Source organism: Manis pentadactyla, chromosome 5 (genome assembly GCF_030020395.1).
Source record: "Manis pentadactyla isolate mManPen7 chromosome 5, mManPen7.hap1, whole genome shotgun sequence".
Classification (NCBI taxonomy): domain Eukaryota; kingdom Metazoa; phylum Chordata; class Mammalia; order Pholidota; family Manidae; genus Manis; species Manis pentadactyla.
The window spans coordinates 43,300,161-43,371,847 of NC_080023.1; the positions used below are offsets into that span (position 1 = coordinate 43,300,161).

The 71,687-nt window shown below is 43.7% G+C and overlaps 1 protein-coding gene across 5 annotated transcripts; it reads left to right on the plus strand.

Annotated features, from left to right (window-relative positions):
- Positions 1–7,352: 7,352 nt before the first annotated feature.
- On the plus strand, positions 7,353–50,099 carry PDGFRA (platelet derived growth factor receptor alpha). 5 transcript variants are annotated; one of them, XM_057502228.1, is made up of 23 exons: positions 7,353–7,511; positions 19,811–19,871; positions 21,401–21,718; positions 24,468–24,728; positions 25,742–25,872; positions 27,553–27,724; positions 27,817–28,006; positions 29,965–30,080; positions 30,996–31,122; positions 32,166–32,359; positions 33,079–33,173; positions 33,392–33,524; positions 35,273–35,377; positions 35,754–35,864; positions 36,121–36,274; positions 37,017–37,183; positions 39,296–39,411; positions 39,773–39,895; positions 41,260–41,371; positions 42,634–42,733; positions 42,846–42,951; positions 44,224–44,465; positions 46,975–50,099. In XM_057502228.1, the coding sequence occupies exons 2-23, from the start codon at positions 19,823–19,825 to the stop codon at positions 47,120–47,122; spliced, it is 3,270 nt and encodes a 1,089-aa protein (XP_057358211.1). In that variant the 5' UTR covers positions 7,353–7,511; positions 19,811–19,822; the 3' UTR covers positions 47,123–50,099. The 5 variants fall into 5 exon arrangements, with proteins under 5 accessions (XP_057358211.1, XP_036751143.1, XP_057358210.1 ...); XM_036895248.2 differs by lacking the exon at positions 7,353–7,511 and adding an exon at positions 10,335–10,505 and having other exon boundaries at positions 19,808–19,871; XM_057502227.1 differs by lacking the exon at positions 7,353–7,511 and adding an exon at positions 10,335–10,505.
- The last annotated feature ends 21,588 nt before the right edge of the window (positions 50,100–71,687 follow it).

A 71,687-nucleotide genomic window follows, 5' to 3' on the forward strand; every position in this document is an offset into this window, starting at 1 on the left:
ATGTGCAGAATAAATATGTAATATGAACTTCTACTTACAACCATAAACTAGTTTAGTTGGCTAGGTATTTGGTTAAACAATATGAATTGCTGATGTGCAACTGGTTTTGGACCTACAGAAACAACAGTTACTTATGTCAGAGTTGTCAAATCTAATCCAGATCCTGTCAAAGGCAAATTCAGGTGACCCACAGGCATTTTTGACACAATTTATTTTAATCATTCCTTACTCTTTGCATGTGTGATAGTCTGGGTTGTCTCTAATTACCTCAAGGATTAAATTTAAATCATATTTACTTTCATGTGTTTTTATAAGTCAAATCATGCCATTGTACCCTTATTTCATAGAAGATAGGTTACTGGTAGGGAATTAAACACGAAGACTGGAGGTCATTATAATCATGACTGAATTCCACCAGAATGGAAGTAGGTATTATATCTGAATTATTCAGATTATTTTTAAAGATGTGTGCATGTGTCCGTCAAGTATTATTTGTGTCGGTAGTAAAGTGACTTAACCACAAAAACATGAGTCTTTTAGATAAGTCACTTTGGTTCAATTGGCCTTAATGTTCCCAAGTAGACATAATGGGGCCCACCACAGTGAAATACCAGGTTGTTCACAGGGCTGCCACACAAAATTATTTGATAAGAAATATTTTGTATGATGCCTTCTGATTTCATAGTGTTATTTCCATGGAAAAACATCAGAAAGTTAAATCTTTCAGCTCCATAATACAGGAGTCTGTCAAAACACTGTTTTTGTGGTAATAAAGGCGAAACTTGCTATGATATTCCTTATCAGCAGCCAAGGTTTTAGTTCTAATATTTGAGAATTCCATCAATCAGTGCAGACTGAACATTATGAGACACTGATATTTGTTACAGGAGCCAATTTTGGACATTTAATTTGAGTTGAACTTCAGTTCAGGTCCCGAATCATCTCTTTGAAGTCCCTGGAGGCCTGTTGGATTTCAGATCTGCTTTTGAGGTGCCTCTGATGGAGCGACTCCCCTCTCCCTGCTCTGGCTTCTGTGCCTTTGCTCCAGCAAACCCCCTGCAAGGAACACACCCATCTCTCACCTTTCGTCCCAGTCCCTGTCCCTGCCTGTTTCTACTTATTCTTTAAGTCTTAGCTCAGACACAACCCCAGGAATACTTCCCCAACCTCTGAGGTTTGGTAAGGCACTCTGCTTCTGAGCTTTTGTGGCTTTATGTTTGTACTTTTTTTTGTTGAAATAACCTGTCTATCTAGCCCAGAGTCAGACAATTGGCAGGGGTTGGAAACTTGCTGTAGTTTGACTTGCATCCTTTGCCCTGCTCCCCTCCCCCTTGCACGGACACACAGACCTTAGTGTCCTCAGGATGACTCCATCAGCCCTTCAAGTGGAACCTCAGGCTTGTTGGAGACTGGACTGGAACTTAACCAGTTTCTAGGGGTGACTGGGGAGTCTTAAAGAAGGGAGAGGCCCTGACCTGGTTTCTCTCCAGAACATTTGGGAACGCCTGGCTTTGTTTCAGGCACCAATTACGGACTCACCCATAGTGGACTTGGATTCTGAGTTGGCCTCTCGCGCCCTCTAGTGGTATAAATCACATTCGGGCAGAGCTAGAACTCAACAGACAAGTCCCGTTTTCTCCAAGCAAGAGTGGGCAATAATGATTTACAATTCTACCACAATCGCTCGGTCATTGGGTCATTGACAGCCTGTGAAACATTAGCTCAGGGGGATGACAGCACATGTTCCTCATATCTCCGCAAGACAGCTCCACTCCCAGGATGACAGAAGAAGCTGATTTGGGATGTCACGAGTCTGTTTCATGCAAATTTCATGATAGTCCCAAAGGAACGGAATTGTCTCTTTCGAACAAGGACAGTTTCTTAGTTGAATGTGTTCAGTCATTTTGTGATTCAATATTGGAAAATTACAGTTCCTTTGAGGCACTAAAAACTGTCATTTCCAGAAACCAGAGAGTATGTTTTGCTATTGTAACTGCCCAAAACATACGTTTCTTGTGGGACCTAACCTTCTGCATGACTTAAAAATAATAGCAGAATATGGCTACTTTTGTCAGATTTGCCTGCAGCTTTAAATATCCCCTTCTCAGAGAAGATTCCCGAGGCCCCCAAGCAGCCCTGGCTTCTCCTGATCACCTCCCACAGCACCAGATGACAGCAGAGCACTTGTCACGCCTGGTTTGTTTACCCTGTGTTTCCCCCACCAGAAGCTGAGCCCCTGAGTGCAGAGGTCTGGTTTGTTTGTCTACCATAGCATCCCAGAGTCCAGCACAATGCCTGGCATGAGGGTGCTGAATAAACATTTATCAGCTGACTGACACAATCCAGTGGGGTAAATGCTGAGGAGGCTGGCCACAGAGGAAAGCTGATTTTGATTCCTACTTAGGGCTATGAGGGATCCCTTCACTCAAATTATGAGTAGAAAGGATATGTTCTTAATGCTCATTGATAGCTGGGTTGGAGAGTTGAGATTAGTGCCCAGATGCCAGTGCTCATGTATAGGTACATTAGCACAGGGAGGGGAGAAATTCATTCTCTCATTAAATTCCTGAATCAATCAGAAATCATCAGCTCCTTGCCTCATGCGGCTGCATTTCTCTGCCAAGGGCCTGGTGAGAGTTGGCCTAAACTCTGTGAGTGGTTAACTGCAGGATCATTTTACTACCTCAAAATATGGGTGTGAAGTTTACCTTTCCGAAGGTATATTTTCAAAGCACTAGATATCAAGTGAGAAAGTAAATATTGTTGCGGATCTGGAGGCGGCAAAGAGAGAAGGGCAGAAGTGTGCACACTACAAGAACATAATCAAGGGTAAGAACAAGAATATAATGAAGGCTGAAAATATGAGACCAAGAGAAAGGATACGGAAAAGAAAACTAACATGTACTTTCTTTTGTCTCGTTCAAATTTCCTTTTGTGTCACTGACTATCCAAAGAGAAATTAAGTTGAACAAGCAGCATGTCTGAATTGAAGGTTGTAAAAAACACACGCGTGTGTGTACACACACACACACACACACACTTAGAATTCCACAGGCACATCATAAATGTGAGTACACCAGCAGGGAGACATTCAAGTTTCAGTAGGCTTAATGAGGATGTCACACAGCTGCATATGTGTTTTTATCCCTCTATCCCCAGACAGTTTTCATTTTTGAGTGAGGGTGGTTGCATTTATAGGTAGAATGAGTAAACCCTTTCTGACTATTAGTTAGGATCAGGTTTGTCTGCAAGGAACAGAAAAATTCAAATAAGAGGCTCAACAAGATAGGATTTTATTTCTCCTACATTTCCAAGAAGACAGTAGGTAGTTCATCAGTTTGTTTAAATCTTCACAGAGGGCAGGCATCTTCCATTTCATTGCACCACAGGGCGTGCTTTCCATTTTCAAAGTTGCCTCATAGTCTAAGATGGCTGTTGAAGCTCCAGTCATACACCTGCTTTCCATCCAGCAAAAGACTGAATTGAAAAGCATGTGCCTTTTACTATTAAGGACACGTCTTGGCAACTGCACCCACAATTTCTGCTTACATCACATTGGCCAGAATTTATTCTTCATGATGATGTCTAGCTGCAAGAGAGACTATGAAAGGAAGATTTTGTTCCAGGAAGTGAAAGAAAAAAAAACAACAAAACCAATCAGAAGTTCAGTTACTGAGATGGAGGGGAGAATGATTACTGGAGGGACAACATGGAGCCTTTGTCACTGAAATCATACGTATTTTTTTGTCCTTGAAAGTGAGCCCTGCCTCAGTCTCTCTAGTGCCTGACAAGGACTGGGAGTCAGGGATAGAGAGTTAAAACTGAGTACCCTTAGGGCAAGGATCTGGCTTCACCCCACTTGAGTCTTTAGTTGAGAGGAAATCCAAATGTGGATACACATGTATATTCAAGAGTATAAATGAAGGAAAAAATAACCTAGTATTGCCAGTCATATAATAATTAAAGCTCTCATGTTTTCATAGAATGTTCATAATCACTCATTAATAAAAAATCACCTCATCTGTCTGGCTACAATTTATAGTGTTGAACTTAGAGGGTACATGCAGTCAACTCTTTAAGTTCAACCAACTCCCATTGTTTGGATTCCTGGCTGTTCTTTCTCAGCATTTTCTCTGCCCACTGAAAATGCTGGAGTTACTCAAGATTCTGTCCTGAATTTTCTTCTCATTTTAATCCTTTCCTTCCTGAACTTCTTCACATGTATCGTGTTTAAGAGTGGACTTACTATTTGCCTTCTCACACTTGTGATCCTTTTCCCTGACTGAGTAACCATCTACGCCAGGGACTCCACTCTCCCTCACGGCTCACATTCAATCTTGAGCGCTGTGCATTCTACTTCCCTCTCTCTGATTCACCTTCCGCAAACCCCCTTCCATCAGCCTGGAGCCAGGGAAGCATCCACACCTTTAGATTTCAGCAGTAAGCCTCCCTGCTTCCTGGCATCATCCAGGCTGATCTTGCTTAAAATTCAACTGGTTTCAGTCTCTCCCCTCCTTAAATCAATTCTGGTGCTTCCATAGAGTTTAGCCCAGACTTTTAACATGGCTTTGAAGGCCTCTATGATCTGACCTCCTTCTTATTCCTCCACATCTGCCATTCCAAATTTCTTTTACTTCTGCTGACCTCATGCTTTCTCTCACCTGCAAGCCCAGGTACTTGAGATTCCTCCCCAGCTAGATTCTTATTCCTCTTAGGTTCCCAGATATGTTTTTCCCTCCTAAGAAGTCCTCTCTGACCCTTAAGTTGGGATTAGGCTCCTCTTGTGTGCTCTGACATCGCTGTCCTACTCTAACATTTGCTTAGAGAGTCATATTGCAATTGTACAGTTAATTGTCTATGAATGTGTTTATAAACCCTGTGCAGGTAAGGACTGTATCCTTAGCACTTGGTACAGAATCTTGGGCATCTTTGCAGTAAGCATTTATTGAACGGAATTGGGTTAAGAGAAGCTCCTCCCAGTCTTGGATGGAGCTCCTAGTAGTACATATTGTGGAGAGTTTGGGGAGGATCTGAGACCCATGATTCAAGACTTCTTAGTCTGCCTTCTCTAGCCTTCTTGACAACAGTCTCACAAAGAATGAGTGTTATCCCAATGGGTGCTCTCTCCATACTCAGCAGTAATACTGCAATGGGGGAAATCCTGGGGACTGGAGCAGAGTATTCTGCCAAATGCGCTGAAGGTAAGGACCGTACCCATTCTGCTTACTACTGTATCCCTAATGCCTAGTACAGAGCCAGCACAAGGCACATACTCAATGGATATTTATTGATCGGCACATGCTACACGTTTTTGATGAATCAAATAAATGGAAAAGAAACTCTTCCAAAACTGGGGTTAGGGGGAGGTCTGTGTGTGAGATGTGTGAACAGGATAACTTCCTCTTGAAGTCAGGGTATTTGGTGCCAACCCCACAGGACACCCACAGGGCTCCCTCACGGTCTGTACTCTAGATTTCGAGACTGAGGCCTCAGTGTTCTCCTTCCTGGCTTCCTTACAAACCCTTTGTTGGTGATGCCAGACTCGTCCTCTCATTTTCAGTTGCTTTTTCTGATCCTTCCTGGATCCACCTCCACCTGCCTTCCTGCCCAGGGACTGGTTTTTGAGCAGGCCTCAGACATTCAGGAGTAATAGCTGGGAACCAAGGTACTCCCCACCCCACCCTTAATTGGGAAAATGAAATAGAGAACTAGATTAGCCTCCACCTAGCTCTTGGGGTCAATCCAAGTGAACTGGGGATGAGGTAACAGTGCCTAACCTTGCCTGCGGAAAAGCCTGAAGGAGAAAGAGAATGGTAAAATTTATTTTGCTCCTTTCTGGGCTTCATATGCATCAACTCATTTAGTTGTCACAATAATCCAGGGACGTAATGCAGACATTATATTCATTCATACAGATGAGGAAACTGAGGCTAAGGACACAACTTGTCTTGACCATAGCATGCAGTAACGGGAAGCGGGACACGGTTAAGCAGATCCTGGCACTGCTGTATGCAAATTGCTTAACCCTTCTGACTTTGTTTGCTCATCTATTAAATGGGGGTAATCATGTATAACCCACAGGGTTGTCTTGGAGATTAAATAATACTCTAATGTAGCTCATATTCAAACTTATATACTATAATTAATGTAATTATGGAACCCAGGTTCCATTGGCTTTCCACTTTATACCGCCTCTGCTGGAAGTTTTTTTCTTTTTTTTTAAAAACATCACAGGGCCTTGCTGTACTCCTGAGACTTCCAGAGGACAAGGCCCTTTCTTCAGTCAGGCTGACCTAAACAGAGCCAGCCCTCCTTCCCCTCCCAAACCACAGCTGTGTGTTGGAAAGCTGGACTCTGAGGCCCCTAATAAAGAGCAGACCTCCCAATCATTCCCTCCCTCTCCCCTCACTTGGGTTTTCAAATTAAAAGTAACTAAAAGCTAAGGTCTAAAGAGGAGGTGGGGGAGTCGGAGGCACAAAAGTAGATTGAGGAAGTGGGGCTCTCTCCCTAAAATAAGGGTATCAAAAAAATCCGGCTCCAGAGGGGGTCCAGTCCTACCACGTTTCCCAACTTTGGGCCATAGGCCCACCTGGGCTGTGTGGGCCACAGACCCTGGTCCGCAGGTCAGTAGGCAGGCTGTGGCCTTAGGAGCCCTAGGAGGGGGGCAGCTGTCACTGGCCATCAGCCAAAGAGAACTGTTTTCTACTTCTCTCTGGAGACAAATCTCTGGAGAGAGCGCCCCAAGGAAGCCAGAAGACACCCGGCACACTTAGCCAGCCAGCCACCAGGGAAGGAGTGTGCCAGAAGTCCGGAGAGAAAACCGTCAGGCCCATTACACTCGCCAGTCCGGACCCCGTTAGAGAACCCTTCCTGCTGCTTTTCCAAGACTCGGGTCTCTGCATTCTGAGCGTAAGCTTCCAAGCCTCAGCTGGGGCAGATCCGAGGCAAGGGCGGAGTCCTCGCCCCTCTCCCGCGAGTCCCCACATCTGGGCACCACATCCGCACGCCTCCTCCCTCCCCCGAGCCTTTGCGACCACGGTGCCTTCGACGGGCCCAGAGAGGCGGCTCCCCCTGGCGTAGTCAAGAATTGAAGGAGTGGGGGAAGGGGCAGTTGGCGCCGTTTTCTTTTGCAAACCACAAACCGGCCCGTCGTTTTCAAATCCTGAAGCTAGAAATGGGCCTCCACCCTATCCACTTCATTTGGAGAAAAAAAAAATCACAAGTTTGTTTAAATGTGATTTTCATCACTAACGGCTTTGATAACTGCTACAACCGTAAAGTCTTCTACAGCAAAAGGACCTTCTGAATTCTCCAAGGACAGAATTGTGGGGGCGTGGAGCTGGAGAGCAAAGAGGCAGGGGAGAAGCAAAGAGCCAGCTAAGCCGGACACGCCCTCCAAAACCGAAGGTGTGAGGCCCAGGGCTGCCGCCGCGGGGGAGAGCGGGCCCGGAGGGCAGGGCCGGGCAGATTGGGGTTTGCTCACAGGGAACATTTTGATTTGGTTGTAGTAAGTTTGAGGGCCTCTTTCTGATGGCTGGTTGTATTTTATCTCTATGCCTTGCACCCAACTTCCTGTCGCCTGCGGGCCTAGATGTGCGAGGCCGTGCCCCAAACACCGCGCGGCAAACCGCTTTCACCGAACTTGCACTTCCAGCTCAGCTCCGCAGTTGGGCCTCTTTCCTGAGGGTCAGAGCTGCCTGGACTCCGGTTTGGGGAGAAAATCCTCATTCCTAACCCCGATGATCACTCAAAGGAAAAGCACAAAAGGTTGAAAATCAAAGTTCGGGTTCGGCCTGGGACCCTCGCACAGCGGCCGAGGCCGGCAAAATCCACTCCCGCAGCGCATAGGGTGGCCTGACTCCCCGCGGTGCCCCAGGCAGAAGCCAAGGAAGAGAAAAGACCCCGCAGTCTGCCTTGGCCAGGCAGCGCTTCCAGCCTGCTGAGGTTCTAGGACCACCCAGGACCCCGGGCGTCGGGGGAGCAATCTGGAGAGATCTTAGAACAACACGGGAGAAGCGCTGCTGGGCAGGCCTCCGCCCCACACGCCGGCAGGCCGATTCGCGCCGACCAGACCTCTCCCTCAGCTTCAGCGGGGTGGTAGTGGGCGGGCAGCTAGATTCAAACCCGCCTAGGGGAGTGGGCGGGGCGGTGTGGCGGGGGGCTGCGCGGGCAGGGCTTCTTTTAAGGAACCAACCGCCTCTTTCCGAGGGCCTGCAGCCCCGAGGTTGCTCCGGACCACAGGGTTTATTTTGCTTTTGCAAGGGAGGCAGATGTTGACCTCTCTCCATTTTTGTTCGGCCCAACCATTTGCTTCCCTGCGCCACCCCCCACCGGTGCGCTATCCAGGGAGTCAGTTCCCCAGTCCTTTAAACCTTCTGGAATGTCACACATGGAAACCTTTAGCAAATGTTTGTTAATGATCATAACAAAGGCATCTTTCAAATTAGGCAGGTAATTACTACCAGAAGGACAACTGGGCACTCACTTGCTCATCCATTCTCACTGCTTTAAACCTGCGAGAAGTTACGGCCCGAAGACACTCAGCGCAGCCTGCCTTTCGAGTCCCTTTATGCGTCACTGAAATGAACTGTTAAGTTACCATTTGTGGGCGGGGAGCGCTGGGGCCTTGCTTTCACGAGACCCCGGCGCGACTGGGCTGGCAGTTCCCTGGAAGCAGAGCAAGCCTTCCTGGGTAGGTCCTTGCTTCACCTCCTACCCTCCTGGGTACTTGGTATAAAAACCTAGATCTCAACTTGTTTTCATTAGTTACAAGACAGCTAGCACCCGCTTTTTCCTATTATTCCGCACAGATTTTTTTGAGGGTCGTCAGGCCCCGTTCATAATCTACAAACATTACGGTATCCTGTTAGTATTTCGAACAAGGGGCTGTTCATAGATTTGCCTTCAGTGATTTCCTGAAGGAACATGTGGAAGTAATAGTGAGCAGCGCAGTCACCCAAGCTGAAGATGCACGAGAGGCGGGCGCGCAGAAGGGCTGGGGGAATGGGGCCCCCAGCTCAGCCCCAGGAGTCTTCCCGAGGCTGACACTCCCGGAGCCCGTTCCAGTTAAGTACAGCACCCCTTGGAGCACTTTTCTGTGACCTTTCCCTGCCAGCCCTCCCGCCGCCACCCTCCTGAGGAGAGGGAGAAGGTGATGGCTGTCTGACGTTGTTGTCTGACGTTCCAGGCTCATCTTGGCCGTCCGAGCCATTCTGAGTGTGGGGAGATGCGTGTGGGGATAATGAACCCCTCCACCTTGAAAGCGAAATCAAACTTAGAGAAGGCGCGGAACGGGACGCGTTCCCCTCCCCCGCTCTAGCTCGCCGGCCCCTCTCCGCGCAGGTCTGGTTCCTGGAGCGTCAGCGCCCCCTTTCCTTCGCGAGCAAGATCGTTCTCCCCGGGCACTCGCCTCACGCATTGGGCATAGGGTTTGGGGCCCCGCTGTCAACCGCAGGGCATTGGGAAGGTCGGACCCACGCGGCTGCGGGGAACGCGGGAAAGTGAAGTAACGTGGGGGTGGCATGCTTGTTGTGTGGACAATTCCCCAAACGCCCAAGTGTGGGCCTTCTGTGTGCGTGATAGAAACCAGGACAGCCTCGCCCAGATAACCCCGAAAACAAAGGCACGACAAGATTAAGTGGCTGCAAAGGAGTAAAGGTCGTTCTGTCGGAGAACGTCTACGCAGACCCTCGATTCTCTGTACCCTCTTACAAACCCTTTTTTAAAGAAAAAATTCCATTATTTTCATATTGGACTCAACAGTTTACTTTGTCTCATAAAAGGATTAGCAACCACACGACACTTTCCCTGAAAAGAGCCCAGGTTCAAAACAGCGCAACCGCTTGGAGATTTCTATTTGGCCCCATTTCTATTTGGGTTAGAAATTTGTACAGAAAGGGACCGTCTTGATTCCAGATTTATATCTCTCTGGGGGTGAACAGCAATTTTACGTGTTCTTTTCTTTCTTTCAAAGGGTATTCAAAGTAATACAGTAGTGTAGTTAAATATCCCCCAAATCAGGAGGCAAACTCAGTCTGGAAATGATGGGCAGTTTGTATTTTCACGAACCTCTTCCCGGCAGACCATCAACACCTCCCCCTTCCATCACTCCCACCCCATCTGGTCTGCTTCTCTCCTCCCCCTAGTTGTTGTCGAAATCTGGGGGTTGGGGCTGGACCCCCTGATTGAGTAAGAGCGAAAAGCGACGGCGCAATCTGGAGGCTGAGAGATTCAGAGCGCACGGAGTTGTAGAGAAACTTTTATTTTGAAGAGGCCGCGGGGTGGGGGTGTCATTTCCTGACAGCTATTTACTTAGAGCAAATGATTAGTTTTAGAAGGATGGACTATAACATTGAATCAATTACAAAAAGCGGTTTTTGAGCGCATTACAGTTGGAGCTAGAGGGAGAGGAACAGAAGAAAGACTACAGAGAGGACTGGAGGCTGTGGATATACTTTTTGCTCCATATGTAGGATTTTTATTGTGAATTGACATAGGAGGAGAAGGTAAGGGAGGAGGAAAAAATGATTTCTTGTTTCTAAGAGAGGTCCTTGATCTGGCCCTTTGGGCCAGAAGAAGTGAAGTAACTTTACTCAAACTTTGGGCGATGAGAAAAAAAAAATTGCAGTTGAATTCCAGTTGTGTCCATAGAGTAATCTATTTTGAATAAACTTAACTTGGAGGAAAGATAACCATAGAGTTCCAAAGTCTAGGGATAAAAAAAAAACAAAAAACATTTTCCAGGCCTATTTTTAAAAGCGGTGTTTTTCTAACAACTCTATGGCCTCCCAAAGAAATTGTTTAGGCTTACATATTTGAGGTTTCTTTTGGGGTTGGGGGTGGTATTCGAGCACACTGGGACAAGCACCAAGTAATGCTGGAAGCGGGGGCGGAGGTGTTTGCCCTCTCTTGGCAGTGGGTCCTGGAAGGCGACAGGTTTCTAATGAGTATTTTCATTCCTCGCCCGCGGTCTGGCGGGACAGCGCTGCAGCCAGTAGAGTGGAGCGCGGCAGGAGGACCGGGGGAGGTGGGGAGAGAGGAGCGCCGAGTCGGCGGCAGGAGTAGGAGGAGGGGAGGCGTGAAGGGCTCGGCTGGAGAAGGCTGGACTTTGCGTGCCCGCCGGGTGCACATGGCTCCGACCGAGGGCTTGTAATTACTGGCGTTTGGAAGGGCGAGTCTCAACACTACGGTAGCGGCTGCAAGACCAGTAGAGCGGGCGCAGAGGGACGAGGGTTTAGGGAGTTCCCCAGCGGTCTGTGGGATCAGTGACGTGCGAGGGACAGCGGGCACCGGCCCCGCAGTGCGCTCGGATTGCGCTCCCCAGCGCAGGGGCGAAGCGGCGCAGGCAGACGGGCAGGCGGTCTGTAGTAATGACACACCCATTTGGTCCCGAGTGAAGAAGTCGTCGTCGCCTCGCATTCCAACAACTGGGATTTGAGTAATTTCGAACTGTGCTCCAAGGGGCCCACTTTGTGCCTGTGTACCCCCCACCCCGACCCCTCCCTGCGCGCTCCCTTCCTCGGTGGACTTGTTTCTGCAAAGGCGGGGCACTCTGCTGCTGACTAGCCCCGGAGGCAGGAAGGAAAGAAGGAAGGTCGCCAAAAAAGCGGTGAACTTCTCGTGGGGAAGTTAGGGAAAACTCGAAACGGAGAAACTCGGTTCCCAGGTAAGATGCAACGGAGGGAGGCGAACTGCCTCACTAGCTCCCTCCGGTACCCGAGCCCCGAACATTTCCTCCTGTGTCCCTTTCTGCGTTGGGATGTGTGGCACTCGCCGCCTGCACTCGTGCTGCGCTGCTTCAACCTCTCCAGTGGCCTCTGTCTTTATTCCACTCTCTGCCCCGTTCTCCCTGCCCATTTCGGAGTGGTCTCCTCTCGCCCCTCCTTCCTCCACCGTCTATCCCCGTGGAAATCGGCTTTTACAAGTGAGATTAACTTCTCCCGGCAGCGCCACTTGGCTCAGTTACTGCTGGGACCAGGGGTTCCGTTCGGACAGGGTCGCGTGGCCCGGCCGCAGTACGGCTGCCCGAGCGGGCCAGGAGCCTGGGTCGCCTGACCAGGTGTGCGAGAGCTGCCAGTGGCCTGACCCAGCCTCTCAGCCGGAAAGGAAGTGCTAGGCTGTCTGTATATCCTCCGTCAGTCTCTCAGCCAGCAGCGCCCGCCCCACACTTTGCTCCCAAAGCCTTGCTAAGACCGCAGAAGGTGCAGAAGGAATGCCAGGGAGAACTTGCCACCCACTCCATCTCGGTGAGAGGCAAACCGGAGTGGGAGAGGGAGCGTGGACAGCCCTTATCACGTCCGGATGCTCCGCTGCCGGCCAAGCCGCCTGGAAAAGCCCCGGGCTGCGCTGTGTGGGAAATGGCTTTTTGGCTCCGCAGCCGAATTGCTCAAGGTTTTGGACCTACTCGCCTCGCCGCGGTCGCTCCCGACCAGAACTAGGCAGCTTTTTAGAGCAAACGCGGCGAGACCATCAGCCGCACAGCTCTCTGGATTAACACCCCAGAGTCCAGCAAGCCTGGGGGCCTCTGGAGAGAAGGACGGGAAGCTCCCGGCGTGCGCACCTCCTCCGCTGCCTCGTTGGCTCTGGTTTTAACACCCCCCGACCCGCCCCATCCCCATATGACCCACCCGGACCCTGGTGCTGCTTCATGCATTCCTTTCCCCTTGGCTTCCTTCTTTCCATAGTCCTCAAGATAAAGGTGTTCTTCCCCACTTCCCAACAGGCCAGGGCCCGACCATCCTCTTTGCTACCCTGGGCAGTCCTTGCTTCGGGCTCTTGAACAGTCCTGCTTTTTGTTTGAACCAAGTGTAGCTGGACTACGGGATTAGAGTACCGAGAACGCTGTTGTGTGCAGGGAGGACGAAGAGTGGCACCGGGGAAGGTAGCTGCCCCTCAGCCCTTGCGTAGATCGAGATGGACCCGAGGCAGAGGCAGAGCTCTCGGCCCCAAGTCGGCTTTCCTTCCCGGGCGCAGACTGAGGAGGGGTGCAAGGGGAGGAGCATTGGGCTGGGCTTTCCAGCTGCAAACGCGTCTGGCGCCGAGGCGGGCCCGTTTTGTGCCTCCTGGGGACCGGCCGTGGGCGGTGCGCAGCTCCAGGACGCGACCTGGGGACGTGGTGGCCAGCGCCTTGCTGCAGACCCCTGAGCTTGGGGCGCTCTGTGGCCTCCGGGACCCGCAACAGGGTTACTTATTGCTGATGGAAAAGCGGCGGTTCTGAGGGGAAAGTTAATAGCTTGCTTCGGTGACCAAAAGGTGCGACTCTCAGCGTCCCTTCCTCCGGTCTCGCGGGGTCTGCGCGCAGTATCTGCTGTCGGGGTGTGAGGATGGGGAGGTCCTGAGGGCTTGCCCTTAGCGCGGTATGCAGCGCCGGGGCGACCTGCTTTTCCCCACTGCGCAGTAGCCCGCTCTCTGCCGGTGCTTGTCTTTTGCTGAAGTGGCACAGCGGCATTCCCTTTTGTTTAAAACTGAACAGTGAGACAGGGATCGGTTGGAAACGAGAATTGGAGGGGATAAAGAGGACCTCGGACTTGGGGCACTTCCTTCCCTGCGTACAGTAATCTTCCCCTTCCCCGCAAAAGGGAGGCGCAGGCGGGCGCTTGCGGGTGCTGGGCAGCCGCGGCCGAGGCGAGTGTCTGGCTAGTGGGGCGCAGGGGTGGCCGGGTTTTTAGAGCCGAGGGGGCGCAGTCTCGGCGAGCTCGGCCTTCTGGCAGGCAGCTATCCCCGGCCGTGTCGGTTTCGGGCCCACAGGAGGCGCTGGCGCGCCACTGTAACCCTAAACCCCTCGGTCCCTCTCCCTCCACCCCTCCGGGCCCCTCTCCCTCCACCCCGTCCAGCCCCCTTTCAGGTCTCAGGCGAAAACAATGCAAACGCCAAACGTCGAGCCTGGGGCACAGCGTCCGCTGCAGCTCTGAGGCCAGGAGAGCGGCGGAGAGGGGCGCTAAACACCGGAGCGGGTGGTCGCCGCCGCCAATCCTGTGGTGACCGAGCAGCCCAGGGCGTGGAGTCGGCGGGAGGGGGAGAGGCCCGCGCCGGTGTCTGTGTGGGTGTGGCGGGTGCGGCGGGGCTGGAGGCCGGGCGGTGCCGGCGCGGAGCCTCCCCGGCGAAGTGGTCGAGCCGCCGTCCTGGTGAGCTGTCGGGGACCCGGAGCTTGAGCGGCCGGCGGGCAGCTGCCAGGGAACCGTGCGGGTAAGATTTGCGGGGTTGCTGCGCCCTCTAGCGAGCTTCCCGAGCGCGGTGTCGCTCGCCGCCAGCCTCGGGCGCTCGGCGTCGCAGCCGCGTCGGAGCTCCGTGCGGAGACCCAGGCGGCCCCAGGGAGACTAACCTCGGCCACCTCTCCTCCTTCTGGAGGCTCAGAGAGGCGACCCGCAGGCATTGTGTGGACCCGGCAGGCGCCGGGTGGGCGAGAGGGGGAGGAGGGCACTAGGTTTGGGAATAGAGTGGGGGCCTCGTTAGAATTAAATGTGGGAGAAACTGAGGACGTAGGCGCTCTCAGGCACTGGTGGGGGTTTGTTATTTTCAAGCGCTTCTCACGGTCTCCGGCCGCGCAGGCGGCCTGTGGCTGTTTGTGTTACTCTCCTGCTTTGTTGTGCCGCGGGAACAGTCGTTCCCGTTCAGCACTCGGCCCCCGGGCCGAGTGGCCGTCGCGGTCCCCGCTGCGTGGGTTTACGAGGGGTGACAGCAGAACAGATTGGGCAGCGCGGGCCGGACAACGGCGTCGCGGCCCCCGCCCCGGTGGCCCAAGTGGTCTGCCTGCAGCTAGTGAGTGGACTCCGAGGTGGGGAGCGCGCTGGCTAACAAAACCCCGAACCACCCAACCTCTTCTCGAGGAGCCTTTCGTGCCGTGCCTACTGAACCTCTGCGGCCGGGCTGGCAGCGCCGCTCCTGGCGCGCGAGACCCCACTGCTGCCGCGGACCTCGCTGGGCCCTGTGCGTCAGGGCATTCCTCTGGGGCCCAGCGGGGAGTTAACGCATTTTCGGCAGCAGTTTCCCGGCTCCTGCTTCTGCTCTGTGGGCTTCGAATTGAGGTCACCACGAAACCTGAAAGTATAATTCAAGAAAGGAAGATATTGGAAGTTAAGATCTGGGACATTTTAGTACAGAACTTAATGTACAGTAGCAGCATCTGCGTTCGCGCGAACCCCGAATGCAGGTCCTTGGATCAACACTTCCATCTGCTGGCCATACTTGAGAACTGCAGCGATGGCCTGCGGCAGTGGGCTCCGCGGGAGATTCTAAGCAAGTCTTGACATCAGAGGATGCATTTTTTTGTTTGGTAGGACTAAGTGGAAGATGGTGATTGGGCTTCTTTTCTTGTAAAGCTGCAAGAATCAATGGCCTGACTACATATACTTTGTAGGACTTTAGGTAGTTTTGCACCTTAATCATCTGCATTTATGTAATGAGCAAAGGGCTGACCTACCATATCTGATTATCAGAGCAGACCCGTGAAGAAGATAGGTTGGGTGTTCGAATTTCCCTTTATGAGTGAAGCTCTAGTGTTGGGGACTTGGTGATCTTGATCTCAAGTGTACCACAAGCTGCCACACCTAAGGCTGTCTCATTAGGAGTCACACCAGTTTAGTGACAATCAAAAGGAAGTGCCATCTTAGTCTAACGTGACTAAATATCTGGTACACAGGGAGAACAGAAAGGTTGAAGAGCTCAAAATGTCCCATAAAATACTCCTATGTAAAACTTCTCCAACCCCGCCCATCACTGGAATGTCTAATGGAGCTCAGAGAGATCAAAACAACAAAACAGGATCTGGTGGGGTGCAGATTCTGGTAAAACACCCTCTGTGAAGTTGCCGCCAGTGTGGACCATCCTTTAGATTGCCTGGGCTGCAGTTACAAGTCTGAGTAGAACATCTGTCACAGGGAAAAAGCAGGGTATGTAATTTTCATAGTTAGAATTAACTTAGGAGAGCTGAAATTAACTGAACCTCAGACATCTGAATCTTGAAGTTGTCAGTGGCTCTTGGGATTGTGAGAGAATCTCCTGTGGCCTTTAATCATGCCAGGGTGGAGTGAAATACAATATTCAGTGGCTCTGCAGTAGGATGCATTGTGCAGTTGGTGATGGGCAAGCTGGCTGGCTGCTGTATGAGAAGAATGCTGTGCTCTTCGTTCTGGAAACAGTGGCCCTGCATTGCTTGCTGTCCATTTCCTCTCCAGTTTAGCATGTTGTCTTTGCTGATAGTCACACTTAATGGCTCTTCGCATCTGTTGCAGATACAGAGATGGTAACCTGTTAAAGAATAGAGGCTGCAAACGGATGTTTCTCTGCTTATGTGACTGTATATATTGACTCAGTCGTCTTGATAGCTACACCAGGCCTTTGCTAAATTTGAGTTCAGATCCGCTTGTCTATGCAGGTGATGTAGGGCAAGTCAGATAGCCTCTGGGGTCTGACTTTCTCAGTAAGTAGAAGTTGAAGTAGCCACTCTGATGTCTCTCTCATCTAAAATATCATAGGAGTTCACAACAAAAGAGTCATTATGAAAACCAATAGCTGCAGTTCCCAAAGCACTTTAGATTAAACTATATAATTTAATCTTTATAAGTAATGCAGTTAGGCAAGTCAGCAAGCCAGGTGTTATTAGTCTCAGTTTACAGAAAAAGAGACTGATTTCGAGAGATGGACTAAGTGTCAGATATAGGATCACAGCCTAGTCCACTGTGATTGCCACCATCTCTTCTGAGAGGAGAAATGAGGACAAGAGAATGGGGATTGGGGGGACAACAAGTCACTGGCGTGGGTGTGACTATGGCAGAAATCTCTTTTCCCCATTTGTTTCAGTATCTTATGACAATGCATTTTAAGTTATGATCATAAAGGACTGAGACTGAAGTCCAACTTACAGTTGGCATGAGAGAAATTATTGTTTTAAAACAAAAATTTGGATTAAGTCCATTGTTCTTCCTTGCAAAGTGATTTGTTTTTTGCTGACTCGTAATGTGCCATGTTTCTCTGAATTTGTAACCTCAGTTACTTACATTTGCACATCTGACTTTTGGATAAGCTCCAGGATAGGGGTTACTGATTAAGGATGAGCATTAACTCCCAGAGTAGAAAAGCACCTGAAACAGCAAGTAGGACTCCTAGAGAGTCTCACTACCCAGCCAACAGGGAGGGAGGCCTCCATCCTCTCCCCTTGTCTTCCATTAACTCCCTGTTGGGCAAACACTACGATTATTCACAAGTAAATTGTCTGAGTTATAGATGAGTAATGACATGACATTTCACAAATATGCCTGCATTTCAGGGAACCACTCTTACTAGAGAAGAGAGTTTGAAATCTTAAGCAACACATGTTGATTTCCAGTGTTCATAGCATTATTGCTTGCTCCGAGGCCCTGTTTTCATTGCCCACTTTGTATGTCAGTAAATAATCCTTTCTGGCAGCCGGTCCAGTGTGTCTGGGCTCACAGAAGGAAATCTGGGGTGAGGGGCTGGGTCCAGGCAAAACGCTCTTCAGAGTCTGCCCTGTAAAAGCAGCGAGCCTTTCCCTTAAGCTTGGAAATGCTTTAAAGATGCATCATTGGCAAGCCCTGCTGAAGAAATACAGGATATAAATGTGATAAAAACCCAAGACATCAAGCTGCCTCTGGAGTGCTGCTTTGAAGTTTGCTAAGTGGATTATCAGTGGGAGGCTGATATTTATATGTGCAAACACACAGGCCTTTACTGCTAATTGTGGTAAATCAGGCTGGCCAGCCTGACTCTGGGGCCCGCTGTGCCCATCACCGCAGCAGCAAGGAAACCCTGCTTCCCCAGGCACATTTCAGGACCCTCAGAAGCCATCAGCCAGCCAGCATTGTGCAAATTGCATTTGGGTTCACAGCACTGCAATTGTGCTTCCCTCACTGTGGTGAGCAGAGAAGGAAAGCAGGGCCCCAATTTGCATTAGGAAATAGTTTCTGGGAGTTGGGGGGAGGATACACAAGGCTGAAACACCAGTCTTCCCTTGAAAGACACCATATGGTGGGTTGGAGAGAGCATGGCTTTTGCGTCACACAGTCCTTGTGTTAGAATCCTGGTTTTACCACCAACTGTGTGACTTAGAGCCCTTTGCTAAACCTCTCTGAGTCCCAACTGGCTTCTTAAATCAAATATGTCACAGGGTTATTATTAATAAACATGGTATACACATGAAAACTTCGGTCTAGTAAATATTGGTTTCTCATTCCTGCCTTGGAGAAAACACTCATCATTTTTTCCCGTCCAGCCCATCCCCGCTCCCTGTTTCGAGCATTCTGTATTTCATGCTGTCTTCCTCGTCCATTTTGCTGGTAGAATTCAATGAAGCAGAAATCTGATTTCTGCAAGTAGGCCTCCTTGTCACCTTAAAGCAAAAAGGGGAGGAAAGCCAAGGGGTAAACACAGGCATGCATTTAATTCCTCATTTTTTGTTGTTTTGTTTTTTAGACAGTTTGCTTAGCAATCATGTATATGCACCTTAGTTTCCAAAGTCAGTGGTGGAACAGATTAATTCCCTAGAGCTTGTGCCATTGCACGAGTTAGGATTTTGAGCAGTCCCTGCAGGTGACCTCAGAGGGCCTTTTCAGTTGAATCTTGGATGCTCAGTGACCCCAGCACCTGCAAGCCCGTGGTTCCTTTTCACTGACTTCAGTGAGATCACTTTATCAGACTTCATATGGGAAGTGGAGTCAGAGATAAAGTGAGTGGGGGTGTGCATGACAAGAAGAAGATTAAAATAGGGTTTTTTCTCAGAGGGCTGATGAGAACAGAACTTCAGTGATTTTACCTCAGGGCAACTTGGGTCCCTCTTTACTTTTTCCCTCCCTCAATTTTCTTTGATCACCTTTCTTCATGCCCACACTGCTTTCCCCACTCATGTTTTATGGTCATTCAATTTCAATCTCTACTTCTATTCTATACATGATTGCTAAGCAAACAGGTTTTGTTGCAGGAAATCAGAGTCAAGAACTTGGTTTCCATGGGTCATGTTACCTCACTGTGAAAACGAATCATTGGTGTTTACTAAATTTTATCTAATGTCTTACTGCATCCCCTGAAACACAGGAGTTAGCTACACTTTTCTCTACCATCTCCTCTCTCTTCTCCACTTCTCCTTCATGCCCACGCCCTAGGCTCCTTGCCCCTCCTTCCGTGCCCACGCTCCGGACTCCTTGTGCCTTGTTTAGCCGGACCATGAGTGCAGCAGGTCCAAGGAGAGCACCTGCAGGGAACCCAGCCTGAACGTGGCACGGGCCTGTGTATCACATAGTGACATCCTCTAAATGACATTGGTTAGTGGGACTTTCAAAACTCTAGATCAGAAAGGCTTTTAAATATTAAGATATTTGTTGCAGCCCACACGTCTTTTCTAAAGGTCTTAGAGGATGTGACCTTCATGTACTTTCTGTAGTGAAACATTGAGCAAATGAACCTATTTTGAGAGAAAACAGTTCCATTTTGGAAGTTGAGTAAATACATATGTTTATTTGTTTTTCACATTCTTAATTTAAATGGTTTAAAAGGAACAGTTCTCCTGTACTGTTGGACACATTCCAAGACACTAGAGTAAGACTTTTTGGAATTTGAAAGCTGCATGCAATCCAAAAGGATTCCAGCTTCAGATGGCTCCTGTCATGATTGGGGGCCCCATCAGGCTTTCTGATTCTTTTGTCTTTGGCATCTTACTGCTTGGACTGTGAAGCTTAAACTGGGATGTTTTTTGTTTAGAATAAGGCTGTTAACATTTTCCATAGCACAAAGCAAACAAAAACGAGGCTCCTGGGTTGTTTTTTGGCTAACACTCTGTCTGTTTGCCTTTTGCCTTTAACAGTTTTCCAGAGCCATGGGGACTTCCCATCGGGCCCTCCTGGTCTCAGGCTGTCTTCTCACAGGTATGGAGTCAAGTCCTCTCTGAGTTCCTTGTCCTGGGGGAAGCCTTGTTTTCTGAGTTCTGTGCTCTGAGAGTGCATTACCTGTACTCTGCACACACAGTCCAAGAGAGTCAAAGGCATGGAAAATTCTAGGACACTATCTGGAATGACCACAGACCTTCAGTTCCCTTGGCTGTATTGCACTACTTTCAATTCAGAAAGAATGCCCTCCAGTGGTGATTTAGTGTATCTTAATCCTGGCATTGAATTGTTAGGAATAATGGCACACATTTACCCACTGACATCTTTCTTTTCCTGGGACATGGATTTCCAGTAGAGGTGGATCAGAGAAACTCAAGGATATTCAAAGGAAATAAATGATAGAAAATTCTTGTGCAGGAAATCATACCTGCCTTAGGTCAGACCTTTCTTAAGTGGAAGATGCTTAAACTGCCTGGAAAATCTGAGAGCCACCTTTTCTCTTGGAATCTAATTGATAGAATATATGACTCTTGGGGAAGCTGACTAATTCTTTTCCACCAAAAGGATACCATCGGTGCCATTTGTTGAAATATTTCTTGGACTTTCTTAGTTTTCATCCAGACACTTCGTATTGCCGATGTTTACCATGAAACCAAGGTTTTTTTAGTCTGAGGAGTTAATTAAAGACTATCAGTGTCTTTAGGTCTGATTTCTATGGCTATGGTAAAATTGAGCAAGATCAGTGATTGTGTAGTTCTAAACTCCACCAAGTACACCCAGTCTACAGAATTATAGGTGACCCGGATGTACTTAACGTCTGTCTGAACAAGCTGCAGGAAACATAGTGGGCATACACTGAAGTTGGGTGGGATCCCCACATGGGCCTCAGAGGAAGATTAGAGACCATTAATCATTAATTAAGTCATAGTACCTCTTCTATCAGTTTTATAGACAGGGGAAGCTAGGCTAGAATTTTAAGTTATAAGATGAACATAGACTTTTCACTCTTGGGCTTTACTTATTCATATTTTTTAATTAAAATGCACATTGCCCTGCTTTGGTTTCTGGAAGTCATTAGGGAGAAGGTATGCCAGGGTGTCATAAGAAATGGAAGATGCATAATTCCTAAGTGCAGATCTGCTTTGTGCTTTGTTCAGCCTCCCCACCCCTGTTCGCATCCCATTTCTTACTAAGGGAAACCTCTGCAGGGAATGTGGACAATAAAGAAACCATATGTGCTTGAGCCTATGCCATCCTGGGATATTTTATGGTCACACATAAGAGTCTAAAATATGGAATTGGAATCAGACGTCCTCAATCCATTTGAGTGTTTGGAGGGGTGAGTCTGGGGGGCTTGGTGGGCCTCTTGAGGCCTCCGGAGCATTTGCTGCTCTCAGCAGATGTGTAGGCTGTTATCACCGGGGGCCTTTCATGAGCATCCAGGCTAACGGGATTTTGTAGAGAAATGGTTCTTGTTCATATAAGCTGCTACTGTTGCTTTTCTTAGTTCTCTGGGTGAGACTGTCCTTTCTGGCTGCATCCTATTCAGAGCATGTTTCCTGTTACAGGGCTGAGCCTAATCCTCTGCCAGCTTTCATTGCCCTCTATCCTTCCAAATGAAAATGAAAAGGTTGTGCGGCTGAATTCATCCTTTTCTCTGAGCTGCTTTGGGGAGAGTGAAGTGAGCTGGCAGTACCCCATGTCTGAAGAAGAGAACCCCAATGTGGAAATCAGAAATGAGGAGAACAACAGTGGCCTTTTTGTGACAGTGCTGGCAGTGGTCAATGCCTCTGCAGCCCACACGGGATTATACACTTGCTATTACAACCACACTCAGACAGAGGAAAATGAGATTGAAGGCAGACGCATCTACATCTACGTACCAGGTGAGCTGTACGGGTGCCTGGGACCAAGCTCCTTATTGTCCTTCTCACCTGTTAACTGTATTTGAGTTTAAAAAATAGAAAAATAATAAATGTTTATTGGAGAAAATTTGAAAAATACAGAATGCAAATCAAGATCATTTGTAATGTCACTGTCAAGAAATAGTCATTGTTAACATTTTGTAACTGCATTAAGTTTTGAAAATAACGTTCATTATAGCATGTCTTTCATTGGCATTGTGCAAAAAATCTCAAATGTACCATTTCTATTCAATTCAGTCAAGTTCAGCAAATATTTTCTGTGTGTTTACTGTGTTTCAGAAACTGAAACAAAAGTTAATTAGGTAGGCCCTTTCTTGGGAGTTGCATATAGTTCATTAAAATAGCTTCCAGACAACAGCTCTATTTTTCAGGTTCAATAAAACATGTTATTTACTCTTGACGAGTTAGAAGGAGTTTTTTCTTTCTAATTAAAATTTAAGGGCAAATGGCACACTAGTCCTCTGAGAAGCAGATGTGGATAAGAGTGAGATGGGATTAAGCATGCAAGCAATTTAGTAGGGGGAGGCCAATGAGAGGGTTCTGGGAGGGACCAGCAGAGGCTGGGAGAGCCACTGCCTGCACTGGAAGTGAGGTGAGAAGGAAGGAGGGTGGGGTAGTCTAAACCTCTGTGTAAAGGAGGCCCTGGGTCCTCCTGCCAAAGGAACCCTAGTTCCACACAGTCATTGGCTGGAAGCATCTCTGGGGGGCGCAGCCTTGGGTTGTGATGGATTTTAGAGCCAGCCCCTGTAGTGGGGAATGTGTTTTGCTTTCTCACAGTGGCCACCCTAATCAACCGCTCTTAGCCATGAGCTTGATAGGCATTTGGTCTCCCACCCAGCTGGCTTTTCTGTGCACTTCCTTATAATAATCTAGATCTATATCTGTACCTATATTTATATCTGTACATGTATCTGTATCTACTTACAACTGTTTCTATATCTGTATTGGTGTTTATATCCTTATCTGTACCTGTCTCTCTATCTGTTCCTCTGTCTGTATCTGAATCTCTATCTATACCTATATCTATATTTATACTCATATCTGCATCTGTATCTATATATATTCACTTGTACTGAGGGCAAGCTGTTAAAAGGACCATGATGTTATTTAAACAATGCACAGACGGTACATAATGGCAGGAAAACCTGCATTTTACAGGAAGTCCTGGCTGATGTGTTATGGATACCAAGCTGTACATATTAACCTGAAATTTATTTGCAGCTTTGTTTGCTGGAATCTTTGCTAACAGTTTGGATTCAACAATTTGGAACTCTAAATGCAAATTCAAGTAATGACAATTTTAAAATGTAAATTCAAGGGGGCTATGGCTGGAGTGCTTAGTTTAAAACAAACAAACACATACAAACCACTTACAACTCTTGCCATCCTCGTTGTTTTGCAGAGGTAAGGTAAGGGGGCTTCTGAAGTATAGGTTCCCACCTTACTGCCTTTTCTTTTTAAGTTTTTTAAATTGACTCCTCTTCCTGCCTCAGTTACTGTGGGCACCCCATAGATCTAGACCATCTTCACTTCTTTCATGATCTTGTTATCTATATGAACCTTCCTTCCTAACAATAAAAAAATGTTTCAATAAAAGTAGGTGTTTAGAATGTCACTCCAACTTCATTCACACATAAATGTCCCCTGCTATGAAAGAATGGTAGGAACTTGGGTTTGCTAAACGTATATAAATCTTGGAGTTCTGATCACCTAAGATCATCCAAAAATTCTTGTTCCTGCCTCCCTTCAGCACAAACATCACCCAAGTGGGCCCTGCCTTATTGTCAATTAGAGATATTTTTATTTTCAGTTATGGAGAGTACAGAACCCTTTCTGAAACTGATGCTTGAGAGTCTCAGTATTTCTTACCACAGTAGTTTAAGCAGCTGTTTTTCTTTCTTTTTTTTTATTAAGGTATTAATATATACTCTTAGGAAAGTTTCACATGAAAAACATTGTAGTTACTACATTCGCCCATATTTTCAAGTCCCCTCCCATACCCCATTGCAGTCATTGTCCATCAGTGTAGTAAGATGCTACAGAGTCACTACTTGTCTTCTCTGTGCTACACTGTCTTCCCCGTAACGCCCCCTACACCATGTGTACTAATCATAATGCCCCTCAATCCCCTTCTCCCTCCCTCCCCACCTGCCCTCCCTCACCCCTCCCCTTTGGTAACTGCTAGTCCCTTCTTGGAGACTGTGAATCTGCTAAGCAGCTGGTTTTCTTTTGAAGAGGAAATTCTCAGACTATGAAATTATAAATTGTACTTATTATTTGACAGGTTATTTTTTAATAGATAGGCTTCTATACTACTTTTCAATGATACTGTCTGTGGGCTGTAGGAATTTTAAAAAACATTTCAATATTTGAAAAGGATGAAAATTTTTTCTTATTTGGAATAGAGTCGATTATTGTCCATTTCTTGTTTTGAATGGCTGTTTAAATTTTGATTTCAATTCCTGGATAATATTTATATTATAATCAGTAATTTTTATTAGGGTTTAGGCAATTTGGTATTGCTCATCCTTTAAAATCACCTTCTAGCTGTTAGCATGATCACTGTCAATGGGGTGACACTTTTGGTTACATGTGTGAAGGCATAATTCGTACCTAATATGGCTAATGCCAGTGGGATAATTTTTCTGCATATAGGTGTAAAGGTGAAATCAGTACCTAATATGTTTTTCTTCCTTTTTTTAAATCACAGACCCAGATGTAGCCTTTGTACCCCTAGGAATGACAGATTACTTAGTCATTGTGGAGGATGATGATTCTGCCATCATACCTTGTCGCACAACTGATCCTGAGACCCCGGTGACCTTACTCAGCAGTGATGGGGTAGTAATGGCCTCCTATGACAGCAGACAGGGCTTTAACGGAACCTTCGGTGTCGGGCCCTATATCTGTGAGGCTACTGTCAGGGGGAAGAAGTTCCAGACCATCCCATTTAATGTGTATGCTTTAAAAGGTACTTGTGCTCTCTCCCTCCTTCTTTAAATAAGAGTTACAGACAAAACAATCAGATGCATGTAGGATTAAAAAAAAAATCACAGTCCCTGCTGATGGAGACCATGAATCTTTGGGATTTTAGGACCTCACCTTTACCATACAATGTTAAGCTGACCTCTGTGGTTATAATAATACTAAGCTTAGCATTACTAAAGGCAAAAGCTTTTTTACCCCTGTAAGATTTCATGTTTCATCAGTTGATTTAAAAAACTGTAAGGAATTCTTTTCTTTCATAAGCCTCTTACTCACATTCCTGACTACAGAGGCCCTAAAAACAAACACACACCTGCGGGGGTTAGATTAGATTAATTTTAGTAACTTAAGAAAAAGTGATTTCAATTTTGAGAAAAGCTTGTAGTTGTAGTCATCCCTTTGATGTGAGTGATTCATGTGAATGGGAAAGTGTAATACATAGTTGAGTCAACAGACTTATTGAACACTCACATGTAGGTATGGCAGCGGTTGAGTTTGCTATTTAACTCTTACAAGGGACTTCATTTAAGCCATGAACTGTGCTAGGTTCTAGAAAAGTGCAAAGAATAACTGCGTAGCAGAGTGGCAGAGAATAGGAGAGTAAATGATGGGGATGGAGGCAAAGTGCCTTGAGGCTTGCTGCTCACAAAGGGTTGGTTGCTTAAGTGGGTAAACACATCAGGAAAGGTGATTGTGGAGGAGGACAGCCCTAATTAACCCAAATGCTCAGGAATGAGGTGTTCTTTTTGATTGAAATTTATTTTTACTATTGTTATTTTGTGTGTATGTATTACTTTGTATTCTAGGTAAATGCCAGATCACATATGCCAACACAAAATGAAAGCTTCTGAGATTTTCAAAATTTTTCTTGATCAAAGTGGTTTTGCAAATTATTTCAGGGTTTTCTTAAAAATAAAAAAACAAAAAACAAACTTTATAAGAACCTAACTATACTGTGGATATTTGGGTCATCATGTTTGTTCTTTTTTTTTAAAACAGCAACATCAGAACTTGATCTAGAAATGGAAGCTCTTAAAACTGTATATAAGTCGGGGGACACGATTGTGGTCACCTGTGCCGTCTTTAACAACGAGGTGGTTGACCTTCAGTGGACTTACCCTGGAGAAGTGGTAGGTACTTTCACGGCTCCTGGTGGCATGAGTGGGGCACAGCAGGGCTCAAAAGACCTGTCAGCGACAGGGCATGACACCAGGCTTTTAGAGAGCTCAGCTTCCATCTGTACCATGAGCACATTTGACTAGATGACTTTCTAGTTTTTTGAGCCGCGGGAGAGTTTGAGATGACAGTAGCTGGACTAGGACCTTCAACATGCCTGGAGATTGTACACTGAGCCTTCTTTTTCTTAAGTCAGAAAGAAATAGGAAGATTCTATGGCTACAAGATAACAGCCAAAAAATTAGAAAAGCAAAAAAACAAATGGATTTTTAAAATATGGTGATTCCTGAGTCATTAATTCTCATTTTCTTGGCTTCCATGTTTTGAGCTTGAGGCATTTGATAATGTTGATTGCCTGGTCCCTTCCATTTATGTTTTGTTGTCACCCAGGACTCTGTTCTGCCTCCAACCTTCTGGATCTTTCTGGGCATGGCTTATCTTCAATGAATAGGCATCACTTGAATCATTCAGCAGAGATTTAGTGATGTTTGCTAAATCCCAAGCACTTTGCTAGAAGCTGGCCCATGCACAGAGCTGGGAGAAGGGAGGAATGGAGATGGAATTGGGGAAGGGAAGCCGTATGCCATCTCTAGGTCACTGTTGATGTGTGCACAGGGTCTCGTTCATGCTAACGCAGTGTGGTGAGTGTACAGGAAAGGCTGTGATGGTCCAATGCAGAAATGATGAACTGTTTAATACAGCAGCCTTATGGAAAACAAAAACCAACACACATATATTTTTTTTCTTTCATTTTCTGATTTTTGAATTTCTGTTCCCTGCTCTTGGTAACCTCTGTCCTTTTATGCATTTCTCTCTCCATGCTTTTGCTATCTCTCTTCCTTTCTCTCCAGAGCAGCTGATTGGCAGTTGGGCTTTTTTGCATATTGCCTTATAAACCTCTTGCTTTGAAGAAACATTCATAGTCCAGTATGTGTGACTCTTCCTTGAAATATGAAACCATTTGATTTTTCTGTTCATACTTGATTGCCTTTAATCCCTAAAACATAAACATTTCATTTATTGCAAGTAGACATTTTTTCCCCCAAATCAAAGTACATGCTATTTGACCAAAAAATATATAATTAAAGTATTGTTTTATAAAACATGTTTTTGTCATATAATAAAAATTCAGGTTTATTGTTGAAATTTTATTAACTGTAGAGAAACAGAAGGAAAGCCCCTTCCCAGAATATCACTGTTAATATTCTAGGGAGTTAAGTCCTTTAAATACTTTGTATACATAGATAAAAGTAATAATTAATAGGTGTTATACTTTAAATAGTACTCTGTTCTATACTTTTTCCTTTGGCAGTATATCACAAACACCCAAGTATTTCATTAAATGTTCTTTAAAAACATGACCTTCTAAGGAGCCAGCTTTAAAAAAATTTATTAGACTTTATTTTTTTGAGTTCACAACACAACTGAGTGGAAGGTACAGAATTTCCCATATACCTCCTGTTCCCACACATGCACAGCCTCCCCCATTATTGCCATCCCCATGTGGTGGTACATTCATTACGATGGAGGAATCTTCTCTGGCGCATGATTATCACCCACAGTCCATAGTGTGCACAGGGGCTTACTCTTTGGAGTAGCTTTCTACAGTCGTTTTTCCTCCCCTTTTGCTGTAGAAAGGCAAAGGCCGGACAACGCTGGAGGAAATCAAGGTCCCATCCATCAAACTGGTGTACACTCTGACGGTCCCTGAGGCCACGGTGAAAGACAGCGGAGATTACGAATGTGCTGCACGCCAGGCCACCAAGGAGGTCAAAGAAATGAAGAAAGTCACCATCTCTGTCCATGGTACATTCTGCTTTCTAAAATGTCAGTCATCCATGCTGCTTGGGGTCCACTATGTGGGAATCCTTATTTAATGGAAATTCTTCCCTGTACAGAGAAAGGGTTCATTGAAATCAAACCCAACTTTAGCCAGTTGGAAGCTGTGGACCTGCATGAAGTCAAACATTTTGTGGTGGACGTGGAGGCCTACCCGCCTCCCAGGATATCCTGGCTGAAGGACAACCTGACTCTGATTGAAAATCTCACTGAGATCACCACTGACATAGAAAAGATTCAGGAAATAAGGTAAAGAAATGCCCTTCCCAAGGATGCCATTTCTTTTCCTTGTCTATCCCCAGGTAGACTGAGGGTTGTACATGTCTTACAACCCCAACCAAGAGTCAAACTAGAAGACTCAGCAATCTGAGACAGGAGGTACTTGAAATCAGCTACCTTCATTTAATGAGGGTACTGGTATGCTGGTAAGTGTCTAATGGCAAAATGAGAAGAGAGAACTGAAAAGCTCTGCTCCCAGTGAAGGAGAGGTTCCTGGGTGCAGCCAGGGGTGGTGGAAAGAAAGTAAAATTGGCCCCTCTTGGATTGAATATATTCCTTGATATCCATTATCTGTACTGCAAGTAGACGTGTATGGTGTTTCTAGTTGCGAGGCAATTACTACATAAACCACATGAAACAAAACATTATTGGTTTAATTTGAAACGCATTTGCCCCAGTGAGGCCACCACAAGAAATGTAGCATCTGGTTAAATTTGATTAGGAGAAAACGTACAATGAATATTTTGGAACCCTGCCCTCATGAGACGGTAGAATGCTATCATTTCTTAACTAGTGGTGAAGCGTTGGGTAAGTCATCCCTCAGCTTCAGTTTCCTCATGTGTAACATATGATCAGTAGTAACTATGTCCTTCAAGGCAAGGAAATGGATCACATGACATTTTGAGGTGTCTTGCAGTTTTGAGCTCTGATTAGAATCCATGAGCAGAAGCTGCATCTTGAAGGGCCCCGCCAGTCAAGCCTTGTGCCCTTGTCAGAAACCATCAGAGGCTAACAACAACCCTCTATTTCAAGCCTTCAGGGAAGAAGAGACGGAGTCACTCGCCTCAGTTCGCTTAACCTCAGGATTTGCTGTCCTCTTTCTGAACTAGATGCCATGTGTAATTGAGAAGTGGCATCTGAGAAAATGGAATGTTACAAGCTCTGAATAGTGATGGTGAAAGAAGTGGCGCGCTGAGTCAGGGAGGCTTTCTGATGATGTGAAGTGGAGGTGTGGGAGGAGGTGGGCTGTGCCAAACTTCCCACCAGGCTGTGAGGCTGGAGTGGAGTGAGGTGACCCTGCACGGCCAGCAGGCATGGAGAAGTCCAGGAACACCCCAGGTCTCCCACTCAGTGGCCAGTCCTGTTCTCTGTTCCAGTTGCTTTTCCACACTGTGATGTTTTATAAAGAAGGACCACCAAATGGGCAAACACTTTATTGATGCACATACACACACTGACACATACACACATATGCCCAGATGTCAGTTATAATACATGTAAGAAATGATTTTGGGGAAGCTTCCCTTTAATAAAGTGTGAAACAATATACTTTTCTTACTTTTTAAATCGATGAAGGAATCCTGTTTTTGAAAAATATTCAGATATAAAGAAGTTGCACTTTAAGAAGCCTCCCTCCACTCCTGTCCCCATCTGCCCAGGGCCTTCCTCCTCCCTACTCACAGGGAAATATTTTTATTAGTTTCATTAGGTTCTCTTGAAACCTCCCAGAGTTTCCTTAAACAAATGTAAGCATGTGGGAATGTTATCCTGGTGACCTCAGTACATACGCAATGTCCTCCAGTGGTCTGGTGTTTGGCTGAACTACCTAAATGATGGATATTTAGGGAAAGCAAGTATTTTTTTAAAAGGTAAAAATCAAGGGCTTCAGGAAAAAAAAGGCAAGTTGGTGGGATGTGTTTATTTTCATTCAGAAGTCAAACCTTACCAGAGCCAATTTCTCTTGTAGCCACATAAGCCATTGCTTATCTCAAAATGTCTGGTCCTCTTTTTAAGAATTAAGTGTCTACAACTCAGAACTTCAATATATAGAAAGTGTATTGAAAATCCTAGGAAGTAATGATAAGAACAAGAAAAAAAGATGTTTTTACTTCTTACAAAAATAAAATTTGCCTTGGACATGGTAATCACTTAAGCAATTGTAATTTATTTGACTGCTACTTACTAAAACAAAGTCCTTTTCTTTTAAGGTATCGAAGCAAATTAAAGCTGATCCGTGCTAAGGAAGAAGACAGTGGCCATTACACTATTGTAGTGCAAAATGAAGATGACATGAAGAGCTATACTTTTGAACTGTTAACTCAGGGTATGTAAGGGCAGTCTGAAGATAATGCTAGCTCAGTGAATGAGTGCCTCCCAGGGAGAGCCTGGGACTTTCTCCCAGGTCATGGAGATAAAAGTCACACTTTTAGGGGAAAAGTTGGCTCTGTAGACACTGCAGTCAGGGATGGCTTTGTTGGATTTATGAACTCACACAATTCTTCTAGGAGGTTCCAGGCTACTCTGGAAGTTTGATTGGGGAGTCCTAGCCTCCAGCAGCTTCCTTACCACCTGCTTGTCAATCTGGTACCTCTAGTTTTAGAAAGAATGAAGTGATGCTTTTTGGTCCAGATGACCTTAGATTGTTCCAGAGAGTTTTGTCTTTTTGCTTAGCTTCTCTTGTAGACATTGGACAGTGACCCTTGCCAGAAGGGAGTGCCCAGGTCTGTTCCCATTCAGGCCTAGCACCTATTTGCTGAGTACCTACCATATGCCAGGTACTGCCTTAAGTGGGTTCATTTGGCCCTCATAGTAAATCTGTGATACAGATATTATTAGCATGTTTCTAACTTATTTGATCATAGATTTAAAAAAATGTTGAAAACCTAATCATATCCCACAAATGCACTTTGGTAAATACTGCTTTAGATTATTCTTTAGCTGAATCCGGTAGTTGAATCCCAAGGTATAATATACTTTTAAGAACCTCCTTGCCCTTCAAGTCAGATAACCACAGGGCCTTTTTGCTTTCTTCACTCCAGATTTAAAACACCTCAGTGCACAAATTCAAAAACTCTGAAACTGGAAATGCTCTTAACCAAGTAGGTCTGTCTAAACTAGAGAGTTATTATGCACACAACTGGTTTCTGCCCCCTCTCAGTTGTTACTTGATTTGTTCAAATGCCATGAGAATTCCTGGGACATGAACCATTCAATTCTGATTTCTTTCCACATCTTGCAGTTCCCTCATCTATTCTGGACTTGGTGGATGACCACCATGGTTCTACTGGGGGACAGACCGTGAGATGCACAGCTGAAGGGACACCTCTACCTGATATTGAGTGGATGATTTGCAAGGATATTAAGAAGTATGGACACCAGATGTTCCTATTTCATTTGTGGTCAGAATGTATTCTCCTTTAATGCAAAGGACCTCAAATGCATTTTATTTCTTTTGCTGGCCCTTTTTTGTATTTGTGATTCTTACTTGGCCTAAGTCTCATAAACTATTAGACAGGGTTCTGAACATGGACCTCTGTGAGTGTGTGTGTGCACATATGCATGCATGCACTTGTGTGTTTGTGAACATCCACTTGCTTTTATCAGATTCTCAAAGTGTTGCTAATCTGAAAAGATGAATGTAAAGAAATTGTACTTAAGATGATTTTTACCACTCTTGTCCACATTTTCACTTCACATTTCTTATATGGTGAACTTCATTTGGGAGCTGGAGGGGCATGTGAACATAAATGAAATACTGCCCATGTGACCACTCACAACCTTGTTCGCCTCCTGCTGTTTGGTGGGAATTAACTCACCAGCTCCTTCTTCATCCCCCATTCCTCAGCTCCTCAAATGGGCACAGGAGTGCCATGTCTGCACTTCCATCCATGGAGACTGGCTGTGTTCAGAAGCCTTGATTGCTTCTCCTGAAGGCTGAGGCTCTTAGACTCATCCCCTATTAGTCTTGGATCTTGACTGGAGCTGGAATCCAGGTTTCCTAACTCAGCCAGGGGCTTGCTCCAACCCTAGTGACCCTTAGGGGCTCTTCACAGTGTGGGTGAAGGGGTGGGAGGGCACCAGGCCTTTCTGAAGGGCTGGGAAATTGGGATGTTTAAACATTCTTTAAGTCAGACTGTTCTTAATGAGTTCAAGACTTTGGATTGGTAGTTATGTTTGTTGAACTTCCTTCTATCTGCCGTGTTTTCATAAATAGTTTACTTTCAACTACCCATATGTAGGTTATTCTCTCTCGGGGGCATTTTAACATGCACGTAAGATAAGAAAACCAACCTGTAACAGCCCCAAGTGCAGGCAGTCAGACTGCTGCCGTCTAGGTGATTCTCACTGCTCCATTCACCTCCTTGACTCCTGATAGTTGGCTCTATATCTGTGTCCTTTTTCTCTCTAGATGTAATAATGAAACCTCGTGGATGATTTTGGCCAACAACATCTCAAACATCATCACAGAGGTCCACCCGCAAGACAGGAGTACGGTGGAGGGCAGAGTGACTTTCGCCAAAGTGGAGGAGACCATTGCGGTTCGATGTCTGGCAAAGAATCTCCTTGGGACTGAGAACCGAGAACTGAAGCTGGTGGCTCCCAGTGAGTTGCTCGTCAGTCAGGACAGCGCTAAGTGGTCAGCCAAGCCCTTTGTCCCTCAGGTGGAACTTCAAATCCCAGATGGGATCCTGTAGGAGTGAAGGTCCCACAGTAGAAATTCAGCTCCAAATGCTCTTGAAAGGCCTTCTCTGGGCATCTGTGTGGGAGCCTTTCTTTCAGATTCAGATCTGGCAAGACAGCCTCAGCACTCGGCTTGTCTCACCAGATAGCTACCCACTGTCTGCAGTCTGAGTGTGAGAGTGGCGGATGAAGAAGGAGGATCTTCTACCTTGTTGTTGCTCCTTACAACAGCCGAGACAGGTTGAAGTCTTTAAAAAATCATTAATGAAGCTAAAAGCAATATAAACAAAATGAAACCTTTCAAAATTAAGTTTCTGAACTTACAGTAGCTCTCAATCTCATTTATCAGTTTTTACATTCTGATTCATGTTCTGCCCAGAAAGTTAACATTGGAGCAACTTTGGAGAAAATTATTGCATTCTCCTGATTGAATTTTGTCCCTCTCTCTTCCAAGGGAAGAGGTGGAGAAGTTTCGTGTGTGTAGATGTTTGAGAGACAGCATTGCCCATCCCTAAAGCGAGCCAGGCAGCCCTCATGCTTGTCCACCAGCAGTGGGAGATTTCTGGCCCAGACGCAGCCACACCACTGTCCTGCCCTTCTGCATGTTCACACATTGTTCCTTGCCCCTCTCCCTCCTCTAGCTCTGCATTCTGAACTCACGGTGGCGGCCGCAGTCCTGGTGCTGTTGGTGATTGTCATCATCTCACTTATTGTTCTGGTTGTCATTTGGAAACAGGTAAGTATTTTTCTCAAAGATCTTAAAATCTTGTAAGCCAATAAGAACAAGAAGAAGAGTAACTGAGTTCAGTGCTTGGTGCAGAGAAGGAGCTCAGTAATTATGTGCTGACTGCAGGTGTCAAATCGCACAGTGTGTGGCCGCTTTGATGCTGCGGTTAAGCTTTGGTGCATTCGGACTTTGGTAACTCACCAGCTTCCTGTCCTGGTCATTTATAGAAACCGAGGTATGAAATTCGTTGGAGGGTCATTGAATCAATCAGCCCTGATGGACACGAATATATTTATGTGGATCCGATGCAGCTGCCTTATGACTCAAGATGGGAGTTTCCAAGAGATGGACTAGTGCTTGGTAAGCTCCTACCAGGATGGTCTCCTGAGACTCCCCTTTGAATTGCACATAACTCTACTCCTTGCAGATCTATGGAGGAGTAAGGCATCTGAGCTTGTGCTTAGTAAAAGCCAGGCAGTAGAAATTGGCTTTCAGAAATATTTTTCTGTCTTGAAAATGAGTTCATTGGATCACTGAAATGATTTTTTAAATCTTCTTCCATAACAAATTATGGTTAAAGAAAATTTTACAAAAGGGAAGTGAATATGAGGAGGCATGCCAAAGATACCCACTGAAGGGGCTTTGCTTGGAAATGACACAAATTTTTGAAAATGGGATTAATTTATGTGACTAAAAAGGAAAAGATGAGACATGAACGAAGACAACCACAAAATATATTTTGATCCAGTACATTCTGAGGATGTATTGGACACTTCTTTAGAATGTATATTTAGAACACAGAATATAAAAATACAGGTACATTTTAAAGCAAAACATGTAAAAATAATCAAGCTAACTTATCACAAATTTCAAATATTTCAATCTTGGGCCGAGACCAAGTACATGAAGCTTAGTCCAAAGGAATTTTTTTTTTTTATCACATTCTGAATGAATGAAAACAGGACAAAGACAAATGAAAGTTAGAGCTAGAGGTTGTGTCACCATGGATATTCAAATGGTATGTACTTTGGAGCATGCCAAAGTCGGTTTTGATTACCCAGTTGCCTTATTTTAAAATAGAGCAAGGAAAGAGAGTTACTTTCCTTTGAGTTAGTTAACCTGAAATCAAACAAGACACCCTAGCTACTCCCAATTTCAAAGACTTACCATTGGGGAAATAAGCTTTCTTTATTATATTCCTTCCCCCCACCCCCTATTTTACCCTTTTACAAAAAGGGATAAGGAGCTTAGGGAAGGTTAAAAAGTAATAAAGTATGTGGGAAAAAGACAATGTCCCTAATATGCTAAGAGGCATTTCTGTGTCTCTCTGCTCCTGTATAAGCCCATGTTGCTGAGGAAGCAATCCCTTTCCAGGTACAGTTTCCACAGTGCAAACACAGTCAGAGTCAAGGCCAGCTGGTAGTGCCCTCTGTGAGTTGAGTCTTCCCCTGGCTTTGCTGCACATGGTGAGACTGGCCACTCCAGCAAGGTCCCTTGTAGTCTGAGCTCTTTGAGACAGGGCTGACTGCTCCCGCTTCATTGTGTATCTCTCATACGGTGTTGTGCTCCAGGAGCATGATTACCTCTGCTGTTCCCATCTCCTGACACACAGGCAGCAAGGAGACCAGCCTGAAGTTTCCTTCATCCCTCCTTGGAATCAGGGGCATCTTGAATACTGAAGTATTTCCAATGGATAAGGACTTACTGATGCAAAAGATGCCTGTTTTCTGATACATGCAAAAACAGAAGGGAAGAGAACCAGGGGGTTTGAGTGAGAGCCACAGAAGACAAGTGCAGTGGAGTCCACGGTCTGGCCTAGCTCTGAGCTGGTGGACAGAGTGCTCATGCCAGGGAGGGCTGCACCCTCCTTTCTCCCGGCTGTGTTTTCCTTTCCCTTGCAAATGGTATTTGGCAAAAGCAGTTATACTAATCTCCTTCCCTGTGGGCTCCATTCTGTTTTGATATGATGAGTTGGAGGAATCATTATGCTTACTCCATACAGGAAAAACACAACCCAGCTGTGCACCCACGAGTGCTGGCCATGGTAAATACAGCAGAGGGGACGCTGCCTGACGGCTGCATGTGCTCATGGTTCTGGTTGCCCGTAGGTCGTATCCTGGGATCTGGTGCATTTGGGAAAGTGGTTGAAGGAACTGCCTATGGATTAAGCCGGTCCCAGCCTGTCATGAAAGTAGCAGTGAAGATGCTAAAACGTAAGTGCTCCTTCCTGGGTGGGATTTTTTGAACATGGAGCTATTAAGTGAATTGCTCACACATAGCCAGGAAATGCCAAATTTAGGGGACTAGATCTTGAGTCTTTCAACTCTAGGTATTTTGTATATTTAGACTCCTTTGTCATAGGTCTAGACTGTTCTTGTTGCCTGTATGTTGGAAAATCAAGAGTTGTTATTTTTAGTGACTTCTTTTTACCCCGAAGACTAGGAATTAATTAATAGAGCCTAGACCAAGGCACTGTTTCTCTTTTAGTAAATAAATGATTTCCAATCACAGGATTAGCCATGTTATTGGCTTTTTCTGGGAAGAAGGTATAGCTCAGTTGAACTGATACGTGATTTATTTTTTCAACAGCCACAGCCAGATCTAGTGAAAAACAAGCTCTCATGTCTGAACTGAAGATAATGACTCACCTGGGGCCACATTTAAATATTGTAAACTTGCTGGGAGCCTGTACCAAGTCAGGTAGGCTTACTGACCTGGGAGTGAGGATTTTCACAGAACACCTGTGGTGGTGAGGACTGCCCAGGGTTTTTAAACCCGCACTCTCTACCTCCACACATACCAGCAAATGTAAGTCCCTTGAATGGAATTGACTATTTCATTTACTTGATGGAAGTTTGTTGTTTTTGAGCAACATCTCTTGGCAGTGCCACCATAGCAATTCATGGCTTTTCTGTTTTTCATATTTATAACCCATCTTTGGTTTTGGACCCCACAGGCCCCATTTACATCATCACCGAGTACTGCTTCTATGGGGATTTGGTCAACTATTTGCATAAGAATAGGGACAGCTTCCTGAGCCGCCACCCAGAGAAGCCAAAGAAAGGGCTGGACATCTTTGGATTGAACCCTGCTGATGAGAGCACACGGAGGTGAGAGAGACGTTGCTGGGAATCATTGTCTTACAAGCCTCACCCATGGGGAGACCAGTGTATCCTGATAGTCCATGCCTGCAGACTGTGTCCAGCAACCTGTGAGAGTTGGAATCATTCTGGGAGCCATTTTTCTGTTCAAATGTGGCCAACTGAAGATCCATAAGTTGCTGTGCTGGCCAGGGATGCCTCAGGGCTGGTACCTCATGAGAAACTGTTAAAGATCTCCAAGTTTGAGATACTGGTCTTTCTTGAACCTGGGCCTATAAATTAAGCCAGTGATAGTGATCCCCATTGCAGGAATCTACAAATAGCTGTAAAGATCTCTGTAGATTTGAAGTTCTGTAAGATCAGAAAGTGCAATGAGTTTACTTTGTATTAAGATATTCAATGGACACCAAATTGGTGCTAAATTTATTGAATAGCAGGAGACACCTGCCCATACGACATGGTCATGTGACCCAGGTTGGTGGCCTGTGAGTTGAAAAACAGAAAGAGTAGAGTCAGGTACATGAGCTGAAAGGACCCATGCATTTGTGTGGTCACTGATTAATGCATACCCCCTGCCTAGAGCACCCATGTGAAGGGTGCAGACTGGTCTTGCTCTTGCTCACTCCTCTCTGCCACCCCCGTGCCCACCACACTGCCGTGCACACTGCTGGCACCTGCTCATCACCTTTGGAGTATTGAATGACCACTTCTGGGGGCACCCTGGCTAAAGTTTCTTTTTCTGTTTCTACAGTTACGTTATTTTATCTTTTGAAAACAATGGTGACTACATGGACATGAAGCAAGCTGATACCACACAATATGTCCCAATGCTGGAAAGGAAAGAGGTTTCTAAATATTCAGACATCCAGAGATCACTGTATGATCGCCCAGCCTCGTATAAGAAAAAATCCATGTTAGGTAAAAATGTCTGTGCTTACTCTTTGGGTGTTGTGATCATCCGGTGGCTTAACATGATACAGATTTCCCCTGCGCTCTGGAAGTTCACTTTCCACCACTTCACTTTTATGAAAGACCTATATTAGTACTTATTTTCGGTAATGCAAAGAAATATAGAGGATCTTTGCTTTTACGAAATGGTGATTGCTTCTTTGCTTTATACCATTTTGGTGCATGGAAGAGTTCACAGGGGCACTCTACTTCCAGCTAGTGGGGGGCCCACACTTAAAGTACTCAGAGGATGCTAAGCAGGCATGGTGAGTAGACTTGCGAGGATGTGGTCCCTAAATACAGGAACACACAACTTGGTCTGTGACATGTTTTCAGAAGTTGAAATGAAATTGAAATGAAGAAGAAGAATAAAGACAGATTTAATGTGATAGATTTTTCAGACTTTAAGTGTAACCATTTAAAAGAATTGTTTATTCTGATAAAGCTGTCTTCCTTTTTTGGTGTTATTGTATCTTTTTTTTTTTTTAATGAAAGCATGGTGATGATTGATGTTTTTTCTCAGTGCCCTTACTTGGCAAAATTAAAAGTTGGCATCTTATATTGGTTCCTAATATTATTTTTTTTAAAGTAATCATATAAGTCTGTCTATGAGTTGTCTATGAGTTCAATAACTCTTGCTTTTAGTTTTGCTAATACCCAGTCTGTGATAGAAACTGGAAAGTGGACAATATAAGGCTATGTTTTCTGACAAGGGTGTTGTATGTTGTACTGAATGTTATTTGAAGGAAGATCCATCTGTTTTCAAAGCAGATAAGCATGTGGCAAGGCTGAATTGACTCGTTGACTCCAAGGAGCCTAGCCAAGGCCCATACCAGATGGGCCACCCCACAGCTGCTGGGAGGTGGCCCAGCAGCGTCCTAGTTTAATCACAGGCTTGGAGTGGGGATGAGGTTACTCGATGGGTCCAACATTGACTTCTTCCATGATCGTGTGTTATTGGGTCTAAGCCCTCCCATTGGTCAATGCAAAAAAGTGTTGAGCTACCATGGAAACTGTTTTGAAAATCACTAATATGCTCTGAATGCTTTCAGGGTTCTTGAGTGAAAGGTATAATCCATTAAAAAAAGAATGTGCTTGTTTTGCGAAGCTCAGTACACAAGAATATTTTCCATTGCTGCAGTTCCAAGTTCATTCACTTCTCATTGCCAAATGGGTAAACTTCCAAGCCCTTTTTAAAGACTAGCCAATGAGAGTTGTCAGAATCAGTGCTTCCTTTCCCCTCCCGTAGTGTTAAAAATAGTTTACATTGCTTCCCAGGCTGGACCTGGCTCCAGATGTCAGGGGAACCTGATTCATGCTCAGCCCAGGCCCTGCTGGCAGGCAGACCACTGCTTTCTGGCCTTCTCGTAGCTACCTGGTAAAATGTGAATGGCTCTAGTTACTCTCAAAATCAGCTACTTGCCCGAAAATTTTCAAAAAGTACTGAGAACTGCTGACCTAAAGTGCCTCCTTCCTCGAAAACTTTGGGACCTTTCCAGATGGGACTAATTGGGGAAAGTGGACAAGTTATAAACAAAGGGAACTAAATGCAAAGTCATTGGCACTGAGGTTTAAGATTGTTACCACGAGTCTGACTGGTGGTTGATTTTATTTGTAGAGTAATCCAAATACTATGAAAATGACTTTAAAAAGAAAAAAAAAGCAATTCCTAGTAGCTGCTTTTTCTAAGGGCCCTCTTGCATATTTATCATGGATGGTTTGTGTGTGTGTGTGTGTTTTAAAGGTGCTGAGGTGATTTGCTAACTACGGTTGAAGAAAGAAATTTGAGAGGCAAACAACAAAGTATGTGTGAGAACCCATAAGACTGGTCCTTAAGGAGATAGATCTATATATCTATAAGCCATACATATGTTCCTAGGGATACTTCTTTTTAATGATAGAACCTTTGCATAGTTTATATACCCACCTGTAAGGTCTAGAAACTCTTCAAGAAAATAATTTTAGATAAGCTCTTTGGACAAACCTCTGCAGCCTGAGAAGTGGCCCAGCCCTGTGGGAGTGTCACAGTGAGTGATGTGTCATGCTGTCTGCCAGCACCAATGCTTAATTCCTTGTCTGCAGACTCAGAGATCAAAAACCTCCTTTCGGATGATAACTCAGAAGGCCTTACTTTGTTGGATTTGTTAAGCTTTACCTACCAAGTTGCCCGAGGCATGGAGTTTTTGGCTTCAAAAAATGTAAGTATGTTTAAGGAACAGAGACCTCTTTAGACCCGGTCACAGATGGGAGTGGGCTGAGCCTGGAGGAGAGACCATGGAGAAGGCAGTAGCACAGCTGCTTCTCTCTTCCTCCTCTTCCCCAAAGCAGAGTAGGGAGTCTGGCATCATCAAGGGTCTACTTTTCTGCATCCAGAGCTTGCTCCCTCTTGGAGTGGGTGGGAGGAGAGACTGGGGGAGGTGAGCTCTTTATGCCAGGACAGCTTCCCCGAGGTGCACCTGCAGCTCCAAGAGCCACCATCAAGTGGCCAGTCTTGCAGGGGTCGTGCTGTCTGGCAGCAGATGGATTGACCCTGATATGGTTTCTTCCCTGTCTCTACAGTGTGTCCACCGGGACCTGGCTGCTCGCAACGTCCTCCTGGCACAAGGGAAAATTGTGAAGATCTGTGACTTTGGCCTGGCCAGAGACATCATGCACGACTCGAACTACGTGTCAAAAGGCAGTGTATGTGCTCTTTCCCCTCACCTGGCATGCTCATCCTCCCTCACTTGCATCTCTGAAATCAGGTCTTTCTTCTAGCCCTGTGGTCCCATACTATTAATGTGGAGTCATGGGGCTCATGAAGGGGCTCTAGGGGGTCAGTATGAAAAGCACAGACTCTGCAGCCAGGCTGCATGCATGCAAGTCTGGTTCCAGCACTTAACAGTGTTGGGGTTTGGGGCAAGTGACTGGAACATGGTGCACCTCGGTTTCCTTATCTGTATCAGGAAAGTGGTAATAATAGTACTTATCTCCTGGGTTGCTATGGGGGACTAAATTGGTGAATTCATGTAAATGCTTCAGATAGTACCTGGCACATACAAGCACCCAGTGAGTGTTAGCTTTTACTATGTAAACAGCACAGACGTGTGTACATACCTGCATCTCCAAGGAGCACATCTCTAACTTTTAGCAAATTTTCACATGGTGTCTATGATACGTAAAATGTTAAAACCATTTGAGTTAATATAGCTTAGAGGAACAATTTCTTTCATTCTGTCTTACACTTGAACCTTTCTCCCTACCCCTTCCACCTTGAAGTAGATGAAGTAGCTTGGGGTACATCTGCCCCCTGTAGGTACAATTTCAGATCACCCCACTGTGCTCGTTGTTAGGCAGCCCCGGGGTTGCTGCATCACCTGCAGAGGGACATTCGTGGGCTGTGTCCATGCTCGAGGTGCTCACGTACTGTGTGGTCACGACCAAATCAATGGACTTTGGTGGAAACAGTTTCTCACCTGTTCAGAAAAGTTATGAATCTCTGTTATCTCCCTGGCAACCTTAAAGGGCTAAAGGATGCTAATGTGGTTCCTTTATGTGTTTGCTTCAGCTTAGCATTTCCACTGAAGTTTGGACCATCCTCACAAGAGAGGCTGCAAAATTATCTTAATATTCTACTCTTTGTAGCAGTAGGAAATAACTCTTTATTTTTTAAAGTGCAGAAATGTAACTGGTTTTCAGATCACTGGATCTATTTTTAATTTTGTTCCTAGGAGCACCTGAAAATAGAGGACTGGTCCATTCAAAGCTCACCCTTTTTGAGCAAAATTTCAGGATTAAGTAATTTTGGATATTACTCCTTGAGAGGACATAAGAGGTGACACTGACCATCCACCATTCATCAAATATTTGTTGTGCACCACTAGGTGCTAGCACTCTTCAGGGTGCTGAGACTATAGCTGTGAACAGAGCACACAAGAGACACATCCGCATGGGGCAAGGTTTATTCATGAAAGTTATTTTTAATCCAAAGAGAACCCTTTCTATTTCTGCTGCTGTAGCTCATAGGTGCACATGCTGGGTTTAACTGCCCCCCTCCTTCCCTGCAGACTTTTCTCCCAGTGAAGTGGATGGCTCCGGAGAGCATCTTTGACAACCTGTACACTACACTGAGCGACGTCTGGTCTTACGGCATTCTCCTCTGGGAGATCTTTTCCCTCGGTATGGGCCTGACATCTCCGCTTGTTTGGGTTGTTGGGAAACAGCACTGGAAGTGCTATGTTTTTCCAAGATCCAGGATGTAAACAATATTAAGATACGTGGTGTGAGTCAAGCGTGCTGCCACTGATTTACATCGTGCACTGTGCATCTCAACTTGATGTTGTCTGGTGGGATGGGGTTCTGAGGGGCTGGCCCTCACCTCTGGCCTTTGCCCCTCCTCTCCCTTGGGCTATGCTAGAGTGACTTTCTCCAAAGGAAATGTTCTGCTGACATCCATTCACCAGCTGCTTTTTTACCTTGGATTTTGGGTTAAGTGGTTTCATGAGTGGAGAGTTGACCTTGGGGATTGAAGCTCAGATGAAAAGTAGCATGCTGAGGAAAAGGGAATGACTTCTCTCACTGGTCATCATTCTGGAAGAGAGAAACCCAGTCATTTAGCCAGTCAGTCACCAGGTACTGAACAACACAGGTGCCCTGTGCTTCCAGGTGAGGACCCTGAAGAGAGGGGTGATTCACCACCTGGACCTCTGGACAGTTCATCTGGGGAGATGAGGTTTACACGCTAATGGTAAACTGTGTGGTGATGATTTGATATTGTAATGGAAGTCTAGAGAAAGGAGAAAGGAGTCCTGGAGTGGTTTGGAAGGCTTCAGAGAGGAAACAAAACTTGATCTGGCCTTGGCCATAAAAATGTAAAAGGGTTCATGAATGTATGGTCACCCTGAAGTGATGATAAAGGTGTCTTCCCTGCCTGTTCTTTTCCTATCCTAGTCCTCCCTGCTTGGATGTCACTATGGATCATCCCAGTGTGCAGCTTAACCAAGTCTTGTACTTTGTTAAAAACAGGATTATCTAGCTATTTCAAGGCCCAACTTTGATTTCTGCTCTAATTATTTGAACATTTCTGGTGAAAATGACCTTTTTGGCTTCGATGATTCAGGATTTCTCTTGCTTTTCTATTTTGTTTTGTATATATAGATCCAGTAGTCAGAAAACATTGAAAAACCACTTTTGCACTTTTTCTAAAGATGTAGAATTTTTGCTTAAGGTATCTGAGCTTGACCAACCTAGAAGTCCTGGTTAAATGTAAGATTTGAACAGGCCTGTGAAGTCAAGGAGATGATACCACTCAATTTCCTTGAAGGAACCAGTACTTCAAGTTGGGGATCCCTAGATATTTTCTAAAGGTGCTCTATCATGCCAAGCATTTCAACACTGTACCCCACACTGTTAATCTTGGCATTTTCCTCTTTGGTTCTAAGGTGGCACCCCCTACCCTGGCATGATGGTGGATTCTACCTTCTACAATAAGATCAAGAGTGGGTACCGGATGGCCAAGCCTGACCATGCCACCAGTGAAGTGTGAGCCCCTCGCCCATCCTATGGGCCTTGTGTTCATGCCCTGAGGGTCTGTGGGGTGGGAGGTGCCCTGAAATGCCTCCCTGAGCCCACTCTGAGTCCTGTACCTCTCCAGCTATGAGATCATGGTGAAGTGCTGGAACAGTGAGCCAGAGAAGAGACCCTCCTTTTACCACCTGAGTGAGATTGTGGAGAATCTTCTGCCTGGACAATACAAAAAGGTCTGTCTGCACCTCTGAAGAAGAGTAGAAAGGAATGGGCAAAGAGAGAAGACAATAGCTGGTAGTTGTGCAAGTGAGTGAAAGGAACATTTTCAAAGGAGGAAAGGAACATTTTCAAAGGAGGAAAAAGATGGTATGATCCAGTAGCCAGGGCTTCATGGAGTGCTCCCGGGGCCCCTGGCAGAAATGAGGAATGAAAACCCTTCCCTTCCCGCAGAGCTTCCCTTTCATCTCAAGTGTGCAACACCTGTGAGCACTTTATTCTCCAGATGTTTGAGTATCTGAAGCTACTGTGCAGTTAGAAGTCTCAGGGCATCCAGAGCCATTAAATCGCTAATTTGAATGCACTTAAATCCACGTGAAATTGGCTTTTACAGCTGACTGATGGAACAACTTCAGCTGTTATCTGTGGCTCCAGCTGGTTTTTGTGGAGTGGGAAGCATTGTTCAAAGGAACAAATGTAATTTCATGGAACCAAGCAGGATATGTTAATGAATGAAACAGCTTTCTGCGAGAGGCTGAGAAGGAAACCCTGACACACTTGTATAATAAACTCAATTTCTTGAAGTCAGATGAGTCACTGTATAGATGCTTTAAACTTGCTGCTTCCCTACCTTCTAAGAGGGAGCAGACTTTGGAGAATGCCTGCTTGGGAGTTAACTACTTTTGTCTATTGATTATCTCACTGCTCATTACAACCCCCGTAAGTGAGTCAGTGAGGAGGCAGAAGGAAATCAGATCAGTCAACCCGCTCTGGTTGGTGAAGATGTGTTGGTGGGAAGAGGTTGGAGCTATTATTAAAAACGAGGTCTTTTTATTAGAGCAAAGGTTTGTTAGTTTTGAGTTTGGTTTCTCCAATGTTTAGGATCAGGAAGGCTTTGGGTGTGGCGCTCCCGGTGGAAGTCCTCATCACCTCTTACTGGGACCCATCCAAGCTCTGGACAGATTATGTGATGGGGGCCATAAGGTCCATGCTAGTCCCAGAGAAGGGAGTGTGTGTGTGTGTGTGTGTGCTGGGGGTTGGGTGGGGCGCACAGTGATAGCTACTGACGCCGAGAAGGGGTTCTTGGTATTTTAAGATCGATCAGCAGATCTCTGCCATCCATGGCTCTTTCTTCATGTTCCACCTCTCCGGGGACAGCTGACATCTGACTCTCAGTCTCTGTGAAGAGACTTATAACACAGTTAAATAATAGCAAGTTCTGAGCATCTGTACTCCTTTGTGCAGTTTGGTCAAAAACACTTGGTTAACCTGAGAAATGGTATTTGCAGAGCTATGAAAAGATTCACCTGGACTTCCTGAAGAGCGACCACCCCGCCGTGGCACGCATGCGCGTGGACTCGGACAACGCCTACATTGGCGTCACCTACAAGAACGAGGAAGACAAGCTGAAGGAGTGGGAGGGCAGCCTGGACGAGCAGAGGCTGAGTGCGGACAGCGGCTACATCATCCCTCTGCCTGACATCGACCCTGTACCGGAGGAGGAAGACCTGGGCAAGAGGAACAGACACAGGTAGCCGTGGGCACGACCCGTTGCCCTGCAGAGCTCGGCGCTCCCAGTGCCCTGGATGGGAGGCCCTCTGTTCCAGGGGAGCGGCTTGCAGAATCCCCATGGGCCCTGTTCAGTTTTGGAAACACTTCCCTATAATCCCAATATGTGCCCCCCTGGGACTGGGGAGGTGCTTCCCTGGTGGAGAATCCTTGACTTAAGTCATCAGGTAATTTGATCAAACTAACAGCAACTGTGATTATTGAGATAATATAAGTCTCTCTTGCTGTTTTCTTAATCCCTGAACGGAGGATAACGTGTGAAAGAGGCAGGCCTGGCCTATTTGATGCTACATCAGCATTTCTTGCTGCTGCTAGCTGCAAGTTGGGTTCACCTGGGGAGACCCAGAACAACAGATGAGACCCTCTGGGAGTGGGGCCCAGGTGCTTCCTGGCTGATTGAGTTCTTTCTCTTTAACTTTGTATTGTGGCAGATTTCTAACGTGAAGGCTGACAAGCAGCAAGGGTGATCAGGTGCTGCATCTGCATGGAAGTTACTCCCTGTGCCCACACCCTTGCCTTCCGTCTGTGTGCTGGACTATGCCAGGGCCAGGCTGGGGGGACTGACTCCACTGTGGCACTCAGCTGTAGAACTTTCCCCCAAAGAGGGGCCAACAGTCCACATCACAGCATCTGAGGAAGTGTCATAAATGCAGATCCTAGCTGGGTTGGGGTCAGTATCCAAGGGCTGTCTCAGGCCTCCAGCCATAGGCCAGGGCCCCAGGGAGAGGGGCTCTCAGGGATTACATGCTTATCAAGCCCAGCCAAGTGGACTGGGGTTCACAGTGAGGCTCTTGGAGCAGGGTAATTTGAGGGAGGAGGTGGAGTACAAATCAGGAAGTGAGGCCAAAGCTCAGTCATGGAAGGGCCCAGTCCACAGGGTTGTGAAGAAAAACCTCATTCCATAGCCCCATAGGTTCTGAGAACTCTCTTGGGCACCTTGGCATAGTTGGCAGGAAGCTGTTTCCTAGGCTACTCCTTGGCCAGGAGTAGTTCTCTGCTTGGACACTGATACGGAGAGGAGGGGAGAGAGGCTGAGGAGTCAGGCCTGACCTGATAGGCAGGGAACTGTTGGAAGGGTCCCTGTGGGGTGCCTGTCTGTGAGACCCCTTCTTCTGGCTGGCCAGCCAACAGCACGGGTTTATGCTCCATATAAGCACAGTGTCACAGCCTCGGGGGCAGGAGAAGGGACCACGGTTCTGCCTGTCAGTAGATGATAACCTTCTTGGAGCACAAAGATACACATGAAAATTGAGCAATACAAGGCAGGATAATAACACATTAAGAGTTCAGAGAAGGGAGGACAGATGGAGAATATTGACAGGCCAGAGACTTTAGGAGGGATAATGTTCCCAGAATTTTTTGTGAAACATTTTAAATGTCCAGAAGAATTGAAAGAATACATTTACTACTTAGATTTATTAGTTAACGTTTTGACACACTTGCTTTTTTAGCTATATGTATGTAATAGGTGTTGTGTGTATCTCACTCATCCACAGACTCTTTTTTAAATTAAAACGTTTTAAACTAAATCATTTGAAACTCCACCACACATCTCCTAAGAATAAATAAGGATGGTTTCCTACATAAGCACAGTAGCATGATCACATATAAGAAAACAAGTATTCCTTCATATCATCTAACATCCAGGCCTCATTCAGGTAAAAGCTTGAGTAATAACAGTAATAATAACAGCTAACCGATATTTAAGTGCTGGCTATGTTCAGGGTGCTATCCTCAGTGCTTTATGGTTGGGGTTAGGGTTAATCACCCTGACAAACAGGAATATTGTCTGGCACTATGTAATCCCACTTTACGTGCAAGGGAACTCATTGTGGATATGTGACTTGTGTCCCACTGCCACTAAGTGGTAGACCATACTAGACCTGAGGCTTTCTGGCCCTTGAATGCCCTTCCTCAGCCACTACTCTGGTAAGTAAAGAGCGTTCACGACTCAGGGAGGAGTAGAGGTAAAGAGACAGAGGAGAGAGGCACTCCAGCAGAGGGGGGTGACATCCTGAGAACATAGTCTGGACACTCAGGAGGTGTCAGGAGGAGCAGGTGACTGGCCTGGCTGCAGTATGCCACTGATTCCGTCCCTCTGCTTTTTCTTCCCCTGCTTTTTGTTCAGGCATTGCCCGTTTTCTCTTCCCCTGGGATCAAGTAGGGAAAGTAGAAATTTGTAACTTGTTAGCAACTCTGATGAAAGATTTGACAGAAGAGAAGGAAAGCTGAAGTGTAAAGCTGACCTGTGGATCTTGTTTTCCCCCTGGCCCACTGCAGGGTGATGCATGATGAGCAGCTGTCTGGCTTGCTGGCAGAATCTTGCCAAACTGGGTAGCCCAAATTTGAATGCCAAAGAATCTTGCAGGAAGAGCTCCTTTGCCTTTGGGGGGCCACCCTGGAAATTCAACCACGATGTGTAGTTGGTCTGTATGTGGGCTGTAAGCTTTCCTGTTCTTGCCCTCTTGCAGCTCACAGACCTCTGAAGAGAGTGCCATCGAGACAGGTTCCAGCAGTTCTACGTTCATCAAGAGAGAGGATGAGACCATTGAGGACATTGACATGATGGACGACATTGGCATAGACTCCTCAGACCTGGTAGAGGACAGCTTCCTGTAACTGGTGGATTCAGGGGGTACCTTCTACTCCTGGAGCCACCTGGGATCTCTTTAAGAAAACCACTTTATTGCAGTGCCAAGTTTGGGAGGAGGACCCGGAGGATTGTAAAGAGAAGTTCTCAGCCAAGGGCCTCAGGGAGCCCTCTGACTATGACTGACTGGGATATTTTGAAGTGAACGTGCTCAGTGTTGCCTCTTACAGTGCTGCAGTAGCATCTCTGGTGTGTGAAGTTTGGAGGTGGACAAGGAAATAATAGGCTACGGAAGGTGAACTTTGTGTTTCAAGGGCATTGGTGAGTTTCCAACATAGATGATTCTGAATGCAAGAAAGCTCCAGCATTGTAATTATGTAAATAACTCTAGTCAAGGATATGTTTAGATCTGTGTGAACTATCTCCTCTGGACTTCGGAAGAGACCACTCAACCCATCGTGTACTTCCCGCTTGAAACCAGGTATCAGCTGCTGTTGAACTTTCCTATGAAGTACATGCAAAACCACTTTTGAACCTTAAAAGGTACTGGTACTATAGCATTTTACTTTTTTTTATTTTTAGTGTTAAAGAGATAAAAGATAATAATTAACCAATCTTGTTTAATAGATCTGGGTCACTTAGAAGCCTAGCCACTCATTTTCATATTGTAACCTATGTTTATAATACTACTACTGTTTGTCATAAAGCTCAGTGTGTAATATGTAACACATTTTCCCTACAGAGAAAGCACAATTTTTAAAAAGTCCTTACTAAGTAGGTGACAAGTTTGACAGTTTTTGACATTTATATCAAATAACATATGACTCCCTATAAAATATGGTCATAGCTTTAGTAGTTTAAATTTAGTTGAATATAGAGAACAAAGTAAAAGTAGTGTCTTCCAGGAAGTCAGTGTTTTTAACTGTGTACTGAATAGGTTCCTTAATCTGTTGTACTAAAAACAATTACCTGCCCTCTGAAGTAATGGGATTCAAAACAAACAAAACCCCTAAATCCTAATATAAAAGCATAAGCCTATGCCTAGCACGACTTCTCATGTTATTAACCAGTGGGAAGTATAATCTTCATCAAAGATGAAGAGTTTGTTTGCAGAGGTTTTTAAATTGTTTTTCATGCCTGGTGATTACTTTGGTGGATCCCAACATATACATTTTTAAAATTCTACAAACCCTAAAAGAATCAGAAGGATGCCCTGTACATCAAGCCCCCTTGCTTCGTCTCTTACCACAAGGACAAATAGTATTAAACTGAGAACATAAAGGCATTGTTTAGTGAAAGCTGTGTGTGCGTTAGCCTGGACCCGTGGATTACAAATGTAATTGGTAACCAGGATCCACATTGTAGGTCTTCACCCCAGAGTTTCTGAATTAAGCCCGGGGTGGGTTGGGGGGAGGAGCAGGAACCTGTATTTTTATAAACTCCCTGGCTGTTCTGATCAGCGAAGTCTGGGAAACAACAACTTAGTTTACAGGAAGTTGCCACGGGGGGGAAAATAACTTGAAATTTGGAAGCTGGGCTACAAGTCAATCACGCAGGAAGCCCACTATTTAAGTCCTTGGTTTTGGGTCTGTGACATTTAATGATATATATCTAGTGATTGCTACCCTTAATTTAAATTTCTGGTCTTAGATGAGGCTGAGAAAACTAAATCTTGGTTTGGCAGGTCTTCCAAAAGTGAAGACACTGGCTCTCCTTGCATGGGGGAACTGAGCTGGCCACTATCCCCATCCCCAAAGGGGAACTGAACCCCCCTCTCCCTCCCCCAAAAGGCATGTACAAAAATGATACGATTCAGTGTGCCAAGTTGCTATATAACCAGGTCAATATTTTGGTGAAAAAAACTTAAAAAAACTTTTACTGAAATTTTAGGGTTAGATGGCAGGACAGATTGTCGTATCTGTTCAAACTGTCAAACTGATTGGTGTGGGTTCCTTGGCATTCTTTGCAACACCTTTAAATGCTACCAGGCTATGCATGAAACATGGGCTGTGATGACTGCAATCACTGTGTGCTCTTGCCAGGTGATGCTGTGGCAGATGCAGGAGCAATAACAAGGTACTTGACTACCTACTGGAATTATCTCAGTGCAGGCCTCGACTTCCTTAGCCATCCTTTGCACCGTAAGTGTGAAGACTGAGCCAGATTGGCCAATTAGAAAAGAAAACCTGATTAAGTTCTGTAGAGCCAATTAGACTTGAAATACATTTGTGTTTCTAGAATCACAGCTCAAACATTCTGTTTATTGCTCACTCTCCCTTGTACAGCCTTTTCTTGTCAGCGCTTTGCATTTTGGTCTTCCTTTGAGTCTTGCATGACATCATGAGGCTGGATGAAAATTCTCGGACAAGCAGGTTCCAGTCGTAACTAATGTTCCCACCTGAGTTCGTGTGTGGCTGCATTTTTCTTTTTTTGTAAACAGTGTATCAGATTTGTTTCCTTTTTGGCCTCCTGCAGAGTCCCCAAATGAAAATTTGCCAATCTTTCCTGCTTTCTATTTTTATGAAGACAATCAAAGCTGGCCAGAGAAACACAATTTGTGATTTTTAAAAATGATCAGTGGTATCCTTAAAATGTGGTCTGCCAATCTGTACAAATGGTCCTATTTTTGTGAAGAGGGACATAAGATAAAATGATGTTATACATCAATATGTATATATGTATTTCTATGTAGACTTGGAGAAACAGTCAAAACGTATATGACAAGCTGTATCACTGCCTTTGTTTATATTTTTTTAACTGTGATATTCCCCACAGGCACATTAACTGTTGCACTTTTGAATGTCCAAAATTTATATTTTAGAAATAATAAAGAGAAAAATACATAAGTATTCCCAAAACAGTGGTGTGGTGTGTGAGAACTAACTCAATAGGAAGGGTCTCCTGAAACAAAACGTATTACAAAATGCCCCTATTCATGTTTTTGTTTTAAAACGTGTAAATGAAGATCTTTATATTTCAATAAATGATATATATAATTTAAAGTTATGCTAAGGTTCCAGCATTTTTGTTTTTAGTTTAATCATATGAATCAGTCCTTTTCATTTACTTTCTTAGCAACATTTAAGTAGGACTTTATTATGCTTTATATGAAACTAATGGCAATTTTAAGATTTAAACATTATTTCAGCTGTTAGTTCTCAGAGCATTTGACTTAAAGATGACTGGAAGATGGCTCATCTTTGGTCCTATTGTTTGTTTATTGTAATAGCATTTTATAGCGTGATGTCTTTCTCCCCTACATAAGGAGTACAGGACTGCATTTTACCATGTACAATATTCAAACATCACAGAACTGTGTAATATACAAGGTTAAACTCTTTTTTCACTGTATCTTCTTCCCTGTTCCTGGCTTGTTTCCCAGAGGCAGAATTGCATCTTTATATTTTCAGTCCCATTTCTGTGCAGCTGCTGATACATATATATGTCTCTATTTTGCTTCATATTTACCTAAATGGGATTTACTTTATGTAAGCTTTATAGTGTGCATTTCTTCTTGTTAATAATAGACTTTGTTTCTTGAAGCAGTTTTAGGTTCACAGAAAAATTGAGGGGAAGGTACAGTGATTTCCCATATACCCATGTCATGCACAGCCTCCCCCATTATCACCATCCCCCACAGAGCAGTACATTTGTTACAGTTGATGAACCTATATCCCAACACATCATTATCACCCCGAGTTAAAAGGCTTTTTTCTTTTAATGCTATGTTTTAGAGATTTCTGTGAGAAGTTGTATAGATAGACCTGCCTCACTTTTTATCAACTATATAGTTTCCCATTATGTAGATGTACCATAATTTATGCTATCATGTTCCTTTAGTTTTATTGTAGTTTCCAATTCTTTGCTATTAAAATTACTTTAGGAACATCCTTGCACGTACAGTCTTGTGCACACATAGTAGTGTTACGACAGGCTCCTAGAAATAAAATTGCTAGGCCAAAGGGTGTGCAGAAATAAATTGATGTTGGGCCCAAATCTTCAGATATGATTCTTACAGGAAGTTTTTGAATGTGAATCACCTGCTTTGCAGATTATTTGCAGTTTTCAGGGTTTCCTCTGCCTCACATTACTCACTAATGTGACGTGTGTGAGGATGTGGTATGTTCTGAAGCATGCTGAATCAAATGACTTTAGGAATTTTTAAGAAATAACTCATCTTATTTTCAACTCATAAATAACGGAAATTGATTAATAACTGGAATGTAACTCCTATTTCAACATAACTCCTTATTAACCAAATTCAAATAGCCTGCAGATCAAAGTACCTGCTTGGAGGTAAAGCTGGAAGGAGCTGCCTCTAGTTTGGGTAAAGGCTCTGCCTCTGTTCCAGCTCCAGGAAGGAAACAGATCATTGGGGACAATCAATAGCAGCCTAAGCCAGCAGCAACACAATTCTCCAAGCCTGTGCAGAGATCATTCTGTTCTTTTTAATGTGTAATTCTACCTCTTAATATAATGCAGACGATTCTGCCTTCTTTATAATAAAAAAATGACTTTTACTATTGGAAGGTTTTAAAACTTATTCAAAGATCCTTTTCACATTTTCTCCTTTTTGATTCCTACAATTGCACTTTGAGGCAAGGAAGACATTTCATAGATGCGGAAAGCAAGTGATTTCTAAAAATCATACAATCAAGTAATGAGAATCCTGGGATTAGAAATTCCAACTACACCAATTCATGTTGTTTACACTGCAACAACCCATGGGAAAGCAAGAGATACTGAGAAATGTCAGTTCAAAAGTAGGCTGCTTTGCCTTTTGAGGTTCTTCAAAAGGCAAGTGATGGACTACAGCTATTTTACACATTTGTAGTAAGAACAATATCTTTTCAGGCTATACTGTAACAGTTCTAAAAATGGATATTATGATTTTTTAAATTATGTGTTTCACAAAATGCAGCTTAGGAAAATGGCTTAGAGTATCTGCATCCATCATGAACCAGGCAGTTTTCCCTGGGATAACATGGGAATAGAAATGTTTCATTATCTTTGACTTCAAATATATGTAAGGATTAAACCCAACCACATCATTACAGCCAAATTAATATACTATGTTTGTAATAGACACAATTGTTTACCCCTGCAATTAAAATATGTGTGGCCTTAATTAGGTTACAACATTCTGTTCCACACAGTTACATAAATAGTACCCATGTCCTAAAGAAAATGAATGCATCCTCCAAGATGTATTCATATATGGGTGATGTTCCCATCACCCACATTTTAGTCTATACATAAAGCGATGGAGACATTAAGGACACAGGGTCTCGCATGGCAGGGGGAGCATATTGCTCCCTGTTTCTGGTTTACAGGCTAATCGGAATTTTAAAAAGATTTGCCACATTATTGTGACAGATGGCATTTTGCTTTATCATTATTCATGGGTATTAATGACTTCCCTCTGGAGCATGTGTATCCTGTCTATTTTGAATTTCATTACATTTCTTGCTGAGTGTTCCAAACAGAATCGGATCCAGTATTTTCTGTGTGGTGCTTAAGATGCAGATCATTTGGTTGGTCAAAGTTTTAGACTTGTTTAGGAATTAAGTAACTCTTTGAAGAAAACCTTTTTCTTCTCTGTCCTGAGTATTTCATTACATTTCTATTTTACTGAGCTTGCTAAAGGAGTTGCGTGTAGTATCTGGTGTATAAGAAGACAGTTCCAGGGTGAATGCATCTTTCATTAACCTGAGATTCCTAGACATCCTTTCTTCCTAGAAAGGTTGGTGTTTGGTTTTCTAAATGGAAAAATGCACGAGAACATAATGCAGTGAACTGGCCACAGAAAGTCATTTTAAAATTAATTCCTTTAACAAATATTTATTAGAGAACAGCCTCTTCTTTGTTTAGTTGATCTCTAGAATGCTTAAGCCTAAACGAGGCAGCTGGCAGAGTTGATTCCAACCGGCTAATTACCTGAGGGGAGCATTACATCACAGCAGAGCAGCACAGAGCAGAAAATCATGGGAGGTGGAGGCCACAGTCCTTACCAGGGAGTAACAAAAAGCCAGAGGAGTAGGGAGGGTATAGAGTATAGCTTATTGGAGTTTTCTGATAAAATGAAAGCTTTTCTGTAGCCAGAGGACACGGTGTTGGAACACTAAGAATGGGGAGCTAAGCCTGGGGCAGCCAGACCCAGTGGCCCCCATTTGCATCCATCCAAGGCCACCTTTGTATCCATCCTTCCAAACTTCCATCCCTATAATTTTCAGTGTTACTGAGCTAGGTATTTTGTTAAGCCCTGGGATTCAGAAATTAATACAACAGACAAGATCTCTTTATCATGGAAGATAGAGATAGCCTCTCTCTCTAGAGCAGATTTGTTTGATGGTCAGTATAATAAAGACAATGTCTTTTTCTGGGACAAAGGTAGGTCGGATTTGCTTGAAGCCCATTATGAAAGATAGATTTCCTAAGTTTAGGGTTCTTTAGCTGTGACACAAACTCACTGCTTGGGTAGCATCTACCCAAGTCACTTTGCATTGCCCCCAAAGGGCTTGGGAGACAGGGAAAACTGACGTACAGTTCATGCTGTGAGCAGTAAAGTCCTTTGTTTCTGACCCAGGAGTCTTGTGTCTTCTGGCACCACCTATGAAACTGCACAGGCTAACTTGTTCACTGGCAATAGGATAAAATCTCAGACCCTTTACAATTCTTGATACTAACTCAACATAGTACCAGCCAATTAATATCTCTCTGATCTTCTTACTTCTCCGAGATGATACCCCCTTAACCACAGAGGAACTGGGAGCAACACAGTGAATAGGGAAGGAATAAAAAATCTCTAGTTGGGGAAAATTGAGAAAAAATTGACCATATTCATCTCTTCATCATTGCAGCCTTTCCTTCTTCAGAAGGTCCAAGGTGGGGAAATTCAGAGTTTATGGTTACTATACTAGAGGAAGTAAAGAACATTTTATTATCCAAGTATGACAAGAAATGTCTATGGGTTGATTTTTAAATTCATCCTAAGGGACAGGAAGAATATGTGTTTATGTGAAGTTACAGGGTAATAATCAATCAAGGTTATTATCTTATATGTGTTCAACACAACCATTACACCTCAACTCTATAGAAAACAGAAAGAAAAAATGGCAGTTTCTCACTCTTAGAAAGAATACTGTGAGTATTTTGGCAGTGACATTCAGCTTCTATAATAATTCCTTTTGCAACTACAGTGAGACTATAGTGATGTAGATAGACTCTAAGAGATGTGGGTGGTGAGGGTAAGGTTGGACACTGTAGTTATGATTCTGGAAATAAGGATCTTTTCAAATTGAAAAAGTGGTATTCTAGCATACTTTTCTAAAAAGACATTTAGTTAGTCAACACAATAGCAACCATCTCCCATGTATTATGTTAAGTCCTAGGGAGATGAATATCAATAATGTCCAGTGAACACTGTGGTAAATTGAATCATGCTTTAGAACTGTATTTCTCCCCTCCATCTTCATAGGAGTAGTAGATATTCTCACTTCATTGATATTGGACTTGGCCATACAACTCTTTTTGACTAACAAGATACAAGCAGGCATGATACAGTAGATACCTCAAGTTGTGTTGAAGGGCTTATGCACTTGACATCTTAACAATATTGACTTTTCCAATACATGAACATGGTATATCTCTCTATTTACTTTGGCCTTCTTTATTTTATGTCAGTAATGTTTTGTAGTTTTTTGAGTATTTACATATATTTTGTTAATTTATTTCTAAATATTTCATTTTTTGCTGTTATTGTAAATGGCAATTTTTCTATTTCTATTTGTCGCTAGTACATAGAGGTGCAATTGACCTTATATTTTGCAACCCTGTAAATTTCTAAGGATTTTTTTTTTTACACAGATGATATTAACTGTAAGTAAAGATGATTTTACTTCTTCCTTCCCAATTTGGATGTCTTTTGTTTATTTTATCTGCCTTATTGCACTGGCTAGAAATTCTAGTACAAAGTTGAATGGGAATTTTGAAAAATGATCAGAAGGTTTTTTTCTGCATCCCTTAAGATTATGATACAGTTTTTCTTTTCCCACTTGTTGATATGGTGAGTTATATTGACTGATTTCCCAAAGCTAAGCAATCTTGCATTCTTGGATTAACATCCTCTTAATTATGATTTATTATCTATTTTATAATTGCTGGATTCAACTTAAAAGTATTTTGTTATGAATTTAAAAATCTATGTTTATGATGGATATTCACCTGTAGTTTTCTATTCTTGTTATGTCTTTGTCTTGGTTTGGTACCCAGGTAAAAATGGCCTCATATAATAAGTTGTAATATTTTCTTCCTCCTCTATATTCCGAAAGAGTTAGTGTAGAAATATTTTTTCCTGAATGTTTGATGTAATTTGTTCCTGAAGCCATCTGGGCCTGAAAATTTCTCTGTTGGAAGGTTGTAAATTATGAATTAATTTTCCTTAATAGATATAAGGTTATTCAGGTTGTCTATTTATTCTTGAGCAAAGATTAAGTAACTTTATGTTTTTGGAGGAATTTGTCCATATCAATTATGAATTTATTAGCATAAAATTACTACCATGAAGTTGTTGATAATATTATTATTCTTTAGTTCTATAAGATTTGTGGTGTTGTCTCATTACTCATGATATTGATAATCTGTGTTCTCTCTTTTTTTATTGATGATATTGACTAGATACCTATCCATTTTAGTGATAGTTTCAAAGAATCAAGTTTTGGTGTCATCTTTTGTTTATACTCTATTGTTTATCCCATCTCTTTTTAATTGATTTCTATTCTTATCTTTATTACCTCTTTCCTTCTACCTATTAAGGTTCAACTTGTTTATTTTCTAGTTTTTTAAGGTAGAAACTTAGATAATTTATTTGAGACCATAATACATCCTAATTTAAGGATGTAATGCTATAAGTTTCCCTCTAAGCATTATTTCAGATGTGTCCTACAAATTTTGATAAAGTGCAGTATGACATATAATTCAAAGTATTATCAGAATACAGAGAAAAAAGCCTTTACCAAAGCTAGAGGATGCAGCAGAGAAGCATTTGAGCTGGTCTTTGAAGGTTTTTGTTTCAATTTTTTCTAGGCAAAGAGGAAGGTAGGAATATTTTAAGCCAAAAGAACAATAAGCCAGATTCATGAATTGACCTTTCCTTTATATAGTATGCTCATGTATATTTAATAACTATAGCTAGAGCATTTCTTTGAAATGCAGAAATGGAGCCAGTCTTTCCCATAAACAGAAGTGATGATGGGTCTCAAAGTTGGTTTGGCTCTTGAAGTCATCGTCTGAGCTGATACCATTTCAAATGAGATTGGTATTGGTTGAGTAGAGTAAAAAAAAAAGGACTTTTATGTGTTAAATTCTTGGGTATTGATCAGAATAAAGTCAAAATGAAGTACAAATGGAAGCAATAGGGTAGCGGTCTGGTTACAACTCTTAGATATGACTACAAAGTCATTAAGATACAGTCAGTTACATTGAGATATTACTTGGAATCTCCAACTTCTCATCTACTTCTATAACCACACAATCTTCAACTCTGAATAATTTCTTAACCCTCTGCAGAAGATATAATAGCTTGACTCACTCAATATCCTTTCTGTATGATGCTTTTATTGCTTTATTCTAATACATATGTTGGAAAGAAAAATACCCAAGTTCCTTTGCAGCTAGAATTTGATCATGTGACATGAGTCTAGCCAATAAGATGTAAGTGTAATTTCTGGGGAGGACCTCCCTATTACATTAAAAAGGCAAAGACTTGAGAAAAAGTTTTTGTATTTCTCACTTTGTCCTTCCCATTTCTTCCTGCCTGGAACTTGAAGACACTGCCTGGAGGTGCAGCAGCCATCTTTTCACCATGAAATTAAAAACCACACACTAAACACAGTAGTTCAGGAGACAAAGACTCCTTGATGAAATTCTTGCACAGGTGCATTGACCTTAACCTACCTACATCTAGATCCTCTTTTCACATGAAAAAATACTTTAAGTGACTATTTTCACATTTTTCATCACTTGCAAGAAATACATTCAGAAGTGATACAACCTTTTTTGTAACAAATGAAAAAGTTGTATGTGGATGTCTGTAATTCCAATTTTAATATGCTTTCTTCACTGGGCTTGCAAGACACCAACTGTTCTTGGTTTTCCTCCTGCACTACTGGTTGCTTTTTCTCAGAAGACCCAGATCCTTCTCTTCTCCTGGTCTCTATTTATGTTGAAGTGCCCCAGGGTAAGTCTTTGAACCTCATCTTCTTTTGGTCTCTCTAACTTCATGGCTTCAAATACCATCTATATGCTGGCAACTCCTCAGTGTATATTTCCAAACCAGGCCTCTTTCCTCAACTGCAGATTCATGTGTCCAATTGCCTACTCAGTATATTCATTTGAATGTCAAATAGTTGACTTCTTAACTTCAAAACTTGACTCCTACTTCTTCCTTCAAGCTTGATCCATCCTCAGTCTCCCTCATCTCAGTTGATGGCCACTCTAATCTTCCAATTGCTTATGCCCCCAAGTCTTGAACTCATCCTTAAAAATTCACTTTCTCTTTCTCACACAGTGCATCAATCTGTCAAAATTTTGGTTCTACCTCAAGTGTATCCAAAATGTATTCAGAATTTGACTACTTCTCACTACCTCCATTGCTACAACCCTGGACCATGTCACTATCACCTTTCAACCTGTATTACTGTAGTAGCTTCCTAAGAAGTCTACCTTGCTTTGCTCTTTCCCCTCCCACAACAGACTATTTTTAGTGTAGAAGCTAGAGTGATACTTTTAAAATGAAGTCAGATCGCAGTCACACCTTTGCTCAAAAGCCTGCAGTGACTCTCCATTGTATTCAGGGTAAACACAAAGTGTTTAAAATAACTTTCAAGGCTCATTAAGAGCTGACCTTTACTACTTCTCCAACTTCTTCTCTCATTCTCCCCTTTGCTCACTCCCTTCTGACCTCACTGGCCTCATTGCTATTTCTAGAACACAAGGACACACCTATGTTATGGCCTTTGAACTTGGCTGTTCCCTTTGCCTGGTATGTTCTTCCCCTAGCTTGTTTGGTTAATTCCCTCATTCCCTTCACATGTCTGCTCAATTTCACCTTTCCTGAATTCACCTGCCTGACTGCCCTATTTAATATTGATATCAGTGCCATCTGCCACCCTGCACCCACACTACCTCTTGTCCCCAGCACTTCCTTTCCCACTTACCCTGCTCTATTTTCTCTTCCAGGCTTCCACTTATAACCTAATTTACTGTATAGTTTATCAATGTGCTCATTGTTATTTTCTGTCTCCTCTGCTAGAAATGTAAGCTACACGATGACAGGAGTTCTATGTGTTTTCTTCTGATATATCCCTGGTTCCTAGAACAGTGCCTGGTCCAGAGTAAGTGCTTAGTGCTCTGAGGACTAAATGAATCGCCCATCCACAGAAGGAAGAGTTACAGGAGACTTCAGGGCAGCAGGGTAATTAAGAAAGCAACATTCAAGTGTCTGGAACTCTGGAGGCCAAATACAGTGTTGACCCCAAAGCTCCTGCCCATGAACACCAACCCAAAATGTCTACCACATAATGGTTGTATTCTTCTCTAGTGAAAAAAAAGGACAATTATGATAGGGAATGTATGGATGTTTTTAACATGGACACATCTGAAAAGTACTGAGAAGTGTTAAATAGAGCTGCTTTTGAATGCAAAAAAATCAAACCCTCCATTGCATGCTCTCATTGGCCATCATAACATCTCTTTCAGATTTACCGGGAGGGTTGTATTCCTTATTTTAAATAAAACCCAGAATTTTTAAAATTTTTAATTGAAGTACTGCTGACCCTTGAGCAATGCAGGAGGTAGGGTGGCTGACCACCCCTGCAATAGAAAATCTGTGTATAACTTTTCACTCTACAAAAACTTAGCTATTATCCTACTATTGATTGGAAGCCTTACCAATAACATTGTCAATTAACATATATTTTGTGTATGTATTCTATATTGTATTCTTACAGTAAAGTAAGCTAGAGGAAATGTTTTTTCATATTATTGCACATCTCCAAAATTTTTCCCAATGTATTTATTGAAAAAAATCCATACATAAGTAGACCCATTTAATTTAAACCCATGTTGTTCAAGGGTCAACTGTATAATTGACATAATACTTTCAAGTGTACAATATAGTGATTCAACCTTTGTATACATTGTGCAATTATCACCTCAGTAAGTTTGATTACCATCTATCACCTTACAAAATTAATATTATTGACTACATTCACCATGCTATACATTATATCCCCATGACTTATTTATTTTATAACTGGAGGTTTTTATTTCTTGATCCCCTTCACCCATTTTGTCTACCACCAACCCCCCTCCCCTCTGGTAACCACCAATGTTTTCTGTTTCTATGAGTCTGGGGTTTCTTTTGTTTGTCTTGTTTTTTAGATTCTATGTATAAGCGAAATCATTTGGTATTTGTCTTTCTCTGTCTGACTTACTTTAGTTAGCATAATATTCTCAGGGTCCATCCATGTTGTTGCAAATGGCAAAATTTTTATTCTTTTTTATGGCTGAGTAGTATTCCATCATATATATATATCACATCTTTATCAATTCATCCATCAATTTATTTCATCCATCAGTAGACACTTAGGTTGTTTCCATATCTAAGCTATTGTAAATCATGTTGCAATGAACATAAGGGTGCATATATTTTTCAAATTAGTGTTTTCATTTTCTTTGGATAGGTACCCAGAAGTGGAATTGCTGGATCATATGGCAGTTCCATTTTTAATTTTTTGAGTAACTTCCATGTTGTTTTCCATAGTGGCTGCACCAACTTACATTCCTACTAACAATGCATGAGGGTTCCCTTATCTCTGCATCTTTACTAACATTTGTTCTTCCTTTCTTTTTGGTAATAGTATTTCTGACAGGTGTAATATTATATACATGGTTTTGATTTGCATTTCCCTGATGATCAGTGATGTTGAGCATCTTTTCATGTGCCTGTTGGCCATCTGAAAGTCTTCTTTGGAAAAAATGTCTTTTCAGATCCCCTGCCCATTTTTAAATCATATTTTGTTATTGTTGTTATTGAGTTGTATAAATTCTTTATATATTTTGGGTACTAACTCCTTATTGGATATATGATGTGCAAATATTTTCTCCCATTCAGTAGTTTACCTTTTCATTTTGTTGGTGGTGTCCTTTGCTGCACAGAAGCTTTTAGTTTGATGTCATCCCATTTGTTTATATTTGCTTTTGTTGCCCTTGCCTTTGGAATAAAATGAAAAATCACTAATAATGACGTCAAGGAGCTTAGCACCTGTATTTTCTTTTTTTCAAGCCTGGAGTGAGGCAAAAGGGAGAAGAGCCAGAGGCAGGGGAACTTCTGATCCTAAGCACTATTGGAATTAAGTTCATGATTTGGTCTTGGGTGGTGACTGTTTTTGTAAGAAATACACAAGTGTATTTGTAGAACTTGAGGTGCATTTCTCAGAAACACTGGCTTTTACCTCACTAAAATGGAAAATTTGTTCCACTTTTGGTATGAATAAGCAAACACAGTTTAGTCTCAATTCCTCTTCAAATTTAGGACTCTGGTTAGGTTTTGATGGGGGCTACTTGGCAAAGAACCCAGTCTATCCATAGAGGCATGCTTCAGCATGGAGTACGATGCACAATAGTCCGCATTATGATTATGCTACAGCTGAGGGTTAGACACTTGATAGAGCTCCTCTATGCTCATGAATGGAAAATTCTTTGTCTTTGTAGCTGTACTGTAGGGTGGGAACCAGCTGCAGAGTCTGGAATCACAAGTGCGTCCTTAAATTTTGCAACCTAAGCATCTTATTTGCCTCACTTTGGTCATGGTCCTGCTGTAATCTCTTCTCATTTTGAACGAAGTGGAGTTAGCATTAAATACTCCAGGAAATCTAGAATTTCCTTGCCGAATTCCTTTAAATAGAGTCACTATCTTGATTCTGATACTCTCTGATTCATCTTGGACAAGCCTTTCCTTGTTAGCATCTTGAAACTATGGGGGGGCTTTGTGTGGAAATTTTGTTGGAATAACAATAATACTATTTCACTTCTGGAAAATTCTTGGAATAACAATAATACCATTTTGCTTCTGGAGAAGGTCATTTTCCTTTTATTTCCCTCCTTTCCTGGACAGATTTTCCTCCTTTCCCCAAATATCATTTATTCCATTTTTGTTACCAGATCAATGTGTTTAGAACAATAATAATTAAGAATATGGTGGGAAGCTTTTATAAAACTAGCAATTGGGTTTAAACAAAAGCTTAATGGGCAAGTTCTATTTACTTAGACTCCTGAAAAGTTCTAACTAGAATGGTCATAAGTCCAGCCATTTTTTATACACTAGGGGAGTCCTTTTTATTGATTTTTCTTTTTTAAATGCAGACCTTTGTATATGATCCTTCATTATTAAAGACAAACCAATCCAACTCCTTGTAGCTCTCTGTCTGGTCAGATCACATGAATTTACCTGGGTTATGATAAGATATGTTGCACCTGGATGTGGATGGCACTTCATGAATATAATTCTCTGAGTATCTTGTCAGGAAAAAAAGTCAGAACTGGTTTTTGCTTGGAAAAGACACTAGCAGATTAGACTCTTGAGGGCTAATTATAATACTGAGCATGTTTATAATGTGCAAAGATTGCCATCATATCTTAAATAAGCCTCATGACAATCACATGAAATAACTCTTGTTATTATCCCTATATTTCAGATGAGCAAAAGAAAGTTTGAGAAAGTAGTAACATGTCTAGAATTACAGAGAAAGAGGTATTTGTGTTCAGGTCTTAACTTATAAAGGAGACTAAGTGATGACGTGCAGAGGTTTAATCGAAAGATTTTTTGACTTACATTTCTTGAGAGGAGGGGACACATACCACACCATGCAGGGCCACGAGGGGGAGCACCAGTGTCAGTCAGGAGGCAGAAAGAAAAGGGAAAAATGTAGTATAGGTATAGCCTTATTAGGGTTTTTTCCGGAAAGGCAAGACAGGGCAGGGTAAGCATCATAGGCCTGGCTAGTTTGAATAATTCAAATAGGCTTTGGGGCTTAGAGGCTTTGGGGCTTGCCTGGTGTCTGGCCCTGGGTCGATTCAGGACAGAGAAAATACTGATGTGGTGTGTGTGAGTTAGATAAAGGAAGGGCTGGGGGCATGGACTTGGGAGTGGCTGGAGGGCTTAAACTGTGATTTTTGTGTACCTCTGAAAGCTGGATTGCAGGGGAGAAGTAAGCAACTTGGCCATTAGTTTGGCCCTGTGATTAATGAATGCCAAATAGACAAATACAGTGCAGGAAAATACAGTTAGAACAAAGTGGCGTCAGGGCAGGAGTCAGTGATTCCAGATGCAAAGCTCTTTTCATGAAACTGCTCATCAAATTCTCCTTCATCCTGTCTCTACATCCTGTACCCTACTCCAAACCTCCTAAATTTGCAACATCAGTTAATGACTAGCAGCAACTTGGTTGCTTCAATTAGAAAGTTGAGCCATCTTCTATGGCCTTCAATTCTAGTCTCTGTATCTCTTCAACTTGGCCTCTTCTTTCCTTATACCTACTATTCTTGCCTTGGGTCAGACTGTTTTGACTTCTTAATCTCCTAACCCATTGTTTTCCCCTATATCCACACTTAACCCAGCTTCACCCTTTTCTAGAATGAGCATTTGTAAGTGACAGATTCGATTGCATCACTGCCGTACTTACATCGTACTCTTTCACATTTCACCCTATCTCTTTCACGTTTCTTAGCAGAATATAGAGGGTCTTCCATGATTTGACCCTTGTCCATCTCCTAGTCATCTATCTTACAAAACTATGATATTTTGTTCATCTATTTACCAAACCACAAGCTTAGGGTTGGTACACAGTAGGATCTTATTTAATGTTAAAGAATGTAGAGAGATGATAGAGATAGAGAAAGAGATGGAGAGATTCTTAATTGAATCGGTTCTCTTACAGAATTGAGTTTCCCTGGTATGCAGTCAATAAACTTGTTGCTAGTTTTATTCTGGTTACTGTTAACTTCTTCCTCCAAGATCTGTAAGATTCTTGTGACTTCGACAGTGATTCTAATGCATTCAAGTATTGGTTTCTCAGTTGCGCAGAGAGGGGCTTGGACCAGAGGCACTGAACTGCACATTGTTTTAAGGACCACAAGGGGTTGCTAGAGAGCAACAAAAGTTCTAAAGAAACTTGAAAAAAATTTCCCCTTTTGGCCACATCCTCATTACCTTAGTCTCAGTAGGAAGTAAGATGTTTTCTTCCTTTTGGGCTTGTGTTCATTTAGCGGATATGGCTCTGCTGTGGGTTACCCCTATTTGTCTGCTTGTAATTACCAGTTCTCTTATGACTGTCTCTCCAAGTGCTTCATCTGTCTTCCCTGCTGTTTGGAAGGACTGCTAAATGCTTTCCTATTTCTCAACTGCTTGAATGCCATCTAAACGGATGGTATTTTCAGAGGAAAGGGATAAGGGGGGCCCAGGGAACCAGCTAGCACATCAAGCCTCTTTATGTCATTTTTTAAAGGAAGTCTCTTAAGGGGTAAGCAAATTGCAGGAAGTGCCACTGCTTCCAGGATTGCCTGGCCTGACCCCAGGACAGTCCTTGGAAACTAAGTTCAGGCTGGATTTCAACTCTCACTCACTTCCTTGGTCAGGCAAACTGGAGACAGAATTCCAGAAGAGTTAGTGGTAATTGAGAATTAAAATTAGTGGAAAGAATTAGGAGGCTGAGAAGTCAAAGACAGTCTGACCCAAGAAGAATTAGTAGAAAAGGAACTGAGAACAACATGAAGTTTATATGCATATTTAAAAAAATTCTTTTCCAGAAATTTCATTAGGGAACTTTGTACAGAATGGGTGTATTCCCCATGCAACCAAGATACTTGCACTTTCTAAGTTTTCTGAAATATTTTAAACTTTGCTATTACTCAGTTACAGTTGTTAGATCTTAATTACAAAGAATACTATTTTTGTATTTCTTTTCAGTATGTGTAATTAATATTCCCTTGTGATTTAAAGATGTTCAATGTAATAGACTCCCAAGGGGAGGTATTTCAGATGATCTACTTTGGCTGTTGCACTGCCAGTTCAAGCCACTGCAAGAAACGTGGAAATTTTCCCTGGTGATATATGAAACAGCATTTTGTTCCTTCAAGCACCAGCCTAACCGCTGGATTTTTCCTTCACATTCCTCCGTGATCCCATTGTTAAATTCACTGTGTTGTAAGATTATCACATGGATGATCTATCAGGTAGATTACAACTGACTGCATAAACCACAAAGTCCAAATATCAGTAGCTTATATAATAGAGAGGTTCATTTTTTTGTTTCACATTAAAGAAACCTGGAATTCACCCAGTCTCCACAGTCATCAGAGACCCAGAAACTATCTTTCTATCCATTCCCCCACCCTTTGTGTGTGGATTCTAGCTTCAAGATTACCTCATGGTCTAAGATGGTCACTGCAGCCCCAGCCATCAGACCCAAGATCCAGGAAGAAAATAAAGGAAGCTAGAAGAGCAAAAGGATGCTTGCTTCTTTGCTGAGCCAGCCCCCGTAGTCAGTTTTCTAGAACTCTTATTCAACAACTTCCATTTGTTTTTCTGTTTTTTTTTTGTTTGTTTGTTTACAAGCAAAGAGTAGTTTAGTAAAGCAAAGTACATGCTCAAGGAGGGACTGCAGGTGCTCCAGAGGTGAGAAACCAACTTCCATTTGTATTTCATTAGCCACCCCTATCTGCAAAAGGGTACTGGGAAATTTGGTTTTCTAGCTGGGCACACTGAGACTCTTGACAATACAGAAGCCTGTTATTAAGGCAGAAGGGAGGATGGATATGGAGTAGGCAATTAACATCTTCTACCACATAGGAGAATTCAATTCTCTGATGCCCAGGAGAATACAGAGATTAGAAAACAAAATGAAAGAGGAGTCACCACACAGAGTTGTTGCACTGTCTTCATACAGTTATTGAATGCCTATATATTGAGTGGCTATCAGGTGGAGTCCCTTGGCCTCCCTTACCTTGAACTCACCCAGCTTCATTTACTATCAATATGCCCTTTATTTCCAGTGCTGTCCTCTCTCCTGGGCTGCAGACTCACATAGTTACTGACTTGATAGCTTCTCATGTGTGGCACACGGGACTCTGAAATTCAAGAGGTCCCCAAATGAGCCCAGAGACCAGCTCCTCGCCTAGTGTCCATGCACCAGCTGCTCATGACCCTGACCTTTCTCCTGGTTCCTTACACTTGTTCTGCTTCCTAAGTCACTCCCGAGTCCTTCCCATGGTCCATCTCCACGAACACCACCGACGTTAAGCCCACATCACCTCTCACTTGGAAAGCCACCACAGCCTCTTGACTGATCCCTGGCCTCTCATCCCTCCCTCCGATCCATGCTCCACACAGCAGCCAGAGAAAGTGTTACTTAAAAAAACCCAGAAACCCAATTATGTCATTCCAAAGCTCCCTATATCAATCAATGGCTTCCCATTGTCCTGAGGGAAAAGTCCAGCTCAATAACAAGGACTAAAGCACCCCAAGTGTCCTGGCCCTGCCCATGTCACTTTATGGGACTGTCCCCTTCACTCTGTCCCAGGCACCATGGTCTCACTAAGGAGCCAAGTCCTTGGTCTTGGCACACCCTGTTCTTGCTGTCCGGAATGCTCTTCTCAGATCCCCACCTCTTTGTTTAGCAAATTGTCATATATTCAGATACATGCACCCCCAAACCGTGCCAGATTGCTATTGCCTCCCATAGCTCACTGCACTTGTGCTTTGAAGCACTCATCTGCCTTCTAAGTAGTTGGCCAACTGCAAGTTCCTTGAAGGCAGGCCCTCTGTCTCATGCCTTTCTGTGTCCGCTATGCTTGGCACAGCACTGAGCACATAGTCATTCAGTGACACCATTCATTTACTCATTAACTCAAAAACATTTGTTAACACCATGTATGGTTTAGTGGTGGAGAAAAACTTAAGTATCCAAATAGTTGCTTCATAAGAGTTCTGATCAGGGCTATAAGTAGAAAGGGTATGATTACATATGAGGGGCTCCGACTTTGTCTTGAGGGATGAGGAGAAGAATGGACAGTGGGTTTTTCAATCAAGGACACAAATAAAAATGCTTTTGCCATTTCAACTCTGACCCTCCACTGCATCCCCACCCTTAGCCTTACACTAGACAACAAATGTGTGAGACACTTGTTAATCTGTTAGTTACCACAGTGCTGTCTTCTTGGAGCTTCTGATTTCAGAAAAATATTCCAGAAAAATTTGTCTGCCGCTGATTCCTCTGCCTTGCCTTCCACCATTTTTCTCCCCTCTGCCCTCAGGCTCTTTCTGCCTTCTTACACTGGCTCTGCTCTTGTTGGAATTGTGTAGCACAAGCCTCCGTATACCAAACTAAGCATCCCCTGGGGTCCTGAACTGGGTCAACACGGATCAGTGATGCTGTGGCCCGCATGAGCGTGCAGCCTGTGATGGCCCGAGAATAACGCACACGAGGGGCTTAGAGGCAGCAAGGGAGCTGAAAGGAGGTCCTAGGGGACTGATCTTAAAGCTCTCCTTAAAAGTAAAAACAGAAGTTTCTAAAACTGCTTTTATTTAAGTTTATATAAAATTGAAGGGATATATACATAATGAAAGAAGACAAACACCAAGGAGGGCTTATGGGCAGCTCTGATGAAGATGAGGGAGTGGTTAACCCGCTAGCTGTCCTCCAGAATTCCTTTGCCAACAGCCATTGCTTACAACCTACCGACATCTTCAGTATGCGCTGAGCATTTGTTGACAGCCAAGCACTCCATGTGTTAGAGAGCCAGCCCATGAGCAACCCTGGCTGGAATTTGGAGCTCAGAGACTCCATTGTGTGCACCTTAATCTTCAGGCACAGATTTTTTTGTGAGCAAACCTCCACCTCCCTTACCCATAGGGTAAGGATGTCATGTGAGATCTATGAACTGGGGGCCTGGGGCGGGGGAGGAGAGGGGAGGGGTCCCCAGGGGAGGAGAGGGGAGGGGTCCCCACCCAGACCCAGCACAAGCTTCTTACCAAAGAAGCGGGATCATTCTCAGCAAGAAAGACCTTTGGAGAATTCTTTACTTCTGTCCAAAGCAGCAAGCTGGCCACAAGGGGGAGGCATCATACAGAGAGAGTGTTCTGGCTGGACCTGCTCTTTGTTCTGGCTGTCCTATTGTCATCCACAAAAGGCAGGCAGGTGAGGCCCACCGCAGGCAGCTGTTGTTCAGCTGGGACCATGGCCTCCTGTGGTCTTGAACAGCCATGCAGCAGAGTGGACACAATGAATAGTAATTGACATCAGTGAATATTCAGGGTTTAATTTATTAATGAAATTATGCAAGTCACTGAAAAGGTAAATATAGGTAGCAAATTCTTAGATTCTGATTCATCATATGCTGAAAACTAGGAATCAGAATATTTGGTTCCCGTGCTGGCCCTGCAGCGCACTCCCTACGCACGTGCTTTTAGGCAAGTCTCAGCCGCATCTCTTGTAGGCGCCCCCAGGCTCCTCCTGTCTATATTGCAGGGCTGGTGTGAGGATGAAGCAAGAGAATATGGGTGAAAGTGCTTAGAAAATGGTAAAACAGGATATGGGAAATTTATTAGTGCTACACTTTAGGAGAGCAAAGAAAATTCAACTTGTTATTTCTCTATACTGATGTGATACTTTAAAGAGATATTTTTTGTGTATGATTCAACTGGGTGTAACTTAGCTTAAATCTTAGCTCATTTTAATAATTTAAACCATCATCTCCTTAGACTAGGGTGCCAACCATCTTTGTTCACCTGCACTTTTCCAGTTTTAAAACTCAAAGTCCTGTGCCCAGGAATCCCTCTCAATCTCCTTAGGACCATTGCTCAGGCTTTCCAACTCCCCCTGCTCCCCTCTCTTCCCCTGGGAAGACACTGGTGTAATGGTTCACCTGACTAACAGCAGTGAAGAGGAGCCCAGGTCTTTGGAATCCCTGGTCTGTGGAATTCTCTGAACACCACCTGCTTCTCTTGAGAGTAGCTTCAGAGACTGGGCAGGGAGAGCTGGGCAGCTCTGGAGTTAGCTGGGCTCCTGCTCTGGGGCCCACTGCTGGAGCCTCTGGCTCTTACTTGAGGCCTTTGATCTCAGAGTCTTCACCTACTCCACCCCCTTGGTTTTGCCCTCAGGCCAGGTCACCAGACCTTGATGCCCTTGCAGGATGTTGCTCTAGGTCTGGACACTTCTGAGTTATCAACTCACTGTGATGAGGGCTTGGGGAATCAGAAGGGCAGTCTTAGGCTTGTCTGATTATCCACTTCTAGCTCGATGTCCATCACTGCCCTTGTCTTATTAGAAATGGCAGCATCAAGCATGGACTTTTCCCAGAGGCTTGACACCTGCTCCCAGGGTGCCAGGGAAGCATACACCAGCTCAGATGTTTTCCATCTTTCTCATCATATCTGGGTGTTGATGGATGCCTGTGGTCAGCAGAACTCAAAGACAGCCCTAGGATCCCCAGCCTTGGTGTACTCACACCTTCCAGTACTTAATAAAATACGAATCAAGACACTGCTGTGAAGGGATTTTGCAGATCAGTTGACAGTAAGAGAGGGAGATTACCCCTGTCTTGGGCAAGACCTGATTACATGAGCCCTTTTGTCAGGTCTGGGGATCTTTGAGAGAGAAGTCAGAGACATGGAAGTGTGAGACAGTCTGACGAGGAAGATATGCGGCAAGGAGCTGAATGTGGTCTTAAGGAGCTGAGAGCCATCCCTGGGGGACAGACAGCAAGACAATGGGACCCAGTCCTACAGTTTCAAGGAAAGGAATTCTGCCAACAATGAGAATTAGCTTGGAAGCCAATCTTTCCCTGGTTAATGCTCCAGACAGAAATACAGGCAGCCAACATCTTGACTTCTGCCTTCTGAGACTCTGAGCTGAGGACTCAGATAAAACATACTGGGCTTCTGACCCATGACAACTCTAAGATAATAAACCTGTATTGTTTTAAGCCACTAAGTTTGTGGCAATTTGTTATATGGCATGGAAAACAGCGTCGATGTCCCTCCATAGGATGAGATCCCCACAGTGGGTAGGGGAAGCACCATCATGTCTTCGTTCCTTCTTAAACCTTTCTCCGTTCTCCTCCCTACAATTCTTCTAATTGGAAGGAGCAGACTTTCCTCCTGAGAGCAGTTAGCCCTGTGGTTCTGAGAAAATCTATGGTTCAAAATCTCCAGACATGAAGTGACTTGCTCTAGACAATTTGGAACCGAAGAGAGCCAAGGATTAATGTGGCTGTTTACCATTCCCCACACATTATCCCTTTTACATGCTACAAAGATGCAAATGTTAACATGGATAGACCTAGATGGTATTATGCTAAGTGAAATAAGTCAGACAGAGAAAGACAAATGCCATATGATTTCACTCGTATGTGGACTCTAAAAAATAAAGCAAACAAAACAGAAATAGACTCATATATACAGAGAACAAACTCGTGTTTGCTAAGGGGAGGGGAATGGGGAAACAGGTGAAATAGATAAAGAAGATAAAGAAGTATAAAATTCCAATTATGAAATAAATAAATCACAGGGATAAAAAGCACAGTAGGGAACATAGGCAATAATATTGTAATACTTTGGTATCAAATTACATTACATTTATTATGGTGAGCATTTTGCAATGTAGATAATCATAGAATCACTATGTTGTACACCTGAAGGCAACACAATATTATATATCAAGTAAACTTCATTTAAAAAGATGCAAACATTATGTATAACTACAGTAAATGCTGAAAAGCTGGTGGTTTTTCTAAACAATGAGAAACACAACTTTTACTCTTTACCTTTTTCTGAAGAGGTCTTAAACTCTCTTCAAAGTGGCTGGTTCTTTATTTTCTCTTCCAAATTAATTTATTTCACAAATATTACCTCAACTCCCCAATTTGGTCAGTGTTATTGTGGCTTGAAATACCTGGTGGCATTTAGTATTGACAAATAATCTATCCATATTTTTGAAATTTGTGCCCATTACTAGGGTGCACTTGGCAATGGGTTTAGGGTTTATTAGAGGTCACAGAATCAAAGTAGTGCTTTATATGGGAGGGTCAGTTTTATTCAGAGATTGGGAGAATAAGCTAAGTACCTTTGATAATACAATTCAAACTTATTTGTAATATTTGAAAGAATAATCATCAGTTTTGAAGGATAATAAAGTATATACATACATCTTCAAGATGAACACAGTGAATTCTGAGTGTAGGCTTAATTTAGGCTGTGATGCTGACCTCAGGGGCATGTGATCATTCTCTTCTACCATTGGCAACCAATTGGGAGATGCTTTTAGAAGACTGTAGCCCAACCTATGGAGAAAGTGGAAAGGGGTGAGGGAAGGAAGGAGGAGGAGGTGTCATCTAGGAGTTTAAAGGAAAAATGAAGGATTAGTGGTTGTATGGTCTGTTGCCATGGGAGAAGAACTGAAGATCCAGGGCTGGTTGGGTTAAAGTCATAGAATCATAGAATGTTTGAATAGAAAGCTCTAGTTATCATCTAGTTTCTAGGTGCATAAATGGTACGATGCTTTTTTTGGTGTTCATTATTTCCAAATATTCAGCTGGGGGCACATTATCTCAGGGAGGCCTAGGATTCTTTTAGTTGGAAAGCAAGGAGAAATAAAGAGTCAAAGTCGAGGTATCGATAGCCAAAGTGGACTCTTGATGCCCATTTCAGCAATAGTAGCTGTGAAGCTCTACATTGAATTGCAAGAGCCAAGCACTTGAGAAAAAAACCAAAACATTTTTATTTCCAAATTCCAAAGGCTTTTCTTTAAATATCCAGTACCAGAGCTTGGGGGAGGACCAAGCATAAATTTTTTCCTATAAACTATAGAGTTAGAAGAATGTCGGCCGTGACAAATTTATCTTCTTGCCATTCAGGAAGGCAATCTCAAACTTTATGAACTAGGAGGAAGAGTTTGGGGGCGGGGGGACAGGAGAGAAGAGAGACAAAGGAGAGGGCCTTGGGGGTGGGTGGGCAATGGGCACTCCGTAAGCAGACCTGGGGTTGAGGCAGCAGGGGAAAGTTTTACCCTGTATGCTGTGGGAAGGGAGCTCATCAAACATCCTGTGCCTAAACAGTGATAGGATTCAAGTAAATCTTTAAATTCTGTAAGGTCTTCCAGGTCTGAAATTCTGTGATTCTAAATCTCCCTATTGTGTTGGGTGAATATTTTAAAAATCCAGATAATCATCTTTGCTGGAGTTTTCTGAGTTTCTTCTGATGGTGAAATGTTTGTCATATTGGGGTTATAGGAATGACAGAGAGGTGTGAGGTAGGGATCAGGATTCCTCTGCTCACAGCTCCCCTTTCTAGCTAGAGTTGAGGTTTGTGTCATCAGCTTCAGAAGATAACTTCTGTGGATCTCTATGAGAACTCAGAGTCTCTTGAGCCTTTGAATTTTCTCTTCTGACCTCAGAGAGTAGTTACAGGAAGCAAATAGTGATGAGTGGAAAAAATCCTGGATAGGTGACTCACAGGAACTGTTGATCAACTCATCTTCA

What these genes read in the sequence shown, in the direction of transcription:
- PDGFRA (XM_057502228.1), top strand. Translation starts at nt 19,823, where the DNA reads ATGGGGACTTCCCATCGGGCCCTCCTGGTCTCAGGCTGTCTTCTCACA. An exon ending in TAATGTGTATGCTTTAAAAG is followed by an intron (nt 24,729 to 25,741) that starts GTACTTGTGCTC and finishes TTTTTAAAACAG; the next exon opens with CAACATCAGAACTTGATCTA. An exon ending in AGTTTTTGGCTTCAAAAAAT is followed by an intron (nt 39,412 to 39,772) that starts GTAAGTATGTTT and finishes CTGTCTCTACAG; the next exon opens with TGTGTCCACCGGGACCTGGC.